Below are 68516 nucleotides of genomic sequence, written 5' to 3'. Positions count from 1 at the left end.
ACAAGTGTAAATTAAGACATCAGCTTGAAGAAAATATGAATTTAATTGAGGTGAAAACTAAGTGAAGTTATCTAAATGCTACAGCTTCTGTGACAACCTAATATGTAAATGCCTATCCCTACTGATCAAACATCCAGGGTGGTATTGGAAATGAATTTTGTGCTACAACCAATTGTATTCGGAGGGACAAAGGTGTGGACAGTTGCAAGAAAACAGAGACACAATAGGGCATTGAAAAACAGGTCTTGTTCTGCTTGTGTTAATACACAATTAAAAAGCATGTGTTGTTCAGCCAATGGATTATACAAATTGCTTAAATGCCTTTGCTTCTGAAGCTCTCTCATAGCCTTTTTCCAATCTCCTTTTATGCTTTTCAGACACTCTACTACTCTCTCCGTTCTTTCTATAGAAACTTTTGTTGTTTCTAATACCTATTCTTCTCTTTCTCAAGCCTATCCTACTCTTTTTATTGTTTTGGCAGCCAAACTAGCGGCTTGTTTTTTTATCATTTGTTCCTTCTGTTTCACTTCTGCCAAGTCTATTTTCTTTCTTATGCCTAAGCAAAACGTTTTAATATGCTTATCGAAGCAAATGGTTGTGAGTGCTAACCAATCAAGGTGAATCGCGATGAAGTTTTCTTCATTGTGTACCTTGTTAATTTTTAGGAATTTGGATAGAAACCTCTTACACCCACTAGCTTCTGCAAGTTGATCAATGGGATCATCTGCCATCATCTATATCCAACTCTGTACCTTGCTCCTGTTCATCTTCTTCTTTGATTTCTGCACAGTAACCTACGATGCATTGGTTGTCCACATTTAGAGGCAACAAAGCCATAGCCAAACTCTGATCCTCTTTGCCGCTGATTTCCTGTTGTTTGAGATTGATCGTGCTTTGTTGAAGCCAATCTGAACCACTGGAAACAATTGCCATTGTAAATTGTGTGCTTCCTAGATCCTAATTGCTCGAGGTTCCCGTGATTAATTATTGTTGTCTCTTTACTTCCTCCCTTGGTGTTAGCCCTGAAATAGTCATGGCTATGAGTAATATAGTTAATACATGTAATAAGAGTGACGATGTATTACCGGCATCATGTAATAATTACGCGCAATAACGTAATTGGCATATGTAAGTTATATCAGATATGCTGGTGAACCATTTCCAACATAGCGTCATATAATTTGTCGCATCATTGGTATAAAGAGGTCCCATACAAACTTTGTTGATATATAAGGTTTGGTTTGTGATTAGTGCACGAGGCAGTGTAAGAAGTTCAATGCATAGACTTTTTGCCAGCTCAATTGTTTGTAATACCAATGTAGCTTCCATGACCATGAAAATAGCCTGTTAGTTAGAAAAAACACCAAATCCCTATGGTACATACTCTGCAAATGGTATAGCCAGTTTCCCCTCCATCATCCAAGCCTTAAAATTGAGCACCCAACAGGCTCTCGGCTCACAATGCTTAATGTTTTTCTTCAAAGCCTTGCTTCCATCGAGTAGATTATGCCTTCGAATGCGTTGGCCTATTGCATTTACGCAAAACAAGTTTTTATCCACTCCCTACCTTTTGGATTCCCCTTGGGAACATTTCTTCTCCCTTTGCTGGGCAGAAATTGCATGCTATAACTCCTCTAAACCTATAAACTAGTATCATCACAGTTCCAAACACGATGTTGTTGATATGGCTAATTTCTATAAACTTGTGAAAATGTTGTCATAGTACTATGTCACTACTGCAAGCCGTAAATTAACTGCCCTATCATTGTGAACTCCTTGTCAGGAGAATAAGATCTGGGGTGCATTATCTTAAACCAACCCACTAGGATTTTCCAAAGAAGCCACACTTTAGAGTTGTATATTTTTCAGTTAATCAGGTTACAAATTCCTTAACCTATAAATTCTAACATTGCCCTCAACCATTTCCTTGCAACCCACACAATTCATTTTTTTTTACCCATTTTTTCCACCGTTTGACAATCTCTTCTTTTTTCACCTAGTCAAATGATTGGAACCTTTTTCTGTGTGTGAGAGCCCATTTAGACCAATAGTGCACATTGGCAATTTCTCTTAACTGTTTCTATCCACAAAGTAACCATTAAAATTCTGGGTTATCAATGTCTTTCAACATGTCTTCTTTAGACCATCCTCTAATGTTGGCTAGGATAATTTTCTTACTTGAACAGATCCTTAGACTGCAACTTGAGGAGGGCTTTTTGTGATCAGGCACATGTGCCTGCTATGCATTTGTCTAGAAAGGCATTCGTGGTTTCCCATTTGGACGATTGGTGCCATGGCTGGGTTCCCCTTTCATCTTTGTCCTGATTGTCACATTATGGTAGGTGTTTAGTTGACCCACAATGGGTCCTCTCTACTAATTAGGATCTCTCTAGGGATTTGCACACTAGTTGGGGTGTGTGTTAGTTGGTGTGATGGTTGATTTCCCCTTTTATCTTTGTTCCCATTAATCACATTATGGTAGGTGTTTGGTTGAACCATTTGGGTCCCCTCCTTTGCTAATTAAGATCCCTCTAAGGTTTTGAGCATTAGTTGTGGATCCTCCCTTGGGTCCCTAGTTGTCCCTAATTTGTTAGGGCATGTTCTTTGAGGTGATTACTTGGTCAATCTTTACCAAAACTTAAGTGGTGTTGGTGTGGAAACAAATCGTTACCTTATGTAAGAATATTGTGCCTATTTTCCATGCTTTGCATGTTCCTATCGTACAAAAGAGGTTCATTTGGGAAATATCTTTTGTTTTACCTACTCATGTGCACTCCAATGAGTCAAAAGTCATGTTTAGTTTTCTTGGAACGACCGCCTACTCGGTATTTAGTGCAACAACTACAAATGTCTCTAAAAGTGCCCCAAATCTATAAATGTCGCTCCATAGTTGTGTATTAAAGGTATTTGATATGGTTTCCTTGTCTATGTCGAAAGTTAGTGCTTTCAACTTCGCTTTCAAGATATCTTTCAAAGATGAATGGCTTGGACATTGATCATCGAATCCATTGTCCTCTATAGCTTTCGAGATCTAGGGACCTAGCCTACTTCGAGTTGACTAGGTTGGGATAGGAGAGTCCAAACAATTAAGTTACAACTCACCATCTATTGCATATGGAAAATTCCTCATTCATCATCCTAGCAGAGTTCGAGGGCCCCATCCTTTGCCCTTTGAGGCCATCTTTATTCTCATTTCCTTCACATAGTGCGAACCCAAGGAGACTCTACATTTTATAGAGATAGGTAACCCTATCTAGCTCTCTTACTTCAAGTTGATTGGGGTGGGATAGGGAGAGTCCAAATCATTATGTTACAACTTATCATCCTTTACATAATGACAATTCCTCAATCATAATCCTGGTGGAGTATGAGGACCTCATCCTTTGCACTTTGAGGCCATCTTTGGACTCATCTCCTTCTTTCACAGAGTTCAAACCCTAGGAGAATCTACATTCTATAAAGATAGGTAGCTTTACCTAGTTCTGTACTCTTTCGAGGATATTGATTCCATAGGTCCCCTAGACTAAGTCATTGCTAGTTTTTGGAGGATTTTTGTGGTACATGCATAGACTTGGAGGCACACTCTTAGGATCTCCCTTTGTCATGTAGAGTTGGCTCCCATCATCATTGAGTCAAGACATATAACCACATCCCACGCTTAGAGAAGACTTGCCAACCATGTCACTTATAGGAGACTGAGTTGGAGGAGCCACCTTTTTTTAGATGTTTGATAATTTATGAGATCAGAGGGCAGTAACATTCTCTTTGCTATTGCTCAGGAGGTTCCCTCTCCACCTTTTCCCACTTTCCGAGGGAGGTTTTAAGGCATGAGGGAGTTTTGAGGCACATACCATGGAACTCATGCAGTTTCCCCCCCCTCCCTGATACCACCAAGAGGATCAATCACTTCTTCCCTTTGTCATGTTTGTTAATGGAAGCATACAACATGTGGAGGTCCTAATAACTTCAGACACTAGATCTGTGAGACCTCGGGTTTCTTCTTGACACCCTTTGATGGGTTGATCAACATCCACAAGACTCTTGAGGAACTTCATTATAGATCCCTCTACGCTAGTAGTCTAAGTTGGACTAGGAAGTCCTAGGCTTGGACTCACTCAGAGCACTTTTCCCTAGGTCTTCCCTAGAACTACGTTACCGGATCCGCTGGGGGCATGCGGTGATACCTCGGATCCCCGAATCCGAAACGGGTACGGTACAGATACGGTGGGATCCGTACGGTCACTTAACAAAATGTTCATCACGCAGTTCAGTTGGGTTTCAATCTCAGTTTGGTTTCTATATAAATCTTTGTGTAGGTATCGCTATCGTATTGTTTATTTCGGCTTTCAAAACGGAATCCAGACCATGCGTTTCACAATCTCTATTCCCTTCCTCGAATTTATTTTTACTTTTTAATTAATACTTTATATGAATTTACATTATCCCGGATTACATGTCTTTAATGATTTTATCGTGGTAATTGCTAGCTCCATGTAAAATTAAAATTTATTAAATTAATTGAACTTTAAATAACTAATTAATCATTATGCAGGAGAATACGTCTATGTATTAATTTATTAATTTTTGCTATGTATTATTATTAATTTATGATATGTATTAATACCATTTCCACAGGTGCTCAAAAAACATAATCACTAAAGTGTGGGTTTAAATATTAAAAAAAAAATATAAATAAAATTTAAATATGGTAGGCCGTGGGCCGTAAACCATATAGTATATTAATAATATTTTGTAAGTTATAAATAAAAATTAAAAATATTTTATGTTTATAACTTTATGTTTATAATTTTATTTTAATAATTACAATTTATATCAATTATTTAATACGTGTATTGTTTTTTTTTATTAATATTTAAATTTTATATGTTTATTAGTTTTAAATTTTAAATTATGTATTTATATAATATTAATAATTTAATTAGTTATTTATTTATATTTAAATTTTAAAATTATTTATTATAAAATAATAATTTAGATTTTATATTTTTTTTAATTAAAAAATATTTATGTTTATAACTTTATGTTTATAATTTTTTTTAAAAATTACAATTTATATCAATTATTTAATATGTGTTTTGTTTTTTTTTATTAATATTAAATTTTATATGTTTATTAGTTTTTAAAATTTTTAAATTATGTATATATATAATATTAATAATTTAATTAGTTATTTATTTAAATTTAAATTTTAAAATTATTTATTATAAAATAATAATTTAGAATTTTATATTTTTTTTTTAATTTTATTTTGCCTTGTACCACTTTAGAATTTTGTTTTGAGAATGACATTTTTATTAATTTATATTTGGTTATCACGCAGGTGTGATAAACATGGAACCATTACAACATGAATCTAGTGAAGGAATAAATGTCAATAAAGATCCAAGATTCATGAATGGTTTTGATTTTAAACATCAAATGTATTTTTAAAATTTTTTAAAAATATTATTTTATATTTTTGTACTCACCATATCCGGATCCTGGCTTTTCAAAAATCCAACGGATCCGTATCCGTATCCGTATCCGGATCCGGATCCGTATCCGTAGTCTGGTAACTTAGCCTAGCAATTGACTTTACATTCATAGATTCTTACCTTCAACCTTAGATGTTAGGAGTGAAGGACCTCAATAGTCTTGGGTTCCCACCATAATTACACAACCAGGCCTCCTTGCCCCCAAATACTCTCCACATAACATTATCAACTATTTCATTAAATTAACTATTCATGGTGATTGATGACTCAAATGGAAGCAACCTTTCTCTTTGTTCATTTTTCCTTTGGCCCCAACATTCTTTGAGTCTTGACATCTGCATTGTATCCTCAACATGGTTTTATATTTGTATCATTGGTTTTTCTATGTACTAATTAGTTAGCTCTCTCTGTGTTTAGTAGAGTAGTGATAGGAGTTGCTTTCACACTCCCATTGTGTATTCACATTCATTGTATTCCCATTGCCCAACTTTGTGGTCACATGTTGGACATTAATCATAATATCTTACCTTTCTCCTACATCAAAACTTAGTGGAATTGCTAGCTCTTTTGCAATCTTGTAATCTCCTTTTAGCTTCCATGCTCTTGAGCCTGCTGGAATTTGTTCTCTATCTGGCACTCTTCTGTTTGGAGGCCGCTATAGGAGGTAATTTATTCTCCGTTTGGAATAGATCTTCCTTGTCTGATTTTGCTGACTTGATTGAGGTGTTTGGTTCTATGACTGTCTACATCCGATCATCCAATCTCTTCTACTCTTGGGAACTTGTCTGCTTTTGCTGATTGATTGAGGTGTTGGAATCATCCAATCTCTTCTACTCTAGGGAACTTCATCGCAAAGTTTGTAGAGGGTACATAGTTAATCATCCTTTCGTATATTTGATTTATATTTTAAGTTGTATGCTTGGCTTTTTTGTTGCTTGTTTCGTTTCATCTAGACATATCATATCCTAGTTTGTTTTACAATATAAAGAGCACTGTACAGGTATGTAGAGGAGGCAGTAACCCTCTCTTGCTTGCTTCTTGATTGTTCTTTTCCTCTAAGCCCTTGTAGCCTTCTTCTTTTGTTGTAGATCTAGTACAGATTAGAGTTCAATTATAGATCATGTCTAGTTAAGGGCTTTTGCCCAACTAGGTTAAACAAACGCTAGATTCCCTTCCTGGTTGCCAGATCACAAGACGGATTTGGGTTATCTAATAATGTTTGCTGCTTGCTCTTAGCATCGGGTAGAAACGAGGGTTTAATTAGGCTGCCATTCTGCCCTTCATTGAGTGTTGGCGGTGACTAGCAGGCACAGTGGGATTTAACAATGCAATAATGCTGAGTTTTGCAATTGACTATTAGTCAATTACAGTAGATAGGTGATATTATTTAGTATGATTGTTGCAAAATTTGTAATTATGAACAAAATAAGACAAATTGTCTGTTGAGTGATTGTTTTTCTGGATTTGTACATGTTGCCTGCATGGTTTGAAGTGGAATGCTCATTATGTTTGTTGTTAGGATCTATTTCTTGTTGATCCAAGGGTTGAGATTTGGTTTTGATTGATCCATGTCTGTTGCATTTGTTATTTTTTCTGCTGTCTCACTCAGAAATTGTTATGCATTTAATGAATTGTTCTTGTATCGTTGCTTTGCTCTGCTGTTCAGATATTGGTGTGTATTTAATGAGTTGTTTTTTTGTTTGTTGTAATTGCAGCCTTTCAGAAATAGTTGATTATACAGATAGAGTAGCAGTCTGACACTGCATTCATATTTATATAGGTGGGCACTGGTGGCAGATTATGGATCTGGAGATGTTATTAGAGATGACGGTTGCTAAATTTTCTCTAGAAGTGACTAATTCATCCTGGTTTGATGGAACTTCTTGAGATATGAGAATGCCCAGAATAACCTTTTTATTTACATTGATGTATCTGTTACATGAGATTTTTGGGCTGAGGTTCATGTACTCTTGCAAACTGGGAGCGGGAATAATATTTCAGATTTTGAATATTTAAGTGAATTTTTTTTCCATTTTATGTTAAAAGTTGTTTTGTTAGTGGTAATTTAATGGTTTTTATATCCCAGGAGTTAGATACCCCCCCAAAAAGGGGTTTCCCTTATATAAAAAGAATACTGTTAGGTTTCCTTTTCTTCATAATTATTTATCTGCTTTAACACTTTGGAATTAATACCATGATAGTTGTTACTTCTTAAATTATGCAATGCACAACAGGACAGAAGGTTATCAACTACAAAAGGTTCATAAGCATGTCAACGACCATCAATATAGCCTGATGACCATCAATGGAAAGGAAAGCAGAAAACTGGACAGTTGGCAAATTATTTGCCTACTTTCACACTTTGGAAGTAATACTGTAATATGTTATTAAACTACGGAATGCACAAAGAAACTGAAGATCATCAAGTACGAAAGGATCAAAAGAATGCTGAGGATGATTTCATGAACTGGATGATAAATAGGCAGCTAGCTTGAAGAATATCAATAGAAAGCATAGGAGAAAACTGGATGGTTTATTTGGAATACAACATGCAATCAAAACCTGAACCTATGGATACAGTAGAAGTGAAAACAAAACTATTTACTAAATTTGATTGGCATAAAATGCCCTTCTGAGATTTAGTACTTTACAACTGCAGCCACATATGAATCCCCCACAATACAGCCAGACCAAAATTATTCTGGAAGCTGGCTTTTAAGTGCAAAACCCCAAGACCCTGGGTTGATGTGACAACATTCTCTCCCACTCCAGCACTAGCATTGCTGGCAGTTTCAGTACCATGTTTCATGGTCCCTCTCTATCTTGTGGTTGCCATCTATATGATGTCTGTAACTGCAATCTACTACAGTGGCATATCTCTATGTTGGATTCTGTTCTGCATTAATATACTGTTACTGATAAATTCTATGTATTTGTGATGGCTATTGTGGTATCATTGACAATTCATGGATACTACAACTGCACAGGCACCTTCATATTATTAAGTCAATCCTCCTCCAATTCTTCTAATATTGCTCTTTTTGCAGCAGCCACCTTTCTAACAGTAATTCCCCATTTTAGTGCTGCTTTCAGTTTCAACCAGCCTATATAGGCTTTTCCGTGCAAACGATCCATGGCAATATTGATTGGACGTGATGTTGAAGGAAGATTTGCAAAACTGAAGCTTTGATCCCCTTGCGTGTTAGGAAAGAAGTTATAGATATGATCCACTGTGCCCCCATTGATACCAGGAAACCAGTTTTGCATCACTTGAAAATCGTCACCATATGTAACTCTATATTGCACATCAGTTGTCAATTCATTGCTTGAGTTTGTGTGGTAATATCTTGGCCCTTCACGGGGCTCCCTAGCCCACTCATTTCTGATAACAATACTGTCAGCCTCTTCTACAGTTTGATTCTTAATGCCATTCCTCTGTATGTGCAAATTGGGATTTGGAGTTGAGTAAGCCATGGAAAGGGGATATACAAGCTCTTGCTGTGAACCAGCAATTAAGGATGACTCTGCAGGATGGGTTACTATACTCTGCTGTGTAAAACCTGTTCCCACTGGAGATGTTACTATGTTCACATTATCACCACCAGGATGATACCAATCACTATTAACCTCTTTTGCTGTCTGTTGATGGCTCATTAACATGTTACCCATCATCTGTGACTTGTGATCCAACTGTGCTCCATTCCCATCTGCAGAAAATGCATAATAGTTAATATTTTATAGGGAAAATGGTATATACTCTAAATATTAGAGGCATATCAAGCAGTGGCTGACACAGCAAATTATTTTCAAGGAGTTACCTTGCTCTTGAAGTATCTGAAAGTTGGGATCTTGAGGAACTCCAGTATGACTATTTTGCATTGTTAAAGAATGAGATGCATTACTGATCAGGAATTCATCGTCCAGTTCACGCATTTCATTCCAATGTTGATATGCATGTTTTACCATTCTTTCTACAAAAGACTGCAAAGTAGTATTTTATAATAGTTGCACGGTCAGACCAAAGGATTGAGCAGTCTCTGAGGATATGTCCAATATTCCTTCTTTAAATGAAGAGATTTAAGAGAGAAATTACCTTTTGAGTTCCAGAAAGTTCATCCTAGTAATGGTTTGTGCCTCTGTAAGAACAAATGCTAGTTCAAATATGACATTGAAGACAAGACTGATATTGTTTGGGCTCTGGTACACGTAACGTTTGTTATTCAGTGTGCATGTCCTTGCATGATCCACTGTTCCTTCCCACATCTTGGCTGACATCCCATTGCCAAGAATCTGCATGGTTTTAGATAAAAATGTCAACATTCAGATCTGTCTTCTGCGTTTTCAGAATAAGATATCAGAAAATATATAAATGCAAACAGAGGCCAGTATCTTTACTTGGCGAAGTCGCAGGCGATCTGTCACATATAACCTTAAGAAATCCTGCACTGTGTTGATTCCTTCAGCACTTAGCCTCTTGTGGAAAGCACCATCCTTGCCAACTCTGTCTAGACGCCATACTTCATCATCCAGAGCTGGTGGATAATGCTTTTTATACACTGCAAGTAAGAAAATAAAGGCCGTTCAATAAATCTATTTCTAGCCATCTAGAAGAAGAAAAATTCAATGGCTACAAGATCCATCTATCCTGAAGCAAATTTCTCTTTGACAGTCTGTCATACAGGCAACAAACTATATACTGAATAAGTAATACAATACTGATTTCAATAATTCATACCTCTATCTAGTTGCAATAAAATTGTTTTAGGAGATGTGTTATTGGAGCATAGTACAACCACAAACTTTCTACATTTTGGCCTTTTTTCTGGGCTTATTTTCTGATTAATTTGGTCTGAAATCCAGTAAGAATTTGTTGGAATTGCATATTTGAGTTGTCCAGTCTGTACAATGTCCAAGAGGTTTTCAGGATGCTGAATCAATTTATGCATTAAAAAATGCAATTCATGTAACAAAAAACTGTGATCTCACCAAATGGATTCCAATGAAAGGGGCCAAAACATAGAACATTTAGACTCTGCCATGTAATTGCCTTTCACCAGTTCATTTTCTTAATGTATTATATACTTTGACAAGCAACCATTTCACAATGGATGATTATTTAAGACAAGCATGGAGGGGGTCTCATACTGGACAATAATAAAGATTCTTTTATCAGTAATTTGGGCAAAGCTTAATCAAATCATGTAACCTATTAAGATACCAAACTAATTTAAGAATCCTATTTGAATATATCTTACAAAAGTGGATTGGATTATTATAATTTATGACTGGAAGATGGGGAAAACAATCTCTATTATGAGTTCTTAGAGTTTTAGGGTTATCCCTGCAAAATAGGAAAAATGCTCAATGTAATCTGTGAATGTTTTCATTGATTCTGATGAAAAATTAGTGCTTAATAATTATATTGAAATAGAAGAAAAGTCAACAGTTGGCATAAATTAGTCAGAACTGCAAACCTAAAACTATAACTGCACCATAGCCCTGAGGGTTAGGTCAATTGGTCGAGGTCCTGTTGTTAAAGCACCTTTCCATTGGGAGATCACGGGGTCAATTCTCCTCGATGCCCTCAGGTTTAGGCTCTGATTAGTTTGGCTGGCGGGATGAGAACTATAACTGCACCGATCAAAATTTTCAAGTGTTGGTATAAAAAAGTTATACTCAATGATCTCATAAAAATACAAGGTTAATTTCAGTTCAAATAAATTTTGGCTAATCCAATTCTATTTATAGGTTAATACTAGTCTCCATCTGTATTGATCGTATGTGTATGTAATTTTTGAAGAACCAACAAGTCCATTCCAGTCAAACCCACTAACTGATTGCAGTCCTTGTTGAATCACGGCATTTTCAGAGTTAGCAAGGTGTTAATTGTTCATGCTCATATGCTTATTGTCTTCCCTAGGGCCCGATTTCAAGGAAGCAACAACATTCCCCTTCTCTACCTATTTAGAGAATTTAATTAGTTTGAGTTTATTGAAACTATTGCTGGCTATATAGGGAAGGGCAGTTTCACAAAGTATATCCTGCAGTAGCAGTACGGAAGACCATAGATGACAGTACACCCTGGAAAAACACCAACCAGTTGCCTCCTGGCAAGTTTAGTATCACAAAGTCAATCCTGCAGTAGCAGTAGAGGAGACCATAGAAGACAGTACACCCTGGAAAAATACCTACCAGTTGCCTCCTGGCAAGCTTGGTAAGAACTAAACGACAAGAACTTCAAGCTATAAGAGAAATAGTTAAAAACAATGCCTTCTAAACTTATGTCCAAACAACAGTTCTTCAAAAACATAAAAGTCCAGTACTTTTATTTCGTGAATCTAGTTACTGTATTTATTATTATTGGATAAACTGACTGAGAAAATTGAAACTTTTCTTCAAGTGAAAATCAGACCAACATTAAACCATGTCATGATATGAAGAAATAACAACCTAAAAAAAAGGCAGGGTGTAATTCTTCTTTTTTATATCACGTGTCTTCTTCCTTTCAAGATTACCAAAAGACTGATTTCACAGTTGTAACTTGTAATAAGTTGACCAGGAATTGGATATTTAGTGCTCTCATTTACTGGTCCCAGTGAAGACACCTAATGGCTCTAAACTGACTGCTATGTAAATGCAGAGAAGATGAATTGCCTGTGGCAATTTAAAATAGCCTTTCTAACATTCAGTTTTCCCAAAGTGCACCAAGCAAACAGCAAGCTGAAAATAAAACTTAGCTTAAAATTGACAATATCTATCGTAAATTATCACATTTAAAGTGCCTCTAAATCAAGAGAAGGGCGGAAAACATATTATCTTGTTTAAAATTAGGGCTACGCTTCAACCGATAGCACGTCCGTGATAAATTCAGAGGCACGACCGTGTATTTGGCTCAGTTGATTTTTATTTCTGGGTGGATGATAAACACCCACGTCACAATACATTCAAACGTGCGTGTGTGGGTGGGTGGTAAGTCGCAGAGGTTGCGGAGCAGAGTTCGGGGGGGGGGGGGTTTGAGAGGTGTGAAACCCAGGGAGTTGAGTATGCCTTATGATTATTTCGCTTTTGGATCTGTGGGCTTTAGCATGTGAACAGGCAATTGGGAGGAATCCAGGGGTAAAATTAGTATATTAAATCTTTCTTCTAAAATCTGTGCTAAATAAATTTTGAAACAAATAGGAATTTTATCAGAATGCACATTCCCCTTTGAAGAAAAGAGCTGTCTCTTTTACAGGATCTACAAAGTGTTTGTCTTCTAGCTGTATACTGTAAAAGCCTGGATTGCATTATATTGATGTATATTAAATGTTATTCTTAAATCAGCGCTAAAATTGAAACAAGAAGGAAATTTTATTCGAATATACATCCCCTCTGAAGGAAAGAACTGCCAACTTTACAGGATCTAAAAAATGTTTGCCCTCTAGTTGTAACTGTAAAAGCCTGGATTGCATTGTGTTGATCTGCTATGGAAAAGCATACAATATATGGAAATCAAATCAGTTTGAATGAATAAAAATAATGTCTACAACTAACAAAATTAAAATAGGTCAAGTTTATTATTCATTAAGGTCTAGCTTGATCAATTAAGAGCTTGGATTGCGTTGTGTTGATCTGCTTAGGGAAAGCTTATGATGTGTGGAAATCAAAGCAATTTAACCTTAATTAAAGTAATGTCCAAAACTAACAAAACTTAAATAGGTCAAGGTTTATTCTTCATTAAATCTATCTTGATCAACGAATGTACCGGCTAAGTTCAAATGGCAAGATTTGTCACTCCGAGACATCCAGAAATACCGACTCCAAGGTTGTAAAAGGGTCTGTAACAACCTTTCCTCCTAAAAGCACTTCGCATGACTGGTTTTCATTATTAACAACAAAATTATGCTGCAGATTTAAAAGTGAAAATGATAAAGAAACATGCAAGACAGGTTTCCTGAGAATAATAGTGTATAGATGGATTGCGAGAGGTAAGGGCAAGATCATTCAGTGGGTTATTGAGGATTTGAATTTGACAATCAGTATATACTATATACTATAACAGAAGAAGTGGAGTCAGTGTCAACTGCAAGATGTCACGTTTTTAGCACATTTTTGACTATGGATGGGGGTAGGCTCAATAAATTCAAGAGACTGATCTAAGCAACTGTTTCAAGGAAATTGAAAATAGAAATCTTGACATCAGGGATGAGAAACTTACATTCTCCGCGATGATCTTTAACCGTGAAGCCTTCTGTCTTTGCTTCTCTTATCCTGATTCCATCATAACTCCCCCCTACAACTCTGGCCCCAAGTTTAAATTTACGGCTCCTTATCCAGCTGGAATTATCAGTAAAGGTTAATTCTCCAAGGGTTCCAGTCCCATCTTTCAAAGAAATCAGCAGATCACCAGTAAGAAGTGGTCGTTTTCCCTCCCTCTCTCGAACCACATGATTATCAAATTCCTCTGCTGTCCAACCTTCCTCATCAGTAGGTACAAAGTCACCCTCAAGAACAACAATTTCCACTTTCTGGGAAGCCTCAGGTCCTGTTGTGATCATTTTCCCTGTAGAAGCATCTTCAAGCACTATTTGAATAGGGCAACTTTGCTCCCCTTCTACTTTACTCCCAGTAAAAATAGGAAGATTAAGCTTATTCACAAACTTTAGCCTCAAGTTTCTTGATTGATCAGAACTTTCTATTTGATTTGCAGTGCTAGACCTGCAATAAAGAAATGATCACAGGATGTAAATTACATAGCACATAGGGTTAAAAAAGATTACATAAAAGAATCCCGTCTTAACCAGGTTTCCTATTGTTGGATACATAGATTGGTCCATGTGGTTTACAATTTTTGTGTGTATAAGCAATAGTAGACCTACAATAAATAAATGATTAGAAGATGTAAATTACAAGGCACACATGGTAAACAAAGGTTAGTTAAAAGAATCCTGTGTTAACCAGGCTTCCTATTGTTGGTTATATAGATAGGTCTATGTGGCTTTAGGAGTTATGTGAGTCTAAGCAATATGACTCCCCAAATATACCCTACATCCACTTGTTGGAAGATGAAAGCCCTATCTCCAAACATTTCCACCAACATCAACAGCATGCAGTAAACTATGCCTCAATTACTTTTTAAAGACATGGTTAAGATGCATTTCAGGAAAGAGATGGTGAAGAATGTTTTTGTATATGCCTCACCTTAGTTTCGCGGGAACAAGTCTTGCCACTGCTCGCTCAATCTCCTCTGATACCTAAATAACAAGTTATATAGAACCATCTCAATAATCTTCACACCAAAATTGCATGCTAAATTATATCTTGCTTTTTCGAATTACTTTCATTAAATTTTACTCCTGCACCACTCTTTTTTTTCCACACACTGCAGGCCAGTGGTCTCTTTTAGCCCATGTATCCTTGGTCAAGTAATAGAATTTCATACAGTAGCTGTGAATCAGAACGACATTTCTCATGAAGTCACTAAAAAGTAAAGTCGTTAATTTCGATTTCAAATATAAATCACCATCTTTTTCCTTATATTAAGGTCTGTAATTTCTAGCTATATTCACATATTGCTCAAGCAACACCCATTTCAGCGTATTCTTTGTTGCCGACATTGCTAATGGAACAATTTTACTTTAAACATGTGGCTGGAAATCACAATTAGCTCCAATTCACAATAATGATAAATTTTAATTCCACACTTCATTTCCATAATTTTTATTTCGAGGTAGTGGAAGCCAGAAGCACCAGTTAATAATAACACTGACAGAAATTTATTCAATCTCTTCCCAAAATTACAGCTATTCTTCTCTTCCTTCTGACAGATCCTAACAAAAAGTTGATTTAACATTAATATAAGATTTTGAATTTTAAAATAAAAATAATTCAAGTGGCCAAATTAGGACACAAAAACAGTAACCAACTCTTTGCAAAAACAATGCCCCTCTAAGGAGTATTTATAGTATGTTGACTACTGACTTAGAATTAGATGTACTTTTCCATCTTTTACACCAGACTCTACACGTAAGATAAAAGTCTATGAACTGCTTGTTTCGAATACTTTGATAAGTTAAGGGTTTGTGACATAAACCAGAAGAATTTGGAAACATAGTCAGCTGTTAAAGAAGGGGCTAACAAGTTTATTTAGAGCCCCCAAGGTTGCACAATCCAGAGTGTTGGGAATGACAATTGCCATTAGACCAAAATCTGCAGGTGTTAGTCAATGATTGCATCGCCAGAGATAAGGATCCACAAGAGATGGTTAGTCCATGTCACGAAACACACGGGGAGCGTTGGTTTATCCAATGTCCAATAGTCTCCCCTCCAACGCGAACCAGGTGTGTATCATACTCGTGACTTATGCTCTGATACCACTTGTTAGGAATCACAATTGCCATTAGACCAAAACCTGCAGGTGTTAGTCAACGATCGCATCGCTAGAGATACAGATCCACGAGAGGTGGTTAGTCCATGTCACAAAACACACGTGGAGCGTTGGTTTATCCAATGTCCAAACACAGAGTCCCGAAAAATGTACATAATCATGCCAATGATCTTAGTAAAGTACATTTGAAATTGTAAAACGTAGATCAAATTTTATTCGAAGGATCAGTTTTGAAGTCGTAGAGTGGGGAATTAGAGCCTCAATCATACAGGGAGTTTGGCCTGGATTGCTTTCTTGCATAACAGCTGAAAGTCTCAAAACGGGCCAAAACAATCATATTCAGGCCAGTGCCACAGGAATTGGTTATATAAAAAATTTGCTTATAGTCATGATACCTTTTCAGCCATTGCTTTTGTATCTACCAGTTTCTATTGTTACAGAAAAATGTGAGGCATGATGGATTAGATTTTCACTTTCATAAAGCTTTATCATTCCAAAAATACGAGAGGTTAATGCACTTCAAGGCTAGACTTTACTGATCCAGATCCAGAGTGCTATGTCACATATTAATATTCAGTATCAGCGAAATCCTGAAAAAGCAAGCCAAGAAAGCAACTAATGAGAGCATAGAAAAAAGGAGGAAACCTGGGTTCAATATGCTTCCCTACATATTTGTCAGCATGGGTGAGTAGCGTTGGTAGGCGTCCTGGATTCTCATGGATGAGACCAATGTTCAAACCCCATGAAGGTCAATGTTGTAATTACCGTGTTAATATGGTAAAGGGTTCATAGTACATACTGACCAGAAGCAAGTCAGACTAGGGAGCAACTCACGGCTTATTTGCTGTCCAGAGACTCCAACTCGCAGTTTGATGGAAAAACAGGTAAACTTTAAATATAAATACCAAAAAATGCACAGCCTTCAAAGCTGAATGCCAAAAAGGAAAAGGAAAACCCTCAAGTTTTTGTCCAGTCCCAGTGAAACTCTTACGTCTCTGGCCTCGGCAAGTCATTCACTGAGCCAAGATTTCCAACATCATGATGAATTATACTGAATCAAGTCTTATTTGATAGCTATTTCATGCAGCAAGTTTTACCTTTCCAACAATAACATAAATTGTAATTACTTAACAATGTTCATGGCCATGTTCTCTTCTACCCATCAAATTTACTATCCGAGTAATAATACAAAAATATAATCAAGTTATACTTATGATGAAGGGCTTTAGTTTCATTCGCCACAATTCTAACAAAGAGTGAATAGTCTACACTGTTCAGGGGGTGTAATGGGTATTAACAGAAAATTTAACTCATTCCCGAAATTTTTAACAAAGACTGAATAGCCTACACTGCTCAGGGGTATATATTGGGTATTAACAGAAAATGTTTATTTCATTTCCAACATACATTCCTCAGGGGTATATTGGGTATTAACAGAAAATTTAATTCATTCCCCACATTTTTAACAAAGACTGAATAGTCTACACTGCTCAGGGGCATATTCGGTATTAACAGAAAATGTTTATTTCATTTCCAACATTCTTTAACAGATAGTGAGTAGTATCCACTGATCAGGGGTTTTATTGGGTATTAACAGAAAATTAATTCACCACAAAGCCCCAAATATAAAAAGAGGGATTCCAACTTACCACTCGTCGAATGAGGGGCTCTAAAAGCTTCTGCAAGTTCTGTATCTTCATAGCATCTGCTATTATACTGCAATAGCAAAATCCAGAGCCCATTGTCAAATTGGACTTCTCAAACAAGCCCTCCATTATTTCCCCCTCGTGAAAAAAACATTTTTCTCAGTATACTACAGCGATGCATTAAAAGCAAAGATAAAAAGAAGTGAAAAAGAACAAAAAAGAAAAAAATCCCCTGCTTACCTGGCAAAGCTAGGGAGTCGTCTAGGGCGTTTCTGCTCTGGAGAAGCAACATCAGAGTCCTCACTCTCTAAATCTCGTTTTGGGGCCATTTTTGGATCTCAAAGAACTTCACCACTAAAGATTTGCAGATGAACCCAAATATAACTAATTCAAAATGTTCAAAGCACTATATCAATTATATGGATTCTTGGGCAACTTAAGATTTTGATTTTGAACTGGGGAAGGGGCAATTCTATGCTCAACCAAGTTCTCACTTTGGCAGTGGCCACTGACTGACGAATGGTGGCTGTAGAAAAGGCACAAACTCAAAAAGCAAAAGCACCCAATTTGACCCCCGCCTTGCAGACTGCAAAAACTACTTGCACACAAGCTTAAGAAGCCGCAAAGCCAACGAACAAATCCCAACTGCCTCAAAAATTCCCACACAGACAGCACTGAAGACCGACTCTGTAAAATAATAGCAGCAGAGGCGGCTTGTAACACTGTTGGAGATACGGACACAGGCATGTCCCAGGAAGTTTCAGCTCGTCAGCCCGCAACAGACTATGAAGTGCGAGGAAGATGCGTGGATATTGGGCAGAAGTTTCCAGGTTATGATGAATGCAGTGGTCTATTGAAGACGCGTGGGGGTCAGAGAAAAGAGCAGTTTCAGTCTCGATACATGCGCAGGCCGAGTATCAACAGTTACCAGTAGTAATTCAAACATTTTGACGGGGATCTGCCCAATTTCAGTCATGTGCACATTTACTTGCAAAATCCAAATGGGGATGGAGATTTCTTGCAATTAAAAAAAAGTCTAACTCTTACGGTCAAACCCTGTCGACGTCCGAAACCATACAGTCGTTGACTTTGATTAACGCGTTTTGATAAATCCAGGTTTATCGTATTTTGTTTACCGTTTTTCTCGTACATTTTTTGAGTGTGTAAGCAGTGTTGGGATTTCCCGGCATCCTTACCTACGTGTCAAACTTTTTGTTTTTCTTGAAAGTATTGTGTTTTTGTATTTTGGGTCACTTACTGGTTTTGTTATTATCCTTGCAACCAATGAAACGATGTCTGTTACCCTCCATGAATTTGTGATGGAGGCAGACTCTTTAAAAATGTAGTGACTAATAATGTGGAGATCTTACTCACTATTGGAAATGGAGGTCAATGAAGATATGTACCAAAAGTAGAGTTTGTGATGGAGGCGAATTCCTTAAAATGTAGTGACTAATAATGTGGATATCTTACTCACAATTGGAAATGGAGGTCAATGAAGATATGGACCCAAAGTAAATTGTTGTGGGTTGTATTGCGAGAGTATTAAGCAAATGCTTTGAGATACAAGCTTATAAGTTTTTATGGTAATATGGTTGAGATGTTGGTGGCTATTTGTCTATTTCACTTGGATTTCTTTCAGTTTTTCAGTTTCCTTAATTGTAGCACAATTTATTATTTTTGGCATTTTTTTGGGTCTTGAACTTTCGGCCCTGTTTTGAAGTGTCATAAACTACGTTTTTTGGAAAACTTGGGCAAACATGAGTTTTCGATTGATGTTTGTCATTCGAAAGTTGTAGTCCTCAGATAGATCTTTCTGGTGAGGTATTGAGCACGTCAAACAGAAATGTATGCTAAATTACGACCCGGGAAGTTGATGTATAGTTTTGTGCATGTCAAACGGAAATACCCAAACTATGCATTGAATTATTTTTTATATTTTTGGTTTTTATAATCTCATCATAAATTGTAATTGATTTGATTGAGCTGAAAGACTCATTCTAGAGAGTGTGAAGACGACGTGTAAGTATGTCCGTCCCTCTAAAAATAAATATATAATATTTTCTAAATGAAAAAGCAATGCCAGCTATGATAAAAAAGAAAAAAAATATGTTATGCATATTTAATTAGTTGCCAATATGCCTTGATATAATTTCTTTTTTTAGACAAATTTCGGTTGCTATATATTGATCTGAAAAAAGGAAGAGGCAGTTCGCCATACATATAGTGCTTCCTGAGCATTCTGGATCCAAGGAATTACAAAAAGGGTCTCTTCCTTGATCCTTGTTCTAGTATTCCTGCCTCTGAGGCTTCTTATACTACTATAAATCCTTACATACTGCAAACACCAAAATTTACAACTACATAGCATAATTAATCTATCTCTATATGACTGATCTTCCTTGCTGTGGACGCTTCTGGGTATGGGTCTGGCTCATTCTGTTTTGCACTAGAAGAGGAAGGAGCATCCTTGAACTTTTTGTCCATCATGAACTTGAGGACAGTTATCGATTCTTCTGCATGGCTGCACCTATTGGCCAAGTTGCTGAACTGCTCATGTAAGGAATTGACTCTGTGTAGGAAAAGATTGATCTCTGCCCGATACTTCTCATTGAGAATTCTGTACTGATCTTCCAGTCTTGTTTCCAGACTTCGAACTTGATCCTCCAGGGCCCGCTGTTGTGCTCGCAACTCCTCGAACTCTGCCTGAAGATCTCTGCAGTGGAAGCAATCTTCTGGACGATCCATTGACGCTGGATAATTCCTGTCTGCGCTGCCGGCCTCTTTAGCGCGGGACCTCTGAGCTCTCCACTTACAACAGGCTACAACCACAGCTCGCGCAGGGTTGTTGTGATTCTGCTGAGCGCTATGGTAGCTACCTCGGGCTGCTTGGAGATAGGCGGAAGCGATGATATTCTGATGCTCGTGGACACAAGCTTTCTCTATGAATTGAAGGGTCATGCCACCCAGGATATATATAGAGTCCATTCGCAGGCTGTGAGGGCGGGAAGATGCCCATCTACGTCTCCCAGTACTCCACCAAATGGTCAAATGCATATCTTGAACTGCGTATGAGATCTGTCTGCTAGGACGATTTTCTCCTGAACTTCTCTTGATTCCCATGCGCTGAATCGATCTCCCAATCTTATTTCTGATCCAAATCCTGCCTACCTTACCTGTTCTGTCATCTGCACTGATTACTTGTCTGTTGTCATTGATTCTGTCATCTGAGGTACACCTGCTGTTGACTAGATATTGAATATTCATGGTAACGGTTGGAAAGAGGTATTATTGTTACAACTCAAGCTACCCTTGGAGCGCTCGCATGCCCTGTTGGCATACTTATCAGCCTCCTTGTTCAGTCCACGTAGGATGTGGTAGTATATGACCTCTTCCATTGAAGCGTGAAGGGTCTGATTCCTATGATTTATCTGCTGTAGAAGGATATTCGGCGTGGTCTGCCTCTGCGCCATAAGCCTAATAATTATTGCTGAGTCCCCAAACACTATTGCCTTCTTTATCCCTAACTTTAACAGCTGTGTGAGGCCCTGATACAATGCCAATCCCTCTGCCCTGTTGTTGGAGATCTCTCCCAGCCCCCATTCAAATTGAAGTATTCTTTCTCCATTAGCATTGCAAATTAGACCCCCTGCACCGGCTTGGCCCGGGTTCGATTACAGCCTTTCTCCTGGAAGACCTTTCCATTTCTTGCCAACCAGATGCGCCATAAGAGGGTTAGAGGTATGGTATTCCATATCCTTTGCGTCAATTTACTCCTTTTCTCTTTCCATGGACAGTTCTTCCTCCATTTGTGAATCGTTTCTGCAATAGTTGCCTGAGGCTCCCAGGGAGCATCCCCAATTGAGGCCATCTTTCTCCAGCATTCATCAGCCACCGGACAATCTATAAACAGGTGTTGTATTGTTTCCTCTGATCTACAGCAGTTTGGACATCTGGATGGCCCCATTATGCCTCTTTTCTTTAAATTTTCCGCTGTTAGTGTTTTCCCTTTCAGGAGCAGCCAAATGAAAAATTTGACTTTGGGGGGTGCTTCTGCTCTCCATACCAGTTTCCATTGGTTCCATATGTCCTGTGGGAAGTTGCTGTCACATAAAAGTTGATGACCAGCTTTAGCCGTGTATTGAGTTCTGGTTGGATCCCAACGGTATCCATCTTGCTTACCTTCTTGGATCGGAGCTTTGCTGTGTAGGAGATTCTTTAGGGCAGTGAGACTAGTGTCTAGCTCTCTGGGGTGATCCGGGAATTTCCAACCTATCCATGCTTGAGAGTGATTGTCCCATTGTGATATTTGAGCCAAGTACAATATTCCTTTACCATTGAGCCAATTTATGGCAGGGATTGCCTCCATTTTTGATCCAATGGGATGCTGCCCTAGAATTCTGTCTGTGGAGAAATTGATGCTGCTCCCCCCTCCTGGGACCTTTGAAATATTCTGAGACATAAAGGATATGGCCTTCTTGCAGAGTTGCCAAATTTTTGTACTATCTCTGTTGGGTATATTAGTCTCCAGGAGTTGTTGCCTTGTGCTATTCAAGTATTTTGCTTCTAAAACCTTCTTCCACCATGCTGTGGGCCCTGTGATCATTCTCCATATTATTTTAGCTCCAAGAGCTAAATTTAGCAGTTTTGGTGATCTTATTCCTAATCCTCCTTTTTCCTGAGACTGAATGACATTCTTCCAACTTACAAGATTGAATTTTCTTTTTTCCGTTTTCCCTCCTTGCCAAAGAAAATGCCTGAGGGCTCTTTCCATTTTCTGATGGAAAACAGCAGGAGCTTGGTATAAAGAGAAACGGTATATGGGAAGAGAGGCCAAACCTGATTTTAGAAGAACAAGTCGTCCTGCTGGGTTCAGCCACATGGTGCCCCATTGTTGGATTTTTCTCTTTATTTTGTCAAGGATTTCGTTCCAGGTATCAGCTTTCAGCGGTCCCATACTTACTGGCATCCCTAAGTAGGAGAAGTGGTTCCAGACTAGTTTGCAGGAGACTCCAAATATACTTGCAATGCTATGGATGGTATGATTTGATGTGTTCCAACCATATATACAACTTTTTAACTGATTGACCTTCCCTCCTGAGTAATCCATGAATTGGTCTAAGATCTTCTTAAAGCGCCTTGCTATAGTGATGGACGCTCCTCCTATTAGGAGGGTATCATCTGCAAATTGAGAGTGGTTGATGTTCTTTGTTCCTTGCTCAAATTTGATGCCAGTGATTAGACCTATTCTCCGGTTGAAGTCCAGGGTTTGACTGAGTGACTCGGCCATGAGGATAAACAAGTAAGGAGACAGGGGACAGCCTTGTCTAAGGCCTCGAGAGGATTGGAATGCAGCACACGGCCTCCCGTTAATCAGAGGGGAGATCCAGGGGTCCGATATACAAGCTTTGATCATTGTGATGAAGGAGGAGTCAAATCCCATTTTGTGAAGGACAACAAACAGAAAGGAATGCCTAACCCTATCAAAAGCATTGGCAAGATCCAGCTTTAGGACAAACCCTTTCTCCTTTCTGCTTAAGCTTGAGTGGATGGCCTCTTGCACAAGAAGGATGGAGTCTGTAATGTGCCTATTGGGGAGAAAGCCCCCTTGATTTTCTGAGATCAGGGAAGAGAGGTGTGGCTTAAGCCTGGATGACAGAATTTTTGATATTATTTTGTATGCTGAGTTGCATAAAGATATTGGCCGAAATCTTGAAAAAGTGGAAGGTCTATTCTCTTTAGGAATTAAGGCTAGATAGGTAGAGTTGGTAAATCCCCCATTTTGCCTTTCTTTAGAACCCAACGTATCATCTTTAAGAGATCTTTTTTGATCATCTACCAATACTCTCTATAAAAACTGATTGGAAACCCATCAGGTCCTGGAGCTTTAGCTGGGTGTAGACTCCAAATTGCTTTTTGGATTTCTTCTTCTTCTACTTCTTTTATGAGACTGCTGTTCATTTCTTGTGTGGCTCCTTTAGACAGGTGCTGTAGCATACTTGAGTAATCCTCCTCATCTTTATCCTCAGTCAGAAGGTTTTTGAAGTGTTTGGTGGCTGCTTCCTTTATAGAGTCCTGAGTATTGTAGCTGTTCCCTTCATTGTCCCTAATTGTGCTCACAGTATTTCTGGCCTTTCGAACTGTAGCCTGCTTATGAAAATAAGAAGTGTTTTTATCTCCCTCCTGCAACCAGAGCTGCCTTGATTTCAATCTCCATTTTGTTTCTTCATCCCTTATAGTTTGTCTCAGCTGAGAGTATAGTCTTGTTTCTTGCTCTTTGGCTTGCTGGGACAGCCCAAAGGCTTCAATGCTTTGCTGCACTTCCTCTAGATCTTGCTTAATTTTCTTTTTGTTCACCTCGGGCTCTTGGTAATTGTTCTTTGCCCAATTTTTTAAAGCCTGTCTTACTCTCTTTAATTTTGTCTCCCAAATATAAGTTGGGGAGCCTTCTACGTGTTGGATCCAAGCCTGCCGCACCACATCTTTTGCTGCAGGGGAACGATTCCAAATGGAACAGTATTTGAAAGGAAGAGGTCCTAGCTGACATTGACTATGAAGAGTGAGTGTTATTGGATAGTGATCAGAGGCGGAAACATTGAGAATATTTGACTGACCTGTAGTGAAGGTGGACAGATATGCTATACTTATAAGGAATCTGTCAAGACGCTCCATGATATTGCCGGCTCCTATTCTTCTGTTACTCCAGGTGTACCTACGGTTTTTGGGCCTGATATCGACAAGGTCTTGCTCCTGCATAATGCTCTCAAGTCGATTTCTGAAAGGATCTGGGATGAAATTTCCCCCTCTTTTTTCGTTAGCGTGCATTACCAGATTTAAGTCTCCTGCTATAATGAGATTGTTGTCCTGCTCTTCTTCTATACTTGCTTCCAATGTGTTCCAACACACTTCTTTCTCTCTGTACTGATTCAGAGCATATATGTTGTAAATTGTTACCTTTGAGCCACCTGTTTTGCTTTCTAGATTGACACGGATCCAGTTCTGATGTATTCTGGTGGAGTCACAGTTCCATTTATTACTATCCCACATAGTTAGAATGCCGCCTGAGGCTCCTCTTGCTTCGCTTGCACATCCACTGTAACGCTTTTGCTGACTTATAACTCTATTAATTTCTGATTGATCTTGCTTTGTTTCTTGGATAAGAACGATTTCAGGGTTTTCACTTTGAATTAAGTCCTTGAGGGCTACTATCTTGGAGGGGTGCCCTAGTCCCCTACAGTTCCAGGATAGTATTTTCATCATGATTTACTGGTTACATGGAGAGGTGCTCGCCTCTCTTTGCCTTTGTTATTATTTTCTTTATCCAAGTGTCCAAGAATGAAGGATTCTATAGGAGTCTGAGAGCCCATGGCGATGTCTTTCTGAGTATTTTCTTCTCTCTGTTGTTTGGCCGATTTTCTGCCAGGCCCATGTTTTTTTGGGATATCGTTGGGCGCTCCATGTTCCTTTGAAGAGCTCCTGGTAATCCTAGTGGAGGGGGTATCAGGGGAGGGCTGAGAGATGTGAGGGGGTGAGAGATGGAGAGGAGGATCAGAGGAGGGGAAATCAGGCCCGGTATCTTCCTCAGAGAGGATCGCATAGGGATTAGAAGATGGAGGGATAGGAGGATCGGGAATCCGAGGAGGAGAGGAGGGTTGATGAAGGGGAGGCTGCTGGGAGGAGGAGGAAGGTTGCTGGTGGGAAGAATGCTGATGGGAAGGATGCTGATGGGAAGGACCAGGGGCTTCAGTATCCATAGATTTGAGGGGAGGAGATGATTTTTTCCTTTTTACAGTTTCCCATTGCCCATCTTGCTCATCAGATTCTACATTAACTATTTTAGTGCATCTATTTGCAAAGTGTCCGTATTCGTGGCATACCTTGCATTTGAAGGGTATCTGCTCGTAATCCAACTGCTGTATATGGCACCAGTCATCTACTTTCAGTTTGATTGCTTCCGGCAGTCCTCGGCCCAGATCAACTTCAACACAAATCCGCGCACATGCCTGCATGTTGTCTTTAGGTTCACTGCGGTCTATGTATTTTCCAACCGCATTTCCTATTGCTTTAACCGAATCGTCCCCCCAGCAGTGAAGAGGGAGATGAGGCAGTCTGACCCAGACTGGAACCGCATTTGGTATATCAAGTTCTGGATCAAAATCCGGAGTCCATTTATTGAGGTAGAGGCCCCTGGAGTCCATAAAGTAAGGCCCGTTTCTGAATATTAGATCTTTATCCTCTTTGGTTTCAAAATGAAAGGTAAAATATCCTCTGCCACAGAATCTGATGGATATTTTACCCTGGATCTTGTCCGACCAGTTTCGTTCGACCCATCTTTGCACTGTTCTGGGTGATGGCCATAGTCCTGTAAATTGCCCGATTAACCCTTTCTCTGCTAGGGAAATGGCTGCCATGCGTGGAATGGTCGGAGGCAGTTGGACTTCCTGTAATACATCAAGCTTCTTCACAAACTTTGTTGCTGTTGGTCTAGGTCTTTGCGGAGGGAGAGACTTTACCAGATTGGAGAAAGCTCTTTGCAGCTCCGGATCCCCACCAGGCGGATCCGGAGGATCCATGGTGCAGCTCGATCAGTCGGTCCCAGGCCAAGGCTCGGTCGCAGGCTTCAGGCGCGCGCGCAGCAGCGGTTCATCAAATTTTTACCCAATTAGCAATTTTTATGCCTTGATATAATTTCATGTAAAGTAATTAGAAGTAAAAAAATGTGAGTAAGATTGTTAATATGCAATATCAATTATATATATATATATATATATATATATATATATATAATGTTAAAAGAAAATATATTAATTTTGTATAGAATAAAATATGAATACAATATTTCAACATGAATTAATATTGGCATATGCTTAAAAATATATTGATAAAAAAAGACCAATTTAATGTGTGCTAATAAAATGGCTCAATGTACATGTTATGTAATCTCTATAACATCTAAAAAGACAATTTACACAATAAAAAATTACACATTGTTTTTTGCACTTTAAAATAAGTTTGCACATGAAGAAATTTAATCCCTCTCCACTCGTGTTAGATCCGCGATTAAAATAGATCTATGCTAATTTTTATAAAAAAATATTTTGAAAATTACCAAAGAAAAATATTATAAATAAAACAGTTATCTCTAAAATATTATATTATAGATAAAACAATCGTATATATAAATACCTACATCAAATCATGTTATAAAAATTAAAAATTAAAAATTAAAACACAAATCAAGTTATAAAAATAAAAATTAAAACACATCACTGTTAATATTTCATTTAAAAACAACTTAAGCACTAAAATATTAATTTTAAAACAATCATATATATAAATAATATTGATCGTAACCCTTATATCCCTAAATGCCTAAATCAAATCATGTTTTAAAAATAAAGAATGAAAAATTAAACACGTTAATGTTAATATTTCATTTAAAAATAACTTAAAAAAAGCACCTTTGTGGAAGGAGGTTGTGGTGGCTAATACATTGGGAGTTTATTTATTAATCGTTAATAGTGTTATTTTTTATTGCATTCATTTTTTATAAAGTATTTTGTTTTTTATCATAAACTTTCAAATTTCTAATAACAAATTTAACTAGAATTATCTTAATTATTTATCATTTATCGTTAAGATTAGTGTTATTTTTATAATAATTACTATTTATTGAGGATCTTAATTTTTATAATAAATTTTGAAATTATGAAAATTTATTTAACTAAGTTTATCTCAATTATACAACACATATGTGGTAATAGTAAGTATCTCAATTATACAATACATATTTGGTAATAGCAACTATTTAAATTTAAATATTTAAATGATAAACCCAGGCCAAAATCAATTTTTTGAATAGGATAACATTATATTGAAAGTGCAAGGAAAATGATACGAAGTACATAATTTTTAATCTCAACCTAAAATCATCATAGATAGTTTAATATCTAAATGTAAATAAACATTAAAATATACCAAGGATAATAAAATGCACTTTCAAATATTGATATACCAATATGGATCCATCTTAATTATGGATCTACCATGTGGTGAGAAGTTTAGTCAAATCCATCAAAGTGCAATCATTTTCTTATTTTTTGCATTCTAAACAGATATTTGAACCTTAAAGGTTTTGATCTCTTTTAACACATGATAAAGTTGGAGTTAAGATGGATTAGAATTCCATGTTGAACATTGAGGGAATTTTACATCTCCCCATACAAAAGCTATAGAGCTTGAGTGGGCATAATGATTAAGAGCATGTGTTTCCTCCCAAGAGGTCACAAGTTCAAAACAAGAAAGAGATAGCATACACCAATGTGGTGTTTGACTTGGATAATAATAATAATTAAAATGTTACTTTTGATTGTGCACAGACTCTCTTGTGTTAATATCAAAAATCATTGAAATATTTTATTTTAAAGTATATGTGTGTGCGTGCGCATATATATATATATATATATATATATATATATATATATATATATAGATATAGATATATCAATGAAATATTTTATTTTAAAGTATGTGTGTGTGCGTTTAATATATTTAACTTAAAAAATCATTAAAATGTTTTATTTTAAAATATGTGTGTGAGCGCCCACACATATTAGCATTAACAAAAGAAAGTGGTGCACAATCAAAAGTAATATATATATAAATATGTGTACACATATATGTGTGTGTGTGCTCGCGCTCTCACACACACACGTGTGTGTATACACATATTTATATATATATATATTACTTTTGATTGTGCACCACTTTCTTTTGTTAATGCTAATATATTTAACTTAAAAAATTATTGAAATATTTTATTTTAAGGTATATGTGTGTGGGGCACTGGTCAATTTCATGATGACAATGAAAGGAATTACATATTTAACTAATAGGCAACATACTATTAAAATGTTTATACCATAAGAAAGTTCTCTATATATATTTATAAATTTATAATATTGAAACATTTTATTTAAATTGAACATTAAAATATTTTACTTATGGTTTACAATAAGAATTTTTTACTTTTTCAATTAATATTTTTCCTAATTTCATGCGCTAACTCTATGTGGAGTAAGGAAGATATTACATATATTCCTACTTCATTATAAAGATGTCTTTTCACCCAATTTCTCTCTCTTTCTATTATAGTTGATCTTCAAATATTTTATTTATGAACAACATTAAAATATATATTTTTAAATGATTATTGTCAAACTCCATGTTAAACATTGATGAAATTACACATCACGCTTATATATGGGTGGATGCATCTATTTATGGAACACCAATTTTTTTAACTTTCAATTACTTTCTTTATATATTTTTTAACTTCAGTGTATATTGAAATATTTTATTCATAATTGACGTGGAAATATCTATATTTCTAAATGATACATCAACTTTATAATGAGTCTGACATGAATTACACATCTACTTTATATTGGACTGTAAAAGGCATCTTTCTAAGCAATAATACACCTTAATTTTTTATTAACTGTACTAGTCTCCTTGCTCTGTGTCATATTCATATTATTATATAGATTGAATTTCGAGAGGTGACTCTTCATTGGGATTAACCATCAAATTTGAAGGGATATTCTTTATTTCAAGTTGAAGGGTATATTTTAATCCAATCCTTTGATGAAAAGTGATAAAAATACTTATACTTCAATTGACAAGAATAAACTAAATATACATTTCAAAATAAAATTATTTTAAATAAATTTTTATCTTTCCAATTTTTACAATATAAAAAATAAATGAAAAAAAATATTAATGTTGAGTCATATTTTTTAAAGGAATTTCAAAGTATTAAAAATGATAATGTAAAGGGTTAGGCACAAGGCTATAATCAAACTTTTTTGTGACACCCATATCAAAGAGGATTTGTTTTATGTATCCATATGATGATTGAACACTACATCTTAGATTAATATCTCAAGCATATCATAATCATGTTTCATTGTAGGAATCGTGTTTGTTATAAGCTTCATTAGAAAAGAATAAATTGTCATAGACTTTGAGGCCTTTATTGAAGGGTGGTAATTTTATCAAAACACTATAAGAGCCATGAAGAGAGCCTTCTTGCTTTATAGTGCTATAAGAACATGCAAATCTAGTATGATTCCATCCATTTCTTATTATGTATGCTAAGACCTATATAATTCATAAGGCCAATACATACACAAAGTGACCATAAATTACTCATGAAGACCACCAAGTATGTCATTCTTAATGAGGACATTGGTTGTTCCCTTTATCTCTCAAATCACTAAAAAAAAGCATGACATAATGAATATAGAGAATAATCCCTATTGCATAGATCTCATGATAACATGATGTTGAAAATGCAACAAGAAAATCCTAATTTAATTTTGTCCTTGAATTAAATTAGGAATAAAATTGTAATTCCACATCACAAGACAACTTGTACGAGTTAACTAAGTTAAATTGACTTAGTTGGCTCAGTTAATTCGAGTTGAGGGTCTAACTAGAGTCATGTAGAGTGTATCCTACATTATAGGAGCCCTGGTTGAGTTTATTTTGAGTTGTAATTAATTAATTCAGTTTAACTGAGTTAAAGTCAGTTAAACTAGTTCCAACTGATGGAGGAACTAGTAGGAGGTCAGACAGTGGGGTGTTGCTTCATGTGTTCAACCAGTTAACTGATGATTCACTCATAAATAACTCATGCATGTCAGATCTGAGAGTTACCCAGTTGAGATTGGAGTTCAAGGGTAGTGTACTATTAGTTGTATAATCATTCGAATTGTACAGGTGGTGCATGTAGTCAGAGGAAGGCCTATGAGGATTGCACAATTCATATTGAGGAATTTCCCTAATTAATAGGGGGATAATTCCCAAGGAAACAACGCAAGGAAATAGGGACTTGGGCAAGCCAAAATTTGGTTAAGTATTGGCCTGGGCTTGTCTAGGAAGCTGTGAGACAAATAGAGATAGTGCAGAGGTTGCTCGAGCTTGAGCAAAGCATTGTAATATTCTCATATTTTCTGACTAATGCAATATCCAAATAGTAAGGGTTTTCAGCTGTGACTTTCCCCAGGAAATCATTATGTAATGTGTTGATTGAATTCTTTCTCTTACATGCTTCGTGATTTTGTGACCGTTTAATTGTTTCTGCTAATGAGTAGAGTAGATTCAAGTCTATTGTTTTAGTAAATTACAGTTCACAATTTTACTCTAAAAGGAATTTCTACATGGTATCAAAGCAGAAATCACTCTAGAAGAGGAGAATATGAGTTTGTCTTTTGCAGGTGAAATCGAATTTACAGTATCATTCTTCAAAGTCAACATGATGTCATTCTACAAATTGAGACTCAAATATGCCCTTAAGGGTAGTTTGAACTATATTGCTTACAAGGACATGATGGAGGTAGTGTTGGAAGACAGCGGGCTAAAGGAATTCACAAACAAAGATATTCCTAAGCCTCCAGCCACTAATGATCAAGATTTGGCAGAGTGGAGGAAATGTGTTGCAAAGGCGAGAAGTATCATACTAGAAGGAGTTCAAGATCATATTATCTCGAACCTCCATGGGAAGGAGACTCCATATGCAATGTGGAAGGCCTTGATAGACCTATTTCAGAATAGCAGTGACCACAGGAAGCTGGAACTGAAGGACAAGCTTTAGAAAATCAAGATGGAGAAGGGCTACACAATACCACAGTACTTGAGCAAGTTCACCCAATGTCAGGATGAGATTGGGAGTGTTGGTATTATAGTTGCTGAAGATGATTTGGTCAACCTAGCACTTCTAGGCCTTCTCAAGAGCTGGCATAGATACCACGTTTTGGTAAATGGGAGGGAGAAGCTACCAAAGTGGGAGCATTTATGGTCTGAATTGGTTCAAGAAGAGATAAGGAAGAACATCAGAGATGGAATCTCATCCAAGCATGATGATGAGGAGAACTGTGCCTTAGTTGGAAAGGCAAAGAAAGAGAAAGGAAAGAAATTCCAATCCAAAGGAGATTCCAATCAGGGCAGAAAGAAGAAGGACTTGTTGAAGGCTAAATGTTTTCATTATCACGATCTCAGACACTATGCCATGAAGTGTTCGCACAAGAAAGCCGGCAAGAAGCCCTCGGGAGGAGCGACAAGTGAAGCTCTTGCTTCACAATTCGAGTTGGATTTCACCCTCATTGCTTGCATGGTGACATCAGTGATGGGTAGTGTGTGGTATCTGGATAATGGAGCCTCATTCCATATGACCGAAAACAAATAATTCTTTAGTGACTTGGAGGAGAAGGACCTCCAGATGCACATCGAAATGGGAGATGATGGAAGGTATAACACAACTGACATCAGTATTGTTACTTTTCAGAGGGAGTCTGGTTCTCCTCTCACATTAAAAGATGCCATGTATGTTCCGGGTCTGAAGAAGAATTTGGTTTCAGTTGTTATGTTGGAGGACGTGGCTACGATGTGATATTTAGAAAAGGAAAGAATTTCCTTCATCACATAACCTCGGGACAAGTGAAGTGGATCGAGGTTCAGGTGAAGAACCTCTACAAATCAGATGTAGAAGATTGTGTTGCTTTTGGCATAAAAATAGAGAAGGTGTAGAGCCGAGACATCGGTGAATTATGGCATAGAAGATTGGGCCATCTTCACCATGGAGCTTTGAAGATCATGCAACCGATTTCTACAGGACTTCCTAAGGGTGCACTAGAGCAGAGAGATACATGTAAAGGGTGTGCATTAGAGAAGTACACCAAAGCCACCTTTCATGATAAGGATAATCAAGCACAAATGATACTTGAAAGAGTTCACTCAGATGTGTGTGGACCATTCTCAAAAACCTCCACGTCCAAGCACATGTATTATGTAATATTTGTAGATGAATTCTCACGTAAGTGCTTGACTTTCTTCATGCATAAGAAAGATCGGGTGTTCTCTAAATTTTGTGAATTTAAAGCACTTGTTGAGAAACAAACTAGCAGGAAAGTGAAGGCTCTTAGGAGCGATAATGGGGGAGAATATGTGCTGAATGAATTCAAGAACTTTTGTGCATCAAAAGGCATTTGATGAGAGTTAATAGTACCCCATAACCCATAATAGAATGGGGTGGATAAAAGGAAGAACATAAGTATTGTGGGAGCTGCACGGGGCGATGTTACATGATCAGGGCCTACCATTGCACTTGTGGGTTGAAGCATGCAACACATCAGTATATGCGCAAAACATGAGTCCTCATAAAATTCTCGAGATGAGTACACCAGAAGAAGCTTTTTCAAGTAAGAAACCAGATGTGGCACACTTCAGGATCTTTGGTTCATCAATTTACTGTTATGTTACCAAGGATGCAAGGAAAAAGCTAGAGCCAATAGCTGAGTTGGGAATATTTTTGGGGTACATTGATACACCTCACAACTATCGGGTGTACTTGCCATCTCACAGGATGACAATGGTTCATAGAGATGTGAAGTTTGATGAAGAGAAGGCCATGAGATGTTCCCTTGAGAGGGAGCTTCAGTTACATGCATATGAGGAGCTTTTAGCTTTAAAGGAAGAAACTCGGGATGATGTGGAGCAACCACATGCAGAGGAGCAGAGAGTGGAAGAACCCACTCATGCAGAGACTTCTAGAGATGGAAGGAAGCACACCAGAGAGGCTGATAGATTGATGCATGATGCTAGAGAGAATGTGGGAGCACCCACATCACAACACAAGCAGAGGAGGTCACCAGATTGTTACACTAGCTACATGGATATGATGAGCGAGAGTGTAGAGATTGAGCCATCCTCATTCTAGAAAGCAATGCAACATACATTATGGGTTGATGTTATGGTAGATGACTATGATCCCATTATCATAAAAAAGGTTTGGGAAGTAGTCCCAAGACCAATAGACAAGTCGGTGGTGAGTTCCAGATGGATTTACAAGGTAAAGAAAGTAGAAGATGGGAGTGTGGAGAAACACAAGGCCATATTTGTGGCCAGAGGGTTCTCTCAGGTGAAAGGAATTAATTACGAGGAGACCTTTTCTCTAGGAGAAAGGTACTATTCAATCAAATATATTCTTGCAATTTCAGCGCAGATGGGATGGAAGATACATTAGATGGATGTGAAGACAACATTCCTCAACAAAGTGATTGAGGAAGAGGTGTACATTGAGCAGTTGAAAGGATTTGAGACCTTCAACAGAGAGTCACATGTGTGCAGACTCAAGCGAGCGTTGTATGGATTGAAACAAGCACCTTGTGCTTGGTACACTAGGATCGACAACTATTTCACCAGGTTGGGCTTCACTAAAAGTGAAGCAGATGCAAACCTTTACCATATTGTGGTTGAAGGTAAATTGTTGATTATAGTATTATATGTCGATGATTTAATTCTAACAGGTGATGAAAAGCTGGTAAAATATTACAAGAGAATTCGAGATGAAGGGCATGGGGCTCATGCATTATTTCCTTGGTATGGAAGTATGGCAAGGAGATGAGGAACTGTTTGTCTCTCAAGCCAAGTATGGGAAGGAGATGAGGAACTGTTTGTCTCTCAAGCCAAGTATGCCAACAAGATACCAAAGAAGTTCCACATGGAGAGAAATAAACCCATGGAGACTCCTCTAACAGGGAATTGGAGGAAGGAATATGCTACTTCAGGTGAAGTAGTGGAGGCTACTATTTATAGGCATCTTGTGGGTTCACTTATGTATTTGGTGAACACACGACCGAACATATGTTTTTTAGTTAACCAACTTAGTCAAGCAATGGTTAAGCCAACCAAAATTTATTGGAAGGTAGCTAAACATGTGTTGAGATACCTCAGAGGCACCACTCAGTTTGGTCTTTGGTACAAACAGACAGAGGGAGTGAAGCTTCAAGGCTTCACAAATGCAAATTGGGTAGGGAGTCCATCTGATAGGAAGAGCACATCAGGGGGAATCTTTAGTATTGGGTCAACAACAATTTCTTGGTACAACAGGAAGCAAAGATCAGTTGCACTCAGTTCGAAAAAAGCAAAGTACATGGCTGCTAGTTAAGCAACATGTGAGTCTATTTGGATGAGGAAGATCCTTGTTGAGTTATTTGGTCAGCAAATGGATCATAGAATGATTTATTGTGACTATCAGAGTTGCATCAAACTCTCTAAGAATCTAGTTTTTCAAGATTGGTCCAAACATATCGACATCTGGTATCACCATATATGAGATTGTGTGTAGAGGAGAATCATGTTGCTGGAGTACATTCCTATAGAGGAACATGATGCATAAATCTTGACTAAGGCACTGTCAAGAGGAAAATTCGAGTTCCATAGAGGCAAGATTGGGGTATTTGATAATCCCTTTCTTGTTGAGAGGGAGTGTTGAAAATGCAACAAGAAAATCCTAATTTAATTTTGTCCTTGAATTAAATTAGGAATAAAATTGTAATTCCACATCAGAAGACAACTTGTACGAGTTAACTAAGTTAAATTGACTTAGTTGGCTCAGCTAATTTTAGTTGAGGGTCTAACTAGAGTCATGTAGAGTGTTCTCTACATTATAGGAGTTCTGGTTGAGTTAATTCTGAGTTGTAATTAATTAATTCAGTTTAACTGAATTAAAGTTAGTTAAACTAGTTCCAACTGATGGAGGAACTAGTAGGAGGTTAGACAGTGGGGTGTTGCTTCATGTGTTCAACCAGTTAATTGATGATTCACTCATAAATAACTCATGCATGTCATATTTGAGATTTACCCAGTTGATATTGGGGTTCAAGGGAAGTGTACTATCAGTTGTATAATCATCTAAATTGTACAGGTGGTGCATGCAGTTAGAGAAAGGCCTTTGAGGATTGTGCAATTCATATTGAGGAATTTTCCTAATTAATAGGGGGCTAATTCCCAAGGAAACGACGCAAAGAAATAGGGACTTGGAAAGCCAAAATTTGGTTAAGTATTAGTCTGGGCTTGTCTAGGAAGATGTGAGACATATAAAGATAGTGCTGAGGTTGCTCGGGCTTGAGAAAAGCATTGTAATCTTCTCTTATTTTCTGACTAATGCAATATACAGATAAAAAGGGTTTTTAGCTGTGGATTTCCCCTAGAAATCATTGTGTAATGTGTTGATTGAATTCTTTCTCTTTTATGCTTCGTGATTTCGTGATCATTTAATTGTATCTGTTGATGCGCAGAGTAGATTCAAGTCTATTGTTTTAGTAAATTACAATTAGCAGTTTGGATCTACAAGGAATTTCTACACATGAGCTATTATACCTTCTCCATATCTTGCACAAGACCCTCATGAAAGCATAACAATTTCTTCTCCAAGCATTATAGTTGTAAATGATATATCTCATTGTTGTCAGACTTGGATTTAGGTAGAGGGAAAGAGATGTAAGGAGCATTCTCAAATATTAGACACTTAAATATAACCAAACTAATGCCAATGTTTTTATAAAGAGGAGGAAGAAGAAAATGATAGACTATGATAGATAAAGATACATAAAATTGAGAAAAGGAGAACGAACATTGTAAGGAATTGATGATATAGAAAATTGAATGAATAGAAGATCACAATTCTTACTATTGTAATCCCAATTTTGGGTTTTGTGATATTGACAAGGTCCATTTTGTGAAGGTTCATATTTAAAATTAATCAAGAACATACAAATTATCAATAATCTTGATAATGGTTTTATCCCTACAAATCAATTAACATAGTTTTGTGAAAAATAAAGAAAAAATATACATTATGTTATGATGAGCTTAAAGAAACCTTTACAAGATTAGTGGATTGTTGAGACATTTACATTCAAGCATTAATTATGCGCTTTTCCCTTAAATATGTATTACCAAAATGTGGATGTCATGAATTACATACTAAGTGGTTGAGAGGCCAATGAATGTTCCCATAACAAAATATTATATGGTAATTATATAAATATGTTAGATTTTTTAAGATATTAGAATCTTTTAAAGATAGAGAATGTTATATGAACATGAAGAAAGATAGATAATCTAATTTACTTGGGTTCAATTGATTTCTAATGTTTGCTCTTTCAAACGTTCGTGACCACACATTTATAGTGAATATTGCTAATAAGTTTGTAAGTCATTATAGTTTGCACACATAACCCAAGACTAGTTGCTTTGGTTTTTTGCAAACTGAAGAATAGAGACAAAGATAACAAAGGAAGTGACATTATGGTAACTGAGGGATCTAAACATGGGTATTAAACATCATGTTGATTATTTTATCAACAATGATATAAAACAAACTTAACACATGGATTCAATTAAGGATTAAAAAGTATAAGTGTTCAAGCTTCTCTTGGAAGATTTACATTAAGTGACATTTAAAATGGTCGATACACCAATACATTGATGAAATTCTCTATGCTTGAATTTGTGATGGAGTTTATGTTCTAGAAGAGCACATCATATTAAGGAATAAATGAGACTCAACAATAATATATTTTATTTTAGTCTTTAGATGGCATAGTAAAGTAATGGGTATCAAATTCTAAGTCTTTCTCATAACTCACATCCATCGTGGTATAATACGAAAAGTACAATGCTTGTCGAGCATCAAGTTAGAGGTTGATAGGCTATTGAAAATGTCTCTTTTTTGAAATTGTATACTATTTTTCCTTCATAAATCACAAGGAATCTAAAAAAGTACATTTTTTTTAAGAGAGTTTTTTTGAATTATCCTTCTAAAATAAGTTTGAACTCATTAGAAAGGCTAAAAAGAGTTCAATTTTGATCACTAATTATAATTAAAGTTTTAAACATGTTGTGTGATTAATTGTAATTGAAGTTTAAAACATGTTATGTAAATAGTCAATTGTAATAATGTGACATATTGGTGGCTCTAATCATAGTAATAATACTATGTAACATGTTACAAATAATAATGTAATATGATGTAAATTGTTATAACAACTCAGGTCTATATATATATAATTTAATTTTAATAATAATAATAATCATTAAATTTAAATAAGAAATTTAGTTAAAAATTAAATTAATATATAAAAAATATTTTTATTTATTTAATTACATAAATTTACATATTCTATTCTCTTCCAAATTTTAAATTTAAATGAATATAAAATTTAAATGTAATTATATTCGACCTTTATTTATTCAATTTATAAAAATGTACATATCTTACTTTTTATTTTCTAAATTTATATATATATAATAATTTATATTTATAATGAATAAATTATTTTAAGTTAAAATAAAAAATAAGAATGGAGTTGTCTATAATGCGACTTTTTGAGATTCCGGTGACGGAATCCGGCGGAAGAAATTGAGATGAAATCATGATTTTTTGCAGTTAAAATGGTTTTTTAACTGCATATTCGGATTCAGCACCCTGAAAAACCCCTGGGACGCTTTCATTGTGCAGAAACTAGTTATCAAACTTCGATTTCAATAAATTACTGCCGGATTTTCACCGGAAAAAATCGCCGGAAAGGCTTTCAAAAAGTCGCGTTAAAGACTACGTCAATAAGAATTGTAGTTATTATTTAAAAATCAAAATATTTGATGATGAAATATGAACTATCAAATTCAATTTCAATTATGAATCAAAATAAAGATAAATATGTATGTTTTATAAGAATTTGGGAAATGCATAAATATCATGAGTATCCCACTTGTTTTAATAGCATATATATATCTAAATTAAAATCTTTGAAGAGCTATTTGACAATATTTTTTTATTTATTAAATAAAATTTTCGATTCTATTTGACGGCAGAATGTCCAGTGACGGACAATTTGGCCGTCAAATTCCATACATGCTGAGTCGACTGTCGGCGAGCCCGAAATCTCTGGTCAATGTCCATAATAATGGGCACACCATGGCACACGTTTATCACGTGTATGAGAAACAGCGAGGCCCAGACGAATCAGAGAAGCATTTGGGTGTCAGAGTGGCAGGGCTTAAAGCTGCCACGTCACACTCATAGTACCATTATTTGGGGAATATTAACGCGTTGTGTTGCGTGACGCCATCTACATGACGTTAGAGAATCTTATGGCACGGCCGCCAGCCTTATCAACATATAATACATCTAATTAAACAAAATATAATATATTTAATTAAACCTTTTAATCTAAAATATTTGGCCTTTTAAAAGTTAGTCAAAATAAGTGAACCATATTCTATATGGTATAAAGATTCCATGATCACTTTATCCTTGCAACATCATTGCATTACCTTAAATGATTCTTAATTCTTATATTTAGTAAGATTTGCCTTGGCTAAAAGACATAATCATGAAAAGGATACGATGGGGTTGGGATGTGGATGTTTTGCTTTCCATTGGTTTTTGGAAAATCAAAGTTGTGGTTTTATATTAAGAGTGGGTTTGAGATATGTGGTATTTTTAAAGGGGGAAATCAATTATGGTTTTATATGGAGGGTGGATGTTAGGTTATTGAATTTGGGTTTTAATTATTTTTAAGATCAAACATAGATTTATTTATGTGATGATATTTTGTTTGTTTCTTAAAAAATTTAATGGTTTAGAATTTTTTTTAATTGAAATTTATATAATATACTTATATTTTTATTAAGTTAATTTTTATTTGATTGCTATTTAATTCTCATTATTTAGACATTTAGAACTAGTTATCGGTAGGTTTTTAAGATTTTTCTAAAGAGTTTAAAACTCTAACTCTAATTTGGAGTTGGGCATGTGAAAATCTTAATCATAATTTTATTCACTATAATGTAGGACATGTTAAAGAGTAAAATGCAATGAGAGACAAGAGTTTTGTTCTTATCATATTGATTTGTTGTTGCATAGTTGAGCATAATTTTATTCACTATAATGTAGGACATGTTAAAGAGTGAAAAGCAATGAAAGACAAGAGTTTTGTTCCTATCATATTGATTTGTTGTTGCATAGTTGAGCGTAGTAGAGGATTGAGATGTTAGGGTAGAACATAAAATGAGTCAATCTTGTAGCAAACTATAACAAGCCACAATATCTATGGTGCTCATTAATAAGTCAAACTTTCTTTGTATCTTGTGTTGTAATTATAAAAAGAAAAACTTTCTTTGTATCTTGTGTTGTAATTATAAAAAGAAAAAAGTAAGGCATAGTCCTCATTTATTATTGGGGTTTTTGCTCATAAAATGACCTAGGGTAAAGCGCCTGTCTTCATTATGTTGATGGTGTACTCATTTTACTATTGGAACTTGTTCTTATTTTTCTTAATTTATTTTCATGTCATACACAATATGCTTATAATTACATGTTTGATCAAAAGTAATCGAGTGAAAACTTGAAGCTAGGTTACACTTTTGTGAGAAACGCCTCCGAAAATTTTACATTCTTAATTTCGGCTGAGCAATTTTTATTTATTTATTTTATTTTTTTCGGCCAAATTTTCTAAATTTATTCGGCCGAACTATTTTACTAACATTCAACCGAACTTTTTTCCGTTTAGACTAATGTCGGCCGTTAAACGAAATTTTTGCTGGAGTTGAAAAAATCAACAAAAAAATAGTTCGACCGAATAACTAATTTGGCTGAACTGTTTGTTCAACCGAACTATTTGTTCAGTCGAATTATTTATTCGGCCGAAAAAATGTTTTATATATACGACGGACCAGACCTTGTCGTGAAGTTTTCAACACTGTTGATTTTTCATTGTGTTGTCGAGCGCTGTGAGGTCTGTTGATTTGAGCCGAAGCCCTGTTGAGCGTTGTGAAGTTGGTTTGACCTGAAGCCTTGTGAGGTGCGTTAATTCAAATTTTTTGTAATTAAAATTTTGTATTTACAGGTTTTACTGGAATTTTTAATGACGTTTTTAGTTTTTTTACAACTTGGCACCAAAGGAATTGGTTGGTTGCACTCGTCACTGACAACTTTCTCAGCCTCCTCGTACAGATCAGGTAAGTCTATTGGCTAAATAACGTGTAACCAATAAATACAATTAGACTGTTCAATGTTTTCCTAATTAGAGTGTTGGCAGTACTGTAGGCCCTCAGACCACTTCTCGCGTTCAGATTTACAACAATTCATGATGGTTGTGTATGTCTTGAATACCACCTTTTCCTAAAACAACTTTAGTAATTATCAATCAGTTCAACATAGGATACCTACGACACATTAGAGCCACTTGTAGTGCAATAATTTGGTCACTCTCCAAAATCCTTGACGACCATCTTATCCTTTAAATCCCATTACTGGTTATCTTATCCTTTAAATCACATTACTGGTTAATTGCATTGAGTAATAAAATACATGAACGTGTGACAAGCCTTAAAAGCATATATCTTCCATGTTGGAAGCATTTTCAATAGGTTATTACAAAAGCAAACATTGCTTGCATATTTAAAATTTTCCAAACAAAATTGGAAGCGATTTGAATTCCAACATGAATCAAATTCTATTGCTTCCCCTCTTTCCAACAATAGATTAGAGTAGATAAGAGTTGCATGAAGGGATGTTGCTGCAACTTCTCCCAACTTTTTTCTTATTGTGTAGAATCGCAATCCCTACCGTTTGTCATTATGCTTATCTTTTAGAGTATTCCCAATTATTTAGAGGAGTCATAAACATCAGTCTAAAAAATTGTCCAAACACAAAACCCATAAGTGTACTAACAACAGGCTTAACGTCGTTCATGAAGCAATAATTTACATTATGAAATACATTGTCTTGGAACAAGATTTTACATAACAAAAACATATTTCATAATAGTCAAGAAAATCTCAGAGCCGAGGGCTCAGATTTCATATTTAGACCAGAACTCGATACACCCTGAAACAATCCGCTATGGCAAAGGATCCGTCATAAGAAAAACATTAAACCCCTATTCCGGCCCTCGGTTGAGGCACCACTCGAATTTGGGTTGGTAACCGTAGAAGGTAAACCCAATAAAGACTTGCATAGACCACCGTAAAGTGCCATGTTGAGCCAGAGGAAAAGAGAACCTGGCCAAAAGTGGTACCTGGTTATTAGTCTCAAGAATCAAACTCGTAATTGATCTCACTAAATGAAATTGAAATGAAATTTAAATTGAAACTAACAAATTTCTTGTATATCTAAATTAAGTATTTAAACCTTGTTTAAATTAATTTTTTACCAAATTGTGATTTAAAATTTGCTTCACTTATTGTTGGCTGCATGAGATTGAAGTTAATTAGAGTGTTGTCATTGCTTTGTCATCTATTTTTTGTGTTTTAATTTTAATGTTCTTGGGTTATCTTGTTATGCATTGATTTATCTCACAAAACAACCTTGATGCTTCTTGGTAACACACTTTCCTTGATTTGTTGTTGTATGTTCATTTATGTTTCCTTTTTCATTATGTGTAATTCACTTAAAGCTTCCCTATTTGCTTGGAACATGGATCTTATTAGATTTCTAAGATGAGGCATAATACACTTAATTGAAGGTTATTGTACTTGCTCTTTTCAAGTAGTAGTTTCTTTTTGAGATACATCTTTTTCATTTCTATTTTGTTGGGTGCATGCGATTGAAACTAATTAGAATTGTTGGCATTGATTTGTCATCTATTTTTGGTGTTTTAATTTTAATTTTATTGGGTTGCTAATTAGAGTGTTGGCATTGCTTTGTCATCTATTTTTGGTGTTTTAATTTTAATGTTATTGGGTTGACTTGTTGTACATTGATTTATCTCGTAGAACAACCTTGATGCTTCTTGATAACATACTTACTTGATTTTGTTGTTATATGTTCATTTATGTTTCCTTTTTTATTATGTGTAATTCATTTCAAGCTTTTCTATTTGCCTGGAACATGGGTCTTATTAGCTTTCTAAGATGAGGCATAATACACTTAATTGAAGGTTCTTGTACTTGCTCTTTTCAAGTAGTAGTTTATTTTTGAGATACATATTTTTCATTTCTATTTTGTTGGGTGCATGAGATTGAAACTAATTAGAGTGTTGGCATTGCTTTGTCATCTATTTTTTGTGTTTTAATTTTAATGTTATTGGGTTAACTTGTTCTACCTTGATTTATCTCATAGAACTATGGTCCAATCGACACATAGGAAATAGTTAAGTTCAACTTGGTCTAATATAGAGTTAGGTATAGAGTTAGGTAAAGTGTGTTTCTTTACCGTTGTACATTTTGTAACTTACAATCTGACGGTCACGATATGTAGTGATCTGACGGTTCATTCTCTCCTCGGTATTACCGACACTTGATCCGTGGCTTGACACCCGATTGGTCCATGAGTTCTATTTAAAGCACATGGAGGGTCATTGTTCGGGTAATCCGTGCATGAGAGAAGCTTATGTAAATTTTCATTCTTTGATTAATAAATTGCCTGTAGTACCCACGTTGGGACAGGCCGTGGACTGTTTCCCTCTTTGAGGGTTTTAACCACGTCAAAAATACTGGTGTATTGATCTGTGATCTGGTTGTGAGGGGTGTCCTTTTGGTATTCTTTCTGAGGAACTTACCCTGTAAATTCCTACATGGTATCAGAGCTATTTGAGGGCCGCGTCCGTTGGTGATCCAAATCTGAAGCTGGTAGAACTGCATGCGGCTGTCGTTTCCTAGATCTGCTGTTTCTGACTGCTTTCGGGCCGAGAGGACTGCTCTGTTGCGTTCGGAGCATCTGTTCCAGTGGGGAACCCCTTTCGTTTCACGCGAAAAGGTTTCCGGTAGCCCTAGCTGCGTCATTTTTCAGATCGGGAGGTATACAGTGTTTTTTGCAGTTTACTGTTATTTTCTCTCTGCTTATTTCGATTTCGGTTTATTTAGCCCTTTCTTTTTAACCGGATCTATACCTTTCATTTATGCGTATGCTCTTTGCCCTGCGACTCTGTGCGATCTTGGCAAATCAGAAACAGAAAGGAAGGATTTTTCTCATGCGTATGCTCTTTTCCCTGCACCTTAGTGTGATCTCGGAAAATCAGAAACATTGAGAAAAATATTTAGTTTTTCGGCTAAAGCTAACTTTGAGATTTTTTTAAAAAAATTTCTAGTTTTTTGGCTAAAGCTAACTTCGAGCCGCAAGGTTCGTTTTTCTTTGCATATTCGTGTTGGGTTTTGTGTTTTGTGTTTTGTAGGGAAAAGAGCTTTCTCAAGGCAAGCACGCAAACCAAGGCCCCCCCCCCCCCCTCTCTCTCTCTCTCAAATTTTTTGTATAGATCAATTGGTTCAAAGCTATTTTAAGAGAGTAGAGGTCTTGGGTTCAAGTCTCCATTTTGTGGGGGCGGATTTTTTTCATTCCCGCACTTTGCCGGCAACGTCAACAATTTTTTTTCAAAAAGCCATAACTTCTTCATCCGGAAGCCTTTTTCAGAGCCGTTTTTTTTAAAACCGCCTATTTTTTCGAGATCTATCCATTGGAACACTTACTTTCAGCATCTTCAGCTTCAATTTTAAAAAAAATGGAAAGTCCATGCCAAGTCATTCTTGATAGCACTAACTACTTCCAATGGGTAGCCTACATGGAAGATTTACTTAGAAGTAAAGGTCTCTTCAGAATAGCCACAGACCAAGAGAAGAAACCAAAAGATGAAGACAAGGCTGCAAAATGGGAAAATAGACAAGATCAAGCACGTGGTTTGATAGGGATGTCTATTTCTCCTGATCTTAGATTCAACATTGCAGAACTTGAGTCTCCTCATGAAGCATTAGAAAAACTCGCTAAAGTTTTTGGGATTAAAAATGAAATTAGAGCCCATCAACTTGAAAATGAGTTGCTTACTTTGGATCCTAATAATTTTTCTTGCATTGAAGATTTCTTGTCCAAATTCAAGACCCTTAGATATCTCTTGGAAGGTGTTAAAGTTAAGAAAGAAGATGGTAACCTTATTTATTCCATCCTTACTAAGTTGGGACCAGCCTACTCTGTATTTGTTTCCACTTTCCATTCTACAAGGGAAGCTTTCATTTGTCAAGGAAAAGACTACAAGGCCCCTTCCTTTGACTCCTTTTGTGATTCCTTAATAAGAGAACAAGAAAAACTCTTACACCTTGGTCTTCTTAATCTTGGAAACTCTTCCACGAAAGCGTTAGCCGATCAGCAGCAACCAAATTCAAAGAATCCTAAGAAGTCATATCCTCAAAAGAATGGTCCTAAACCAACTCAGCCTCAAAATGATAAGACCAATAAAAACAAATGGAAGAAGACTGATAGACATTGTAACTTTTGTAATCGAGATGGCCACTTAGAATCTAAATGCTTTAAGAAGATGGAAGCCTTGGAAGTCGCAATGAAGAAACATAACATCCATGTGGAGCCTACTTCAACTTCAACTTCCGGAATGGCACTTTCTGCATGTCGTTGTCAATCATCTCAGTCTGGTTATGCATTAAATGTATCTTCTTCTTCTTCTCATTCTCATGAGTGGCTCATTGATTCTGGAGCCTCTTATCACATGGCCAAAAACCAAGCCATGTTTTCTTCTTTAAATGATTGTAACACCAAAAATATATATGTTGGTGATGATAGATCTCTTAATGTTGTAGGGACTGGAACTGTTCATCTAGACAATGGTCAGTTTAATGATGTATTATGTGTTCCAACCTTATCCTGCAACCTTCTATCTGTCTATCAGATAACTCATTCAGGTGAAGGTAAAATTGTTGAATTTTCACCTCATGATGTTGTAATCAAGGATCTAAAAGATCCTAAACAGATTCTAGCTACTGGTCTTGCTGATGGTTCCACAAGGTTGTATAAGTTTCACAACTTTGGGTCATCAAATCTTCCCTCAGTATTTGTTGCTCATAATGATGAAGTGAGCAAACTTTGGCATGAGCGATTTGGTCACTTAAACTATCGCTCCCTTCAGCATCTATGTAAAGAAAATATGGTGACAGGTCTTCCTATGGTATCTTGCAGAGATGGTGTTTGTTCCGGATGTGTATTCGGAAAACATCATCGGGACAGTTTTGACAAACGTGCCTCTTGGCACGCCTCAGCCCCTTTACAGCTTGTGCACAGTGATTTATTTGGTCCTCTTCCTGTTGCTTCATTCTCTGGCTGCAAGTACTTCTTAACTTTCATTGATGATTTCTCCAGACGCACTTGGGTATACTTCTTAAAACTCAAGAGCGAAGTATTTAACACATTTTTGGCCTTCAAAGCCTTTGTTGAAAAACAATCTGGACATCAAATTCTTAAGCTAAGAACTGATAATGGTGGAGAATATGTTAAAAACACATTCATCAACTTTTGCACCGAAAATGGAATTCAAATGCAACATACTGTTCCATACACTCCACAACAAAATGGTGTAGCTGAAAGGAAAAATCGCACCTTAAAGGAAATGGCTAATTGTATGCTGCAATCTAAAGGACTCAGTCTTAGTTTTTGGGCCGAAGCAATTAATTGTGCAAATTATATAATCGATCGCACTCCTACTAAGGTTCTAGAGAATATCACTCGAGAAGAAGCTTGGAGTTCCATTAAACCAGATGTAAGTCACTTTCGTGTGTTTGGAAGTGAAGCATGGGCCCATATTACATATGAAAAGCATAAAGCTTTAGAACCTAAGAGTGAGAAATGTACTTTTGTTGGATATTCTAAAGATGTAAAAGGTTATAGACTTATTCCATTTAAGTCCAAAAATGTTATCATTAGAAGAGATGTGATGAAAATAAATCGGCTTGCGAGCCTAGTCCGGCGGATGTGCCACCTCTTCCTATCTCTTCTACTTTTTCTTCTTCAGATGATGAAAGCGAGGATGATAATCCTCCCCCACCTTCTCAGGATCCTCAACTTCCAAGATGGGTCCGTGCTACTCGGGATGCAGCAGGTGATCTTACTGGTGATCCTACAGATCAGCGACGTACACGTTCTCAGTTTGAAAGAGCCTCTTCTTTACTGGCTCAAGCTCCAGTAAATCATGATCCTGACACTTTTGCAGAAGCTTCAGGCCATCCACATTGGGAAGCAGCTATGAATGAAGAATATCATTCATTGATGACAAATGATACATGGGATCTTGTTCCTCTACCAAAGGGACGCAAACTTGTTAGATGTAAATGGGTTTACAGAACCAAGTATGGACCAGATGGGAAAGTTGATAAACATAAAGCTCGTCTCGTTGCTAAGGGCTTTTCACAGGTTGAAGGCATTGACTACACTGAAACCTTCTCCCCTGTTGCCAAAATGAACTCTATCCGCCTTGTTCTTTCCCTTGCTGCCTCTTTAAAATGGGAAGTCCATCAGATGGATGTTAAATCTGCCTTCTTGCATGGGGACTTGCAGGAAGAAATCTATATGGAACAACCCATTGGCTTCATACAAACAGACTCCAGCCTTGTTTGTCGACTTAAGAAATCCCTTTATGGCCTCAAGAAAGCTCCTCAGGCTTGGTATGCCAAAGTGGATAGCTTTCTTTTAGAATCTGGCTTTTCTAGGTGTCATTCTGACAATACTGTCTACACCAAGAACGTGGGCAACTCTCTTATCATCCTTGTTCTTTATGTTGATGATCTTATTCTTACTGGTAGTGATCCCAACCTTATAAACCATGTGAAGTCCAGCCTTAAAAAGAAATTTGAAATGACAGACTTAGGACACTTACATTATTTTCTCGATCTTCAAGTCTTGCAATCCAAGGAGGGTATTTTCCTTTCCCAGTCCAAGTATGCTTGTGATATTCTTCGTCATTTTCACATGGAAGACTGTAAGCCATCCCCTTCTCCCTTTCAGTCTGGAGTCAAACTTTCAGTCTCTTGTACTTCTCCTGAAGTTGATGCTACCTTATACCGTCAACTTGTAAAAACTCTTGTATTTAACCCATACTCGTCCTGATCTTTCCTTTGCTGTTGACCTTGTTGCTCGTTTTATGCAAAACCCCCGTGAAAGTCATTGGAAAGCAGCTAAAAGAATACTTCGTTATGTTCGAGTCTACTGCCGGTTATGTCTTCACTCTTGGTTCAGGACCTATTACATGGGCTTGTAAGAAACAAGCTGCCATTTCTCTTTCGTCAGCAGAAGCAGAGTATCGTGGTGCCGTGGAAGCTAGTAAGGAAGCCTTGTGGCTTCGTCAGATCCTATCAGAGTTTGGCTTTGAGCAGCAACATCCAACCACACTTTGGTGTGATAATCAAAGTGCCATTCAGCTATGCAAAGATCCAGTCCAGCATCAGCGCAGCAAACACATTGAACTACACATGCACTTCATCAGAAAGCTCATTCATGACCATGTTCTTGAAGTGCAATATTGTTCAACAGATGATCAGGTTGCAGACATCTTCACAAAGGCTCTCACAGAGGCGAAGTTCACTAAACTTCGATATATGCTTGGAGTTCAGGAAGTTGTCACTAAGGGGGGATAGGCTCTAGTGCCTCCTTCCTTCTCCTAGTGTGTCATATTTGTAAATCCTTCAATCCTATCCCAAGTTGTTCTTAAGGGGGGATGTTAGGATATTCCGACACATAGGAAATAGTTAAGTTCAACTTGGTCTAGTATAGAGTTAGGTATAGAGTTAGGTAAAGTGTGTTTCTTTACCGTTGTACATTTTGTAACTTACAATCCGACGGTTCATTCTCTCCTCGGTATTACCGACACTTGATCCGTGGTTTGACACCCGATTGGTCCATGAGTTCTATTTAAAGCGCATGGAGGGTCATTGTTCGGGTAATCCGTGCATGAGAGAATCTTATGTAAATTTTCATTCTTTGATTAATAAATTTCCTGTAGTACCCACGTTGGGACAGGCCGTGGACTGTTTCCCTCTTTGAGGGTTTTAACCACGTCAAAAATACTGGTGTATTGATCTGTGATCTGGTTGTGAGCGGTGTCCTTTTGGTATTCTTTCTGAGGAACTTACCCTGTAAATTCCTACATGGTATCAGAGCTATTTGAGGGTCGCGTCCGTTGGTGATCCAAATCTGAAGCCAGTAGAACTGCATGCGGCTGTCGTTTCCTAGATCTGCTGTTTCTGACTGCTTTCGGGCTGAGAGGACTGCTCTGTTGCGTTCGGAGCATCTGTTCCAGTGAGGAACCCCTTTCGTTTCACGCGAAAAGGTTTCCGGTAGCCCTAGCTGCGTCATTTTTTAGATCGGGAGGTATACAATGTTTTTTGCAGTTTACTGTTATTTTCTCTCTGCTTATTTCGATTTCGGTTTATTTAGCCCTTTCTTTTTAACCGGATCTATACCTTTCATTTCTGCGTATGCTCTTTGCCCTGCGACTCTGTGCGATATGGGCAAATCAGAAACAGAAAGGAAGGATTTTTCTCATGCGTATGCTCTTTTCCCTGCACCTTAGTGTGATCTCGGAAAATTAGAAACATTGAGAAAAATATTTAGTTTTTCGGCTAAAGCTAACTTTGAGATTTTTTTAAAAAAATTTCTAGTTTTTTGGCTAAAGCTAACTTCGAGCCGCAAGGTTCGTTTTTCTTTGCATATTCGTGTTGGGTTTTGTGTTTTGTGTTTTGTAGGGAAAAAGAGCTTTCTCAAGGCAAGCACGCAAACCAAGGCCCCCCCCCTCTCTCTCTCTCTCTCTCAAATTTTTTGTATAGATCAATTGGTTCAAAGCTATTTTAAGAGAGTAGAGGTCTTGGGTTCAAGTCTCCATTTTGTGGGGCAGATTTTTTTCATTCCCGCACATTCGCGCACTTTGCCGGCAACGTCAACAATTTTTTTTCAAAAAGCCATAACTTCGTCATCCGGAAGCCTTTTTCAGAGCCGTTTTTTTTAAAACCGCCTATTTTTTCGAGATCTATCCATTGGAACACTTACTTTCAGCATCTCCAGCTTCAGTTTTTAAAAAAAATGGAAAGTCCATGCCAAGTCATCCTTGACAGCACTAACTACTTCCAATGGGTAGCCTACATGGAAGATTTACTTAGAAGTAAAGGTCTCTTCAGAATAGCCACAGACCAAGAGAAGAAACCAAAAGATGAAGACAAGGCTGCAAAATGGGAAAATAGACAAGACCAAGCATGTGGTTTGATAGGGATGTCTATTTCTCCTGATCTTAGATTCCACATTGCAGAACTTGAGACTCCTCATGAAGCATTAGAAAAACTCGCTAAAGTTTTTGGGATTAAAAATGAAATTAGAGCCCATCAACTTGAAAATGAGTTGCTTACTTTGGATCCTAATAATTTTTCTTGCATTGAAGATTTCTTGTCCAAATTCAAGACCCTTAGATATCTCTTGGAAGGTGTTAAAGTTAAAAAAGAAGATGGTAACCTTATTTATTCCATCCTTACTAAGTTGGGACCAGCCTACTCTGTATTTGTTTCCACTTTCCATTCTACAAGGGAAGCTTTCATTAATAAGAGAACAAGAAAAACTCTTACACCTTGGTCTTCTTAATCTTGGAAACTCTTCCACGAAAGCGTTAGCCGCCCAGCAGCAACCAAATTCAAAGAATCCTAAGAAGTCATATCCTCAAAAGAATGGTCCTAAACCAACTCAGCCTCAAAATGATAAGACCAATAAAAACAAATGGAAGAAGACTGATAGACATTGTAACTTTTGTAATCGAGATGGCCACTTAGAATCTAAATGCTTTAAGAAGATGGAAGCCTTGGAAGCCGCAATGAAGAAACATAACATCCATGTGGAGCCTACTTCAACTTCAACTTCCGGAATGACACTTTTTGCATGTCGTTGTCAATCATCTCAGTCTAGTTATGCATTAAATGTATCTTCTTCTTCTTCTCATTCTCATGAGTGGCTCATTGATTCTGGAGCCTCTTATCACATGGCCAAAAACCAAGCCATGTTTTCTTCTTTAAATGATTGTAACACCAAAAATATATATGTTGGTGATGATAGATCTCTTAATGTTGTAGGGACTGGAACTGTTCATCTAGACAATGGTCAGTTTAATGATGTATTATGTGTTCCAACCTTATCCTGCAACCTTCTATCTGTCTATCAGATAACTCATTCAGGTGAAGGTAAAATTGTTGAATTTTCACCTCATGATGTTGTAATCAAGGATCTAAAAGATCCTAAACAGATTCTAGCTACTGGTCTTGCTGATGATTCCACAAGGTTGTATAAGTTTCACAACTTTGGGTCATCAAATCTTCCCTCAGTATTTGTTGCTCATAATGATGAAGTGAGAAAACTTTGGCATGAGCGATTTGGTCACTTAAACTATCGCTCCCTTCAGCATCTATGTAAAGAAAATATGGTGACAGGTCTTCCTATGGTATCTTGCAGAGATGGTGTTTGTTCCGGATGTGTACTCGGAAAACATCATCGGGACAGTTTTGACAAACGTGCCTCTTGGCACGCCTCAGCCCCTTTACAGCTTGTGCACAGTGATTTATGTGGTCCTCTTCCTGTTGCTTCATTCTCTGGCTGCAAGTACTTCTTAACTTTCATTGATGATTTCTCCAGACGCACTTGGGTATACTTCTTAAAACTCAAGAGCGAAGTATTTAACACATTTTTGGCCTTCAAAGCCTTTGTTGAAAAACAATCTGGACATCAAATTCTTAAGCTAAGAACTGATAATGGTGGAGAATATGTTAAAAACACATTCATCAACTTTTTCACCGAAAATGGAATTCAAATGCAACATACTGTTCCATACACTCCACAACAAAATGGTGTAGCTGAAAGGAAAAATCGCACCTTAAAGGAAATGGCTAATTGTATGCTGCAATCTAAAGGACTCAGTCTTAGTTTTTGGGCCGAAGCAATTAATTGTGAAAATTATATAATCGATCGCACTCCTACTAAGGTTCTAGAGAATATCACTCCAGAAGAAGCTTGGAGTTCCATTAAACCAGATGTAAGTCACTTTCGTGTGTTTGGAAGTGAAGCATGGGCCCATATTCCATATGAAAAGCATAAAGCTTTAGAACCTAAGAGTGAGAAATGTACTTTTGTTGGATATTCTGAAGATGTAAAAGGTTATAGACTTATTCCATTTAAGTCCAAAAATGCTATCATTAGAAGAGATGTAAAATTTGATGAAAATAAATCGGCCTGCGAGCCTAGTCCGGCGGATGTGCCACCTCTTCCTATCTCTTCTACTTTTTCTTCTTCAGATGATGAAAGCGAGGATGATAATCCTCCCCCACCTTCTCAGGATCCTCAACTTCCAAGATGGGTCCGTGCTACTCGGGATGCAGCAGGTGATCTTGCCGGTGATCCTACAGATCAGCGACGTACACGTTCTCAGTTTGAAAGAGCCTCTTCTTTACTGGCTCAAGCTCCAGTAAATCATGATCGTGACACTTTTGCAGAAGCTTCAGGCCATCCACATTGGGAAGCAGCTATGAATGAAGAATATCATTCATTGATGACAAATGATACATGGGATCTTGTTCCTCTACCAAAGGGACGCAAACTTGTTAGATGTAAATGGGTTTACAGAACCAAGTATGGACCAGATGGGAAAGTTGATAAACATAAAGCTCGTCTCGTTGCTAAGGGCTTTTCACAGGTTGAAGGCATTGACTACACTGAAACCTTCTCCCCTGTTGCCAAAATGAACTCTATCCGCCTTGTTCTTTCCCTTGCTGCCTCTTTAAAATGGGAAGTCCATCAGATGGATGTTAAATCTGCCTTCTTGCATGGGGACTTGCAGGAAGAAATCTATATGGAACAACCCATTGGCTTCATACAAACAGACTCCAGCCTTGTTTGTCGACTTAAGAAATCCCTTTATGGCCTCAAGCAAGCTCCTCGGGCTTGGTATGCCAAAATGGATAGCTTTCTTTTATAATCTGGCTTTTCTAGGTGTCATTCTGACAATACTGTCTACACCAAGAAAGTGGGCAACTCTCTTATCATCCTTGTTCTTTATGTTGATGATCTTATTCTTACTGGCAGTGATCCCAACCTTATAAACCATGTGAAGTCCAGCCTTAAAAAGAAATTTGAAATGACAGACTTAGGACACTTACACTATTTTCTCGGTCTTCAAGTCTTGCAATCCAAGGAGGGTATTTTCCTTTCCCAGTCCAAGTATGCTTGTGATATTCTTCGTCATTTTCACATGGAAGACTGTAAGCCAGCCCCTTCTCGCTTTCAGTCTGGAGTCAAACTTTCAGTCTCTTGTACTTCTCCTGAAGTTGATGCTACCTTATACCGTCAACTTGTAGGAAAACTCTTGTATTTAACCCATACTCGTCTTGATCTTTCCTTTGTTGTTGGCCTTGTTGCTCGTTTTATGCAAAACCCCCGTGAAAGTCATTGGAAAGCAGCTAAAAGAATACTTCGTTATGTTCGAGTCTACTGCCGGTTATGTCTTCACTCTTGGTTCAGGACCTATTACATGGGCTTGTAAGAAATAGGCTGCCATTTCTCTTTCGTCAGCAGAAGCAGAGTATCGTGGTGCCGTGGAAGCTAGTAAGGAAGCCTTGTGGCTTTGTCAGATCCTATCAGAGTTTGGCTTTGAGCAGCAGCATCCAACCACACTTTGGTGTGATAATCAAAGTGCCATTCAGCTATCCAAAGATCCAGTCCAGCATCAACGCAGCAAACACATTGAACTACACATGCACTTCATCAGAAAGCTCATTCATGACCATGTTCTTGAAGTGCAATATTGTTCAACAGATGATCAGGTTGCAGACATCTTCACAAAGGCTCTCACAGAGGCGAAGTTCACTAAACTTCGATATATGCTTGGAGTTCAGGAAGTTGTCACTAAGGGGGGATAGGCTCTAGTGCCTCCTTCCTTCTCCTAGTGTGTCATATTTGTAAATCCTTCAATCCTCTCCCAAGTTGTTCTTAAGGGGGGATGTTAGGATATTCCGACACATAGGAAATAGTTAAGTTCAACTTGGTCTAGTATAGAGTTAGGTATAGAGTTAGGTAAAGTGTGTTTCTTAACCGTTGTACATTTTGTAGCTTACAATCCGACGATCACGATATGTAGTGATCCGACGGTTCATTCTCTCCTCGGTATTACCGACACTTGATCCGTGGCTTGACACCCGATTGGTCCATGAGTTCTATTTAAAGCGCATGGAGGGTCATTGTTCGGGTAATCCGTGCATGAGAGAAGCTTATGTAAATTTTCATTCTTTGATTAATAAATTGCCTGTAGTACCCACGTTGGGACAGGTCGTGGACTGTTTCCCTCTTTGAGGGTTTTAACCACGTCAAAAATACTGGTGTATTGATCTGTGATCTGGTTGTGAGCAGTGTCCTTTTGGTATTCTTTCTTAGGAACTTACCCTGTAAATTCCTACATGGTATCAGAGCTATTTGAGGGCCGCGTCCGTTGGTGATCCAAATCTGAAGCCGGTAGAACTGCATGCGGCTGTCGTTTCCTAGATCTGCTGTTTCTGACTGCTTTCGGGCCGAGAGGACTGCTCTGTTGCGTTCGGAGCATCTGTTCCAGTGAGGAACCCATTTCGTTTCAGGCGAAAAGGTTTCCGGTAGCCCTAGCTGCGTCATTTTTCAGATCGGGAGGTATACAGTGTTTTTTGCAGTTTACTGTTATTTTCTCTCTGCTTATTTCGATTTCGGTTTATTTAGCCCTTTCTTTTTAACCAGATCTATACCTTTCATTTCTGCGTATGCTCTTTGCCCCGCGACTCTGTGCGATATGGGCAAATCAGAAACAGAAAGGAAGGATTTTTCTCATGCGTATGCTCTTTTCCCTGCACCTTAGTGTGATCTCGGAAAATCAGAAACATGAGAAAAATATTTAGTTTTTCGGCTAAAGCTAACTTTGAGATTTTTTTTTTTAAATTTCTAGTTTTTTGGCTAAAGCTAACTTCGAGCCGCAAGGTTTGTTTTTCTTTGCATATTCGTGTTGGGTTTTGTGTTTTGTGTTTTGTAGGGAAAAAGAGCTTTCTCAAGGCAAGCACGCAAACCAAGCCCCCCCCCCCCCCCCCCCCCCTCTCTCTCTCTCTCTCTCTCTCTCTCTCTCAAATTTTTTGTATAGATCAATTAGTTCAAAGCTATTTTAAGAGAGTAGAGGTCTTGGGTTCAAGTCTCCATTTTGTGGGGGCGGATTTTTTCATTCCCGCACATTCGCGCACTTTGCCGGCAATGTCAACAATTTTTTTTCAAAAAGCCATAACTTCGTCATCCGGAAGCCTTTTTCAGAGCCGTTTTTATTAAAACCGCCTATTTTTTCGAGATCTATCCATTGGAACACTTACTTTCAGCATCTTCAGCTTCAGTTTTTTAAAAAATGGAAAGTCCATGCCAAGTCATTCTTGACAGCACTAACTACTTCCAATGGGTAGCCTACATGGAAGATTTACTTAGAAGTATAGGTCTCTTCAGAATAGCCACAGACCAAGAGAAGAAACCAAAAGATGAAGACAAGGCTGCAAAATGGGAAAATAGACAAGACCAAGCACGTGGTTTGATAGGGATGTCTATTTCTCCTAATCTTAGATTCCACATTGCAGAACTTGAGACTCCTCATGAAGCATTAGAAAAACTCGCTAAAGTTTTCGGGATTAAAAATGAAATTAGAGCCCATCAACTTGAAAATGAGTTGCTTACTTTGGATCCTAATAATTTTTCTTGCATTGAAGATTTCTTGTCCAAATTCAAGACCCTTAGATATCTCTTGGAAGGTGTTAAAGTTAAGAAAGAAAATGGTAACCTTATTTATTCCATCCTTACTAAGTTGGGACCAGCCTACTCTGTATTTGTTTCCACTTTCCATTCTACAAGGGAAGCTTTCATTTGTCAAGGAAAAGACTACAAGGCCCCTTCCTTTGACTCCTTTTGTGATTCCTTAATAAGAGAACAAGAAAAACTCTTACACCTTGGTCTTCTTAATCTTGGAAACTCTTCCACGAAAGAGTTAGCCTCCCAACAACAACCAAATTCAAAGAATCCTAAGAAGTCATATCCTCAAAAGAATGGTCCTAAACCAACTCAGCCTCAAAATGATAAGACCAATAAAAACAAATGGAAGAAGACTGATAGACATTGTAACTTTTGTAATCGAGATGGCCACTTAGAATCTAAATGCTTTAAGAAGATGGAAGCCTTGGAAGCCGCAATGAAGAAACATAACATCCATGTGGAGCCTACTTCAACTTCAACTTCCGGAATGGCACTTTCTGCATGTCGTTGTCAATCATCTCAGTCTGGTTATGCATTAAATGTATCTTCTTCTTCTTCTCATTCTCATGAGTGGCTCATTGATTCTGGAGCCTCTTATCACATGGCCAAAAACCAAGCCATGTTTTATTCTTTAAATGATTGTAACACCAAAAATATATATGTTGGTGATGATAGATCTCTTAATGTTGTAGGGACTGGAACTGTTCATCTAGACAATGGTAAGTTTAATGATGTATTATGTGTTCCAACCTTATCCTGCAACCTTCTATCTGTCTATCAGATAACTCATTCAGGTGAAGGTAAAATTGTTGAATTTTCACCTCATGATGTTGTAATCAAGGATCTAAAAGATCCTAAACAGATTCTAGCTACTGGTCTTGCTGATGGTTCCACAAGGTTGTATAAGTTTCACAACTTTGGGTCATCAAATCTTCCCTCAGTATTTGTTGCTCATAATGATGAAGTGAGCAAACTTTGGCATGAGCGATTTGGTCACTTAAACTATCGCTCCCTTCAGCATCTATGTAAAGAAAATATGGTGACAGGTCTTCCTATGGTATCTTGCAGAGATGGTGTTTGTTCCGGATGTGTACTCGGAAAACATCATCGGGACAGTTTTGACAAACGTGCCTCTTGGCACGCCTCAGCCCCTTTACAGCTTGTGCACAGTGATTTATGTGGTCCTCTTCCTGTTGCTTCATTCTCTGGCTGCAAGTACTTCTTAACTTTCATTGATGATTTCTCCAGACGCACTTGGGTATACTTCTTAAAACTCAAGAGCGAAGTATTTAACACATTTTTGGCCTTCAAAGCCTTTGTTGAAAAACAATCTGGACATCAAATTCTTAAGCTAAGAACTGATAATGGTGGAGAATATGTTAAAAACACATTCATCAACTTTTGCACTGAAAATGGAATTCAAATGCAACATATTGTTCCATACAATCCACAACAAAATGGTGTAGCTGAAAGGAAAAATCGCACCTTAAAGGAAAGGGCTAATTGTATGCTGCAATCTAAAGGACTCAGTCTTAGTTTTTGGGCCGAAGCAATTAATTGTGCAAATTATATAATCGATCGCACTCCTACTAAGGTTCTAGAGAATATCACTCCAGAAGAAGCTTGGAGTTCCATTAAACCAGATGTAAGTCACTTTCGTGTGTTTGGAAGTGAAGCATGGGCCCATATTCCATATGAAAAGCATAAAGCTTTAGAACCTAAGAGTGAGAAATGTACTTTTGTTGGATATTATGAAGATGTAAAAGGTTATAGACTTATTCCATTTAAGTCCAAAAATGTTATCATTAGAAGAGATGTAAAATTTGATGAAAATAAATCGGCCTGCGAGCCTAGTCCGGCGGATGTGCCACCTCTTCCTATCTCTTCTACTTTTTCTTCTTCAGATGATGAAAGCGAGGATGATAATCCTCCCCCACCTTCTCAGGATCCTCAACTTCCAAGATGGGTCCGTGCTACTCGGGATGCAGCAGGTGATCTTGCCGGTGATCCTACAGATCAGCGACGTACACGTTCTCAGTTTGAAAGAGCCTCTTCTTTACTGGCTCAAGCTACAGTAAATCATGATCCTGACACTTTTGCAGAAGCTTCAGGCCATCCACATTGGGAAGCAGCTATGAATGAAGAATATCATTCATTGATGACAAATGATACATGGGATCTTGTTCCTCTACCAAAGGGACGCAAACTTGTTAGATGTAAATGGGTTTACAGAACCAAGTATGGACCAGATGGGAAAGTTGATAAACATAAAGCTCGTCTCGTTGCTAAGGGCTTTTCACAGGTTGAAGGCATTGACTACACTGAAACCTTCTCCCCTGTTGCCAAAATGAACTCTATCCGCCTTGTTCTTTCCCTTGCTGCCTCTTTAAAACGGGAAGTCCATCAGATGGATGTTAAATCTGCCTTCTTGCATGGGGACTTGCAGGAAGAAATCTATATGGAACAACCCATTGGCTTCATACAAACAGACTCCAGCCTTGTTTGTCGACTTAAGAAATCCCTTTATGGCCTCAAGCAAGCTCCTCGGGCTTGGTATGCCAAAATGGATAGCTTTCTTTTAGAATCTGGCTTTTCTAGGTGTCATTCTGACAATACTGTCTACACCAAGAAAGTGGGCAACTCTCTTATCATCCTTGTTCTTTATGTTGATGATCTTATTCTTACTGGTTGTGATCCCAACCTTATAAACCATGTGAAGTCCAGCCTTAAAAAGAAATTTGAAATGACAAACTTAGGACACTTACACTATTTTCTCGGTCTTCAAGTCTTACAATCTAAGGAGGGTATTTTCCTTTCCCAGTCCAAGTATGCTTGTGATATTCTTCGTCATTTTCACATGGAAGACTATAAGCCAGCCCCTTCTCCCTTTCAGTCTGGAGTCAAACTTTCAGTTTCGTGTACTTCTCCTGAAGTTGATGCTACCTTATACCGTCAACTTGTAGGAAAACTCTTGTATTTAACCCATACTCGTCCTGATCTTTCCTTTGCTGTTGGCCTGGTTGCTCGTTTTATGCAAAACCCCCGTGAAAGTCATTGGAAAGCAGCTAAAAGAATACTTCGTTATGTTCGAGGACCTATTACATGGGCTTGTAAGAAACAGGCTGCCATTTCTCTTTCGTCAGCAGAAGCAGAGTATCGTGGTGCCGTGGAAGCTAGTAAGGAAGCCTTGTGGCTTCGTCAGATCCTATCAGAGTTTGGCTTTGAGCAGCAACATCCAACCACACTTTGGTGTGATAATCAAAGTGCCATTCAGCTATGCAAAGATCCAGTCCAGCATCAGCGCAGCAAACACATTGAACTACACATGCACTTCATCAGAAAGCTCATTCATGACCATGTTCTTGAAGTGCAATATTGTTCAACAGATGATCAGGTTGCAGACATCTTCACAAAGGCTCTCACAGAGGCGAAGTTCACTAAACTTCGATATATGCTTGGAGTTCAGGAAGTTGTCACTAAGGGGGGATAGGCTCTAGTGCCTCCTTCCTTCTCCTAGTGTGTCATATTTGTAAATCCTTCAATCCTATCCCAAGTTGTTCTTAAGGGGGGATGTTAGGATATTCCGACACATAGGAAATAGTTAAGTTCAACTTGGTCTAGTATAGAGTTAGGTAAAGTGTGTTTCTTTATCGTTGTACATTTTGTAACTTACAATCCGACGGTCACGATATGTAGTGATCCGACGGTTCATTCTCTCCTCGGTATTACCGACACTTGATCCGTGGCTTGACACCCGATTGGTCCATGAGTTCTATTTAAAGCGCATGGAGGGTCATTGTTCGGGTAATCCGTGCATGAGAGAAGCTTATGTAAATTTTCATTCTTTGATTAATAAATTGCCTGTAGTACCCACGTTGGGACAGGCCGTGGACTGTTTCCCTCTTTGAGGGTTTTAACCACGTCAAAAATACTGGTGTATTGATCTGTGATCTGGTTGTGAGCAGTGTCCTTTTGGTATTCTTTCTTAGGAACTTACCCTGTAAATTCCTACACAAAACGCTCCGAAGAGAAGCCCTACGATTATTAGGAGCCCCTACTAGATCAAAAAGTTCTATGCTGAGAATATGGGCATATGATGCAGTTTCAAAGAACTAGAAATGATGCACCTATAATTAATGCTAGTATCATATCCCCATCTTTTCAGCACATAACATTTTAATCGACAAAATGAAGAATTTGATCAACGAAGAGGACGCCAATGAAAAGAAGATAGCATGGCAATTGAATAACCTTGATGCTTCTTGGTAACATATTTTCCATGCTTCTATTGTTATATGTTCATTTATGTTTCCTTTTTCATTATGTGTAATTCACATTGCTTCCCTATTTGTTTGGAACATGTGTCTTATTATCTTCCTAAGATGAGACAAAATACACTTAATTGAAGTTTCTTGTACTTTCTCTTTTCAAGTAGTAGTTTCTTTTTGAGATACATCTTTTAAATTTCTATTTTGTTGGGTGCATGAGATTGAATTTAATTAGAGTTGACATTGCTTTGTCATCTTTTTTTGTGTGTTTCAATTTTAATATTATTGGGTTGCTAATTAGAGTGTTGACATTGCTTTGCCATCCATTTTTGGTGTTTAAATTTTAATGTTATTGGGTTGACTTTTTCTACCTCGATTTATCTCGTATAACATCCTTGATGCTTCTTGTTAACCTACTTTTCTTGCTTCTGTTGTTATATGTTCATTTATGTTTCCTTTTTCATTATGTGTAATTCACTTTGCTTCCCTATTTGCATGGAACATGGGTCTTATTAGCTTCCTAAAATGAGGCAAAATACACTTAATTGAAGGTTCTTGTACTTACTCTTTTCAAGTAGTAGTTTCTTTTTTAGATGCATCTTTTTCATTTCTATTTTGTTGGATGCATGAGATTGAAGCTAATTAGAGTGTTGGCATTGCTTTGTCATTTATTTTTGGTGTTTTAATTTTAATGTTATTGGGTTGCTAATTAAAGTGTTGGCATTGCTTTGTCATCTATTTTTGATGTTTTAATTTTAATGTTATTGGGTTGACTAATGTTATTGGGTTGGTAATTAGAGTGTTTCCATTGCTTTGTCATCTATTTTTGGTGTTTTAATTTTAATTTTATTGGGTTGACTTGTTCTACCTTGATTTATGTCGTAGAGTTCAACCTTGATGCTTTTTGGTAACATGCTTTCCTTGCCTCTGTTGTTATATGCTCATTTATATTTCCTTTTTCATTATGTTTAATTCACTTTGCTTCCCTATTTGCTTGGAACATGGGTCTTATTAGCCTCCTAAGATAAGACATAATACACTTAATTGAATGTTCTTGTACTTGCTCTTTTCAAGTAGTAGTTTCTTTTTGAGATACATATTTTTCATTTCTATTTTGTTGGGTGCATGAGATTGAAGCTAATTAGAGTGTTGGCATTTCTTTGTCATCTATTTTTTGTGTTTTAATTTTAATGTTATTGGGTTGCTAATTAGAGTTTTGGCATTGCTTTGTCATCCATTTTTTGTGTTTTAATTTTAATGTTAATTGGGTTGACTTGTTCTACCTTGATTTATCTTGTAGAACAACCTTGATGCTTCTTGGTAACATACTTTCCTTTCTTCTATTGTTATATGTTCATTTATGTTTTCTTTTTCATTATGTGTATTTCACTTTGCTTCCCTATTTGCTTGGAAAATAGGTTTTATCATGTTCCTAAGATGATGCAAAGTACACTTAATTGAATGTTCTTGTACTTACTCTTTTCAAGTAGTAGTTTTTTTTTTTTTTGAGATACATATTTTTCATTTCTATTGTGTTGGGTGCATGAGATTGAAGCTAATTCGAGTGTTGGCATTGCTTTGTCATTTATTTGTGGTGTTTTAATTTTAATATTATTGGCTTTCTAATTAGAGTGTTGCCATTGTTTTGTCATCTATTTTTGGTGTTTTAATTTTAATGTTATTGGGTTGCTAATTAGAGTGCTGACATTTTTTTGTCATCCATTTTTGGTGTTTTAATTTTTAATGTTAAGTGGATTGACTTGTTCTACCTTGATTTATCTTGTAGAACAACCTCGATGCTTCTTGGTAACATACTTTCTTCGATTTTGTTTTTATGTGTTCATTTATGTTTCCTTTTTCATTATGTGTAATTCACTTTAAGCTTTCCTATTTTCTTGGAACATGGGTGTTATTAGCTTCATAAGATTAGGCATGAAGGTTCTTGTACTTGCTCTTTTCAAGTAGTAGTTTCTTTTTGAGATGCATCTTTTTCATTTCTATTTTGTTGGGTGCATGAGATTGAAGCTAATTAGAGTGTTTGCATTGTTTTGTAATCTATTTTTGGTGTCTTAATTTTAATTTTATTGGGTTGACTTGTTCTACCTTGATTTATCTCGTAAAACAACTTTTATGTTTCTTGATAACATACTTTCCTTGCTTCTATTGTTATATGTTCATTTATGTTTCCTTTTTCATTATGTGTATTTCACTTTGATTCCCTATTTGCTTGGAACATGGGTCTTATCATCTTCCTAAGATGAGGCATAATATACATAATTGAAAGTTCTTGTACTTGCTCTTTTCAAATAGTAGTTTTTTTAGATACATCTTTTTCATTTCTATTTTGTTGGGTGCATGAGACTAAAGCTAATTACAGTGTTGGCATTGCTTTGCCATCTATTTTTGGTGTTTTAATTTTAATGTTAGTGTTTTAATTTTTTGAAGGCACCATAGATATTAAATTTACTAGAATAAAATTCGGTCTATATGTTTCATTTCATTTATTTTTTCTCTTTCTTAACTACATTTTGAAAGAAGCATATATAAATAGACCCATTTAGGCGATATAAATAAAAATGGCATCATTCTAGAATAAACTAGAATAAAATTGGTCTATCATTTTTCATTTTAATTTTATAACAAGGCATGAATAAGTGTTAAATTTCCAAGAATGAAAATAAAAATAAATTAAGAAATACTTTCAAACTTGGATGCTTTGAAGCTAAGTTGAATTAGAAAGATTTGTATTTGTGGAATGAACATAAAAATAAATTAGTAAATACTTTCAACCTCCAATTGAGTTGAAGCTAAGTTGAATGAATTAGAGCTTTTTTGTTGAGTTGAATTAGAGATCTCTAGTTGTTTTCTTCTTGCAATTATCCAACCAATTAGAAACAACCTTTCTTGCTACCTAGCATTTCAACAAATTCTTCTAAACAATAATCTTTTGCACAACCTAACAATACATGTATAAATATGTTAAATTCATTTTATTGAATTTGTTTTTTACGGGGATTGGAAAACCTATTAAACATGGTTGAAAAATGGACATTATGCATAGAAGTTTCTTGTTATCCCAATCCAGGGCAAGCAATGATTACTTATGTGTTATGCAATATTGTGACGAAAAAAGTCCTCCAAAGGAAAATGAATGTACCTGGAAGAACAACAAACAATGAAGCATATTATATTGCATTGATAGAAGGCTTAGGAAAATATAGGGAGTATGGATCTAATGGAATTGTAGTCTACACCAATTCCGAACTTGTGTGCAACCAGATGAAAGATGTGTACCAAGTTAAAAAAGAGAGGTTAAAACAACTACATGGAGAAGCAAAAAATATTGTCAGTCAATTTCAATCATTTAGCATAAGACATTGTGCAAATGTTAATAGGATGTCTAGTGATCTATTGTATGAGGCAATGCCAATTCAAGATTTGTGGGTGAAAAATGAATTAGCGTTAAGAAGTTCTCCATCAATATTTATTGATGGACATTGTAAAATATCTGTGATATGTGCGTGTTTTTTAATTATCAATGTGTCATTTTTAATGACCATGTGCTTTTTTCAATTCTATACCAAGTGTGCCCCCACTATGTAAGCACAACTTGATGAACTTGACATGTTTTAGAACTTGATTAACTTGATTCTTTCAATGTTTTCAAATAACAATTTTAAGATCTTAAAATGCATAATGTAATTTCAAGGGTTACATCAATTAAATGCATGAGGTAACTTCAAGGGTTGTATGATCAATTTTATGAATTCTTAATATTTAAAAATAGAAATTTCAAGATTTTTAAATACATGAGGTAACTTTAAGGGTTACACCAATTTTTTTTTTTTTTTTTTTTTTTTTAGTATCATTTTAAAAAATAATTGTAAATGCACAAGGTAAAATTTTAAATATCATGCATCTATATATCTACAGATATCCATATCATGGATAAGCATTTGCCACATGATTCTTTGAGGCGAACATCAATAGAGTCTCATGCATCTACTAGAGCAGGAGGTCGAAGTCATAGATCAAAGAGAAGATCAAATGAATCGGGGGAGGTCCATCGTTTAAATCATGGTATTTATTATATATGTGTCTGCGTGTGCATTTACTTAAATGATAGTAGAATCATATGTATGTACACATAAATATTGAATTGATTTTCTATTTTTTTTATAGATGCTTCGCTCACAATGTCGTAGTGTGATGGTGGTCAACATTCTTCGGGTGGTCATCAATATTAGGGTGGCCAACATTCTCCAGGTGGTCATCAATCTCAAGGTGCTCAACATTCTTTGGGTGGTCAACTTCATATTGGTAAATTATATAATTTTTTTTATATTTTAAAACAAATTTGTACATGTAAATGAATTGTATGTACATATGCATATACATATCTATCTTGCATACATGTATAAATAAATTTGTTCACATGTTTTTATATTTATGTAATTTTATATATATTTATCCATAGGGTGAAAATGTTGGTCCAAGTAAACGTAAGTGAAGCCAAACAGTTTAAGAAGAAGGCCATACACCAACTACCATTTATCCATCTGATATTCTGGATGAGCTTCCCTGGGAGACAAACCTCCAACAATGCACATTAGAAAGGTTCAAAAATCATTATTCTAAATTGAGGAAAGATCTTGGGAGTTTGGAGCTCCCTGCAGAGAGTAGAGAAAGCTTAGAAACAATTACGCACTCTCTAAGCTCATTTCTTGATATCTACGATAAGCTTGGACCAACCACAAATTCGTTTATAGATATGATGAGGCATAGAAAAAAAGCAGTGATGGGTCCCGATAAATTGGACAAGGTTATTAAAAGGGTTACAAAAGAAACTGCAAAATCTATGTTTAGTTTCAAAGAAGGGTAGAAAAGAATGATGCTCAAATTGAAATATTTCAGGCACCCTGATATAGCCAGCCATTTGTATGATAGGTTCCTTGCAGCATATGGAAAGCTGCTATGGAATGATGAGGTTCCAATTTATTTTGCAAAATTATTTTATGCAATTTTTTTTGGGCATGAAACTCGATTATACTGACCTTCCATCTAAATATTATGGTACTGGGAAAGGTCGGTTATATGATCGTAAGGTCACATTATGTGATACTGAATTACCTCGCCCTGAAACATCTTTGGTATGACCACGTCCTCGTCTGATAACTTTGCGGTCAGAGATGGATGCCACTTCTCAAATTAGTCAAGAAGGAAGGGACGCCATTATAGACAAAATACAAAGTGCATTGACCGGAATTGATATCGGTCTAAATCATCAAAGAGTACAAGTTAATGCACATGCTAATTTTGTATATAAAACAGATGAGGAGATATATAATATAAATGCTGAGGAGTTTAAAGCATATGGAAAGGCTTGTCGTAATGGTTGACAAGACCTAATTGTTCATGAAGAAGAAGGTGCAAGATTCGTATGTGTTAATGGTTAGGGTGGATATTTTAATGTATGTGTTAATGTCGATTCACATACAATTTGTTATTTTTTTTAGATATAATCTAACACAAATTATCATATGTTCACCATTTGTAGCTAACTCGTTTGTTGAATGAAAATTTTGATAATTTCACGGTCCCAGATCAGGGTTTCAATGAAGATATTTTGAGAGATGTTAGTTTTTTGAAGAGTTCATGTTGATACAGTTATTATTTTACTTTTATTATATCGGTGTATTGTGAGAGCATATTTTTAAAAGAAATAATTATGTATATATAATTAAATGTTAACAGATTCCAATTCTGACCGATGTTTTGGACATAGCACCACCTTCTTCCTCCCTATTAGGAGATGCACCACAAGTACTTAATATTTCACTTATGTTTTGTTATAAATTTAAGTGCAAGTTTCATTAAAAAATGAGATAGATTTATCTTACAGTTTTAAAATTTTGGAATTTTAAGTTTGGGGAGATGATTTCCATTCTCCAGGGACTTTAGCAATGGAGTCAACAATAGGGATAGGATGATCTAAACAATTTGAAAAATTCGTGTAACAATTTTTTAATATTGCAAGTTTATGTATATTTTTCATGTGCAATTTAAATTTTTTAATTTATACATGTACATGTATTGTACATGGCATCCAAGAGGACACAATGTACGGTGAACACCAAAAGGGCACAATGGAGGGGGGACACCATGAGGTATTGCATAGAATTTGAAACTTTTTATAATTTTGTTTTGATGATCTTACATTCTTATTTAATTTTAAAACATTTAAAATTTAATTTTAAAGTACATAATCTTATGTATATATGCAATTACACATGTTGTGCATGGAACCAATGATACCGATGAGAGCACAAGATGTTGATAAATCGTATATTTCAACGAGATTATCTTTGATGCAACTTTTTTTTTTGGTAGGTAAGCACCCACGGGGGATTCGAACCAGTGACCTATCGCAAGGAGTGCCTTAACAGTGCACCCATTCACCGTCAATCTAAAGCCCCGTGGGCGTCTTTGATGCAACTTATTATTTGATAGTATTTTATATTATATTTACTTTTATCATGATATATATTTTGGACATATTTAAAGTAAAACTCTTTATTATGAATTGATGCATCTTATTTTTTTTTTTTCTAAGTAGAAGTAATCTATTAATATGTACAGAAAAATACAAAGAGGACAAAGCCTCGACCAAGTTTATCATGGATTATCAACAAAATCTGGACTGCCCCAACATTGGGGAAACCAGTCCAGTGAGAGCATAAACTCCAAAAATGGTAGCAATTCTTGAGTCCAGACCCCACAAAAGAGACAGTAAGATGATACCCTGACATTTAGTCCAGATAGGATACCAGAATCCAAGAAAAACTATCAAAAAACAAAATGACCAGATAGAAAACACCTGGGCAGCCACAGCCGGCCACGTTCTAGCACCAGGCAGCCCCTGCCGATTCTCTGTCTGCCACATCCTGCTGCCTGGAAGCCACGTCATCTTAGATGTAGTCATCTGGGATGGGTTCCTCGATGATTGGGCATGCCCACTCATCCGCCACGTCCCTGGAAACGCTGCCGTGTGGCTCTCCACCACCGCCGTGAGTCTCTCCCCCGTCGCCAGGTGCAACCTGCATAGCAGACCCTTCATGACTCGAACCACCAGAGGGGCGCATGGCAGCAGAGCTGCCCCCTTCACCATGCTGAATGCCACCGAAGTTCAGACCATGTGAGGTGAAGAGGCTTTCATCCATCCCATTCTTACCAGTATCCCTACAATTACTGCATCTGGGAGCACCCTCCTGCGGCAAGTTGGAATTGTCAACCTGAGAGACAGTTTGAGTGTTTTCTTCAAAGAAGAAGATGGAGATAGTAGCAGTAATGACAGGCCTATTCAGGGAGCTACAGAACCTGAATTGGGCAGAGTGGGGAGCGGGTTGAAGGGGTGGAGGAAAATTATCAGAGTGGACAACAAAGTCGCCATGAGCAACACCGGAAGAATGAGCCCGACCTCGCCCACGTCGGGTACTAGGATATCTACCCTCCCCAAGAATTGGAGGATGATGCAGTTCAGGGGAAGGAGAGGAGGTGGCGCGCTCAACCGGAGGACGAGAACTTCCTCCCCTGGTACCTCCCCTACGACTTCTCATACGGTGCCTCACCATGCTGATGTCGCTGGCTGAGTGCTCAAAGGGAGCAGTGACAGGAGGGACAATGACAGAGGGAGCACTAGCAGAGGAAATGTAAGGCGAAACAGGGTAGTTCTGGGCAGAGATTAGAATGCAGAGAGCTGAATGAGAATGATGAAACCCATTACCAAAATCCGCACAACAAACAATCCAGCAGCGACGGCCAGTTGCAGTGCGAAGGCTGGGCTCATAGGCCTGAGGCGGACAGATGCAGCAGAGCAGGGGAGACGGTGAAGGAATGAATCGAGGTACCTCCATAACCCAACAATGAATAACTTTTTGCCGATCCGGACCTGTATTGAATGCAGCCTGCAGAGTGTCTTGAAGGCGCTTCAGGGTGGTATGGGGAGGGGCGCCATCAAACAAGTGGCCCATCCCCTCGCCGCCATCCTTCAGTGAATTCATTAATACCTTAACGTGTCACCCGCATCCGGGTAATTGATGCATCTTATTATTTGACAACTTTTTAATATATATTTACTTTTATAATGGTACATTTTGAATTTAATCATTCCTATAATGTTAGTAGATGATTCTTAGTTTTTTTTTTTTTTTTTAAGTTGTTTTGTCTTGACTTATTTAAAATGAATCTATTAAAATTACAAATTACAAAATGTGAGGCCTACATGTTTCATTTGAATGAATCTTGTAATTCTATGTAGATGTCTAAAACAATGATAACTTAAAATTGTATTATAAAATATGGTATGTACAAAATTGCATTAATGCATAGAAAGGCTACTATGGATGTCAGTTGATAGTTAAATTTTAATATAAAGTTGTTTGAATGCACATTTACTTAAGTTAGATAAAATTGCATTACAAAACGTGGCCCACAATTTGTATGATGCATGCATGGTTTGATGCTTTTAAATGTTTCCATATTTGCATTTAGTTGGTACATTTTGCATTCAATCATTTCTATAATGTTAGTCTATGATTCATAGGTTTTGTTTAAAGTTGTTTTGTCTTGACTTATTTAAATTGAACCTATTAAATTGCAAATTACAAAATGTGAGGTCTACATTTTGCATTTAAATGAATCTTATAATTCGATGTAGATGTCTAAAACAATGATAGCTTAAATTGTATTATAAAATATGGTATGTACATAAATTGCATTAATGTATAGAAAGGCTATTATGGATGCCGGTTGATAGTTAACTTTTAATATAAAGTTGTTTGAATGCACATTTACATAAGTTAGATAAAATTGCATTATAAAACATGGCCCATAATTTGCATGATGCATGCATGGTTTGATGCTTTTAAATGTTTTACATATTTGCATTTAGTTGATACATGTTTCATTCAATCATTCTTATAATGTTAGTAGATGATTCTTGTTTTTTTTAACGCTGTTTTGTCTTGAATTATTTAAAATGAATCTATTAAAATTAATTTCACCAAAAATTTCCAGTGAAAATGGGATCTCTGTCGCTTACAATTATCTTTGGGTTTCCATGTAGCTTTTGAATTGTTTCCATAAATGCAATAGAAACTGTACTAGATTTAAATGGATGAGATAATGCACAAAAGTATGCATACTTGGTAAGTATATCAACTACTACCATGATGACACTCTTTCCTTCAGACTTGGGTAAAATTGTGATAAAATCCATTGAGACCTCCTCCCAATGTTGACTTGGAA

At 36.8% G+C, this 68516-nt stretch overlaps 1 protein-coding gene and 1 pseudogene across 2 annotated transcripts; both read right to left on the bottom strand.

Moving 5' to 3' along the window:
* Positions 1–7856: 7856 nt before the first annotated feature.
* Positions 7857–18432, bottom strand: LOC149174300 (calmodulin-binding protein 60 D-like; annotated as a pseudogene). Its single transcript, XR_016257922.1, has 8 exons — positions 17748–18432; positions 17511–17577; positions 14676–14728; positions 13693–14192; positions 9891–10051; positions 9589–9785; positions 9314–9476; positions 7857–9202 (listed from the first exon to the last, which is right to left on the bottom strand). The product of XR_016257922.1 is annotated as a calmodulin-binding protein 60 D-like (transcript).
* Positions 18433–23342: 4910 nt separating this feature from the next.
* Positions 23343–24554, bottom strand: LOC149174299 (uncharacterized). Its single transcript, XM_089420795.1, has one exon. The coding sequence runs from the start codon at positions 24552–24554 to the stop codon at positions 23343–23345; it is 1212 nt and encodes a 403-aa protein (XP_089276921.1).
* Between the last annotated feature and the right edge of the window lie 43962 nt (positions 24555–68516).

The sequence above is a fragment of the Pinus tabuliformis genome, chromosome 4_1 (assembly GCF_031772625.1).
Source record: "Pinus tabuliformis cultivar Carrire ecotype Pingquan chromosome 4_1, CPIR1, whole genome shotgun sequence".
Lineage (NCBI taxonomy): Eukaryota > Viridiplantae > Streptophyta > Pinopsida > Pinales > Pinaceae > Pinus > Pinus tabuliformis.
The sequence above is the reverse complement of the archived record's forward strand: the minus strand, read 5'-3'. Positions and strand labels throughout refer to the sequence as shown.

Coding starts and splice junctions, on each gene's coding strand:
- LOC149174299 (XM_089420795.1), bottom strand. CDS start 24,554: ATGTGGGATAGTAATAAATGGAACTGTGACTCCACCAGAATACATCAG.